Source organism: Perognathus longimembris, chromosome 28, assembly GCF_023159225.1.
Source record: "Perognathus longimembris pacificus isolate PPM17 chromosome 28, ASM2315922v1, whole genome shotgun sequence".
Taxonomy (NCBI): Eukaryota; Metazoa; Chordata; class Mammalia; order Rodentia; family Heteromyidae; genus Perognathus; species Perognathus longimembris.
In genome coordinates, this window is record NC_063188.1 from 6,521,379 (window position 1) to 6,593,467 (window position 72,089).

The following is a 72,089-nucleotide window of genomic DNA, read 5'->3' on the forward strand; positions in this document are numbered from 1 at the left end:
TTAATATATCAGGAGAAATACTGTCTAAGTCCTTTGAGACTGTTCTAAACAAATGATCATACACCACATTTGGAATGCTGTCTATGAAGTTCTAGAAGGCAGAATATACTTGTAATTGGCTTAACTGTGTTTAAAGAGATTTGAGTTCAGCTGTGTTGCCTTGTCCCTTATTAGACTGATTTTACACAGAAAAAAGGAAATATATGTGAAGGAAGTAACTGAAATATTTGCTGAATTAATTTATAAAGTGGAACAATTTTTCTCTATCTTCTAAGAAACTAATGAGAGAATGTGTAAGAAGTGCCTACCATGTTTAAACCTACATGCTTGCGCCTACTATGTAAAACCACATAGAAGACACTCTTATAAATGTTCCTTTTCTTTCCATTCATTGAGAAACTCAAGTTGTCAGGGAAACACTTATTACAAAAGTACAGAATCACAGTTGGAGGGACATCTTATAGGGAATGACAGTCTGTTCCTTTTATTTGTATTCTTTCTTAACTAAGTATGAAAATCACAAGACAAAAAAGACAGAAGTCTCCAATTTAGAAAGCTTAAGGGTATATAAAAGGAATTGTGATAGGGATAGATAAAAGATGAAAGCTGAAGAGTTAAATATGCAGCAGGTAGGAAAAAGAACTGAACATCTTCTAATTTACAGCAGTAACAACTTATTGCCCATTAGAATTTAAGTTAAAACTGTAATAAATTGCAAAGAGAATTCCCAGTCTAGAGTTTGACAGAAGATACAGTGAAATACCATGTAAATGGTCACCTTTACACCTAACTTCACTTGATCGAGAAACTTTCTCGACTTTACAGAACTCAGTAACATTTTTTCTGTGAAAATAAACATATAGTGGCAGATCAAATACAAGTTCATGGGCTTTATGAGGATCTTGTTCATGTTGCTAAGCTCAGAGAATCACTATTTAACATACTTGGCTATACTGTTTTATGTCCAGACTTGTCACATAACCATGTTAAACTCTAATTTTATTTAATGTTATGTAGATTATCAACAGATCACATAGCTCCCCAAAGAAGATAACATAGAATACACACACACACACACACACACTCACACACACACACACACACACACACACACACACACACACACACACTCCGTGTGGAGCTTTAACTCAGAGCCTGGGTGCTGGAACTGAGCTCTTTTGTATAAGGCTAGTGCTCTACCACTTTGAGCCCCTGAACCACTTCTGGTTTTCTGGTGATTCATTGGAGATAAGAGTCTCATGGACTTTCCTGCTAAGGCTGGCTTTGAATGGTAGAGCCTCAGATCTCAGTCTCATGAGTAGCTAGGATTACATGTGTAAGCCATCAGGTGCTCAGCTAAGAGAACAAACTTTTTTTTTTGGTAGATCGGCACTTTCAAAGAAGTTTCTAGGCAAAATTATTTGTTGCAGGTATAGATATGTGTATTCAAAGGGAATTTCTATACTTAACATGTTTTGGGTTCTTAGGCAATCACAATAGCCCAATCGTTAAGTGCCATACGTAATGAAGTGTATCAAAATAAACTCAAAGAATTGGAAACCAGAGGGTTTATTATGTCTTGTATGCAGTCATTTCTATTTTTCCTTTCTGTTTTAGTTTTCTGTACCCTTTGTCTTGTGTATATGAGTATCTGATCCCTGGAAGGGAAAGACAATCACAGAAATAGCAGGACAAAAGATGAACTAATACAATAATGATACTCACTAGACACTATGTAGCAAATGAACTCTATAACTTGGTGGGGAGAGGATTGGGGAGTGGCAAGCCAGAGAAAATGAGGGTAACTGTTTAAAAAGAAATGTGGAGCATGAACTGACATACACTTTTCTCTACAGGCAAAATTTCATCTGTGTAGAATATAATGCCAAATTATTAGTTCCAGAACTTTCTAATGTTCTAACACTTTTTAAATTATCACCATATAACAAATATTCCCTGTTAATTTTGGGGGGTTGCACTTTTCAAATTCGAGTATGAATACACAGCCGTTACAAGTAATGTTTCTGAATGAAAGGCAATATTGATTTGACTAACTTGATTCCATTCACGTATTAAAAACATAAAATTTGCTTTGCTTGTTTGAAGTCTTTACTGTGACATGATATTAGGTATCACTTAAGTCCATATACTTACTTTAAAGATGGGTAGACTCAGACCCACTTTCTTTTTGTGCTATGCCTTAGACATCTGTAAACGATACATATTGGGCTGCATTGAGATGAGACAAACAGCTGGCGTTGCTTTTGCAGTTATTATATTGTGGGGAAACACATGTACTAGGAATCTGCAAATGTCCCTGTGCCAGGCAGGGCACAGAGCTTACTATTCATCAACTGAACTCTGTGCATTTGGAAAGGGAGGGTCCCTGGGGTTGAAAAGAATTCTTCCAATGAAGTACTATTCCTGTACCAGCCCTCTCAGTATTGTCTTTAACTGTAGCCTGTCTAGTCTGTGTCACATTTAGAACTCAATTTTCACTCATTCTGAGTGTAGAAGGTTGACTTGCTTCTGCATTGCAATGACATTGTATGTTATGATATCTTAGGTGACATGTCCACATAAATACATTAAGACAGAAACAGCAAAGGTTATAACTTTTTTTTATTACTGAAGACATATTTAATGAGCTAGATCACAGGCTGTTTTAAGAATGGCCATGCCAGGTTAATGGGGCTGTGCTACTGAAGCCAATTATGTTTGGTACAATTACATCCTATTCTAATAACTGTAAGTCGGGGCTCCACAAAGATTCTGTCTCTGGGTAATTACTAACTAGAAAGCAGGTGATGGGGAGCTAAGCAAATTATCATGGATTGTAGAAGAGACACAGAGCTTGTAGCTATTCTGGGTGCGTGTGTAATCTGTTGCTAAGAAGGAGCTGGCTCATAGCAAAAACTACTCTTCCAGCACTGACCAAAAATATATGTGATTTCAAAGATTCTTTCAGAAATACAGTTGAAAAGTGAATGGAAGGAGTGGAAAGGATAATGTTGAAAGCCCTTTTCTATTGAGACTCTATCCCAGATGATTTTATAAGATTTTGCAGGCTGACATTATTGATTCTTTTCACCCCTAATTGCAGGGGAGTGTTAACAAAACCCAAACTCATATGGTAAAATCTTAACAAACAAACCTCAAAGACAGAATTAATAAAAAGACCTCCTTAAATTCTGTTATCCTCAATCTCCTGGCTATTTACAGGTCCTTTACTACACATGGCTAAAAGTGGGCCATTGAAGTCCCTTCTGATAATTGAACAGTCTTCAGAAATATAGTTGAAAACAGTTTGAAATTTCAAAGTAACAGAATTTGCCTATGATCTCATGAATCAATCTTCACACTATTGATTTTTGAAAAGCCTTTGAGGAACCAACACATATTTCTCCAAGTAGAGCATATGGTCCACATTATCAGCTAATTAGAATTTGAAAGTCCAGTGTATGTGTATGGAAGGGATTATGGTTTTATAATGAAACATTAGTGACATTTATTAAAACTGTAAGAAAGTAACTAAAAATAAAGGAGGCTACATTCTTGAGTGATGGTTTTTAGCAATGTAATGTTTATAAGAAAATGAGCATTAAATAAATAAGAGAAATAATGCCAATTTATTGGTAGTTCCTCTGTTTCCAAGAGATTAAAGATTAAGACAGTAATTCCTAATATTGGTTATTCAGACCATAATTAGGCTTTTAGAATGATTTAAGACATTTAAAAGATATTTTCAAAGTAATAAATTAATGTGTTATACATTAGAAACACCAAGAGAGACTAGCTGGTATAGCATGAAGATAGATCATGCATTATTGCTACTTCTTGTCCTCAAATTAAATTTTTGTGATATTGTTCTTTATATAATTAAAAGAATGGAGGAAAATGCTCTAAAGTAATGTGGTCATTCTGTTTCTTTTTCTTTCATTAAGCAAAACTCATTTCTCAAAATGTTTCAGTTCTTTTTCATAGCACTCCAAAATGTCATTTTTTTTTACTTTTAATTATTTTGAATGAACTCCTAGAAAGATAACCCTCCACAATTGAAGCTTATTCTTAATTAAATTGTCTCACTTTGTTTAGTAATTTAAGAGAGATTTCAGTTTTCTTGAATGCTCCTTGTGGAATTTACCCTGTGAAAAGCAGAACCCACAGAGCTCTAAGTAAGGCAAAGTACAGAATACTCTCCAGTTTATTCCTCCAATTCATTCTCTATTCAGTTACATTATCATTGTATAAATAAGGGAGATTCTCCACTGAAATTGTTATAGTTGAGAGCTATCAATAAATGATACAGCTACCTTTTCTGTTGAATAGATACAATGCCACTTTACCTCACATAACTGCAGTGTTCCAAATGTGTAGATTTTCTTCAAAGTCAAACAAATTCTTCCAAATTAATCTTGACTGAGAATATTCAGAGAACATAGTGGTCAACCCTGTTACTTATGTTAAGTGTAGATACTAGATAGTATAAGAGAGAACATAAGAGAACTAAACTTTTCGTGTAATAACTAGTAGAAAAAGATGAAAAAGTTGTATCTGTTTGCAATATATCCAAGAGGATAGGTTGCTACCTCCACATAGAACAAATACAACAGAAAATGAGAAATGGTCAAGTTTCATACAGATTTGTTTTAAAAAGTCAGGAATGGAGGTTTGGTCTAATTTCAAGATGTACACATTAGAAACAATTATCAGAAACATGATTTTCTGTCATTGAATTCTAAAACTTTCTTGTAATGGAGCTCAAAAGTTGCATGGGGGGCTGGGGATATAGCCTAGTGGCAAGAGTGCCTGCCTCGGATACACGAGGCCCTAGGTTCGATTCCCCAGCACCACATATACAGAAAACGGCCAGAAGCGGCGCTGTGGCTCAAGTGGCAGAGTGCTAGCCTTGAGCGGGAAGAAGCCAGGGACAGTGCTCAGGCCCTGAGTCCAAGGCCCAGGACTGACCAAAAAAAAAAAAAAAAGTTGCATGGGTAAATTCATAATGTTCAACTTTGTTATTCAAAGAAAAGTCTTAGAATCACCTGGAAATTTATTACAAATTCAGAATTTAAAGCCCCAGCCAGACTTAATAAATCACAATCTCCATTTGATCAAGATCTTTGAGTGCTTTCTAAGCATATTAATCTAAGAAGCACTGCCTAAAACACAATAGGTCATGAGGCTCCAACAACTATTTCTACTATGTGTCTTTGTGGGAGGACATTGAAAAAATGTAGGTCTGCCTACAGATCTGGCTTTGTAAATCTCACCTACAGAGATTTGTCTCTATAAGGAATGAAAAAAATAGGTAAATAATTATGCTGAGGTCAACATGGGGCAAATTGAACATGAAGCTTGGAGTTAAATCAAATTGCACTTTATTCCTGAATTGCCAGTAGTTCTATGAACATCAACAAGACTCTGTATCTTGATTAATCATTTATTTCACTTTGCAAATTGGGTTGATATTTGGTACGTCATCGAGTTGTTAAGATGTCTGAGATGATATAAACAGAATATTTAAATCTAAGTTTAATCTCAATTGGAAATAACTCTTGCTTAAGGAACATACTCTAATTGGTGCAATGTTATTTTATTCCCCAATATTAATTCCTCTGGTTAACTCTAGTTTATTTTCTCAAAGGTGTTAGGCAAGTTCATATCAACTATGTTGTCATTTTTGAGACATTTGCTCAAAGGAATAGCGCTCAGATCTCCTTATAAACTCACCATTACTCAGATCAGATTTAGCACCCTCCCACCCAAGCTCATGACAATAAACAGAAGATGAAAGAAATCTGACAAACCAGTTGTATTACAGCCTAATATTGTAGATAAAGCAATTTTGCTTAGTGTTCATTGCGATTAGAATATTACTGATTACTTTAGAGATGTTTTCCAACCATGTGCTTCTGCATAGCTTTCAGAATGCTGACTTTCATACAGCCCAAAGTGTATACTATACAAAATGTTCTTTTCATTTGGATTGCTTGACTATTGATCCTCTTTTGTTCAGAGCAATCCTGATTTATTATTGTTTATCCAGGTGTGATTATTACTGCCCTTATAAGACTTTAAACAAAATATACCATCCTGTGTGATTAAAACATGGTGTCATCTGTAATCAGGTGACTTTAGCAATTCAAAGCTAGATAGGAAGTGCAAAAAATGCTTAACCCATTTCCTCATTTTGCCTAACGAGCTGATTTTTTATGTTTTCTCTAATAGAACTCCATAAATTTCTTCATCTTTCCAATCTTATGCAAAGCCTTATATTCCCATTTGGTATTTTTTTTACAGAAATGATGCAATCTGGGGCTGGGGATATGGCCTAGTGGCAAGAGAGCTTGCCTCGTATACATGAGGCCCTGGGTTTGATTCCCCAGCACCACATATACAGAAAACGGCCAGAAGCGGCGCTGTGGCTCAAGTGGCAGAGTGCTAGCCTTGAGCAAAAGGAAGCCAGGGACAGTGCTCAGGCCCTGAGTCCAAGGCCCAGGACTGGCCAAAAAAAAAAAAAAGATGCATTCTTCCTCTCTACTGAAGGACATGAAATTTTGGGCCTGCTTAAACCACAGAAATCTGGCTCCTTGAGCTAAATTGTAATTTACAAATAATGAGATTAGGGTTTAAGCAAGAGAAAAAGACTTATTAATTTTGCCAGACAAAATGACTGAGGTACTTTCTCAGAAAGTAGCAAGATCCTAGTGGATGTGAGAATAGTTCTTTTGGTTGTTGTTGTTAAATAAATAGAAAAACTGAGGAACATGGGCTTATAGATACATGTACTGAGACAAGACATCTGATTAGACAGTTGCATTCAGCACACTTACTTAGTTCCACGTGCTGGCATTAGTTTCCAGAGTTGTATTCTATGCTGTCCCAAATGTTCTTTTATTCCCGTGGTCACTATGATGACCTTGCCCAGAGGTCAAATGACATGAATTCGCTCACATGGGGAATTAGTGGACAATATAGGAAAGGGAGAAAGGATAGAAAAAATAGTTTTAAAAACTTGTGTAACTCAGGCAGGGAATGTGGCTTGGTGGTAGACTCTGTGCATAGCACACATAAAGCTGTGGGTTCAATTCCTTAGTACCACATAAACAGAAAATGCCAGAAGCCTTCAGCCCAGAGAGGCTTAGGGACAGAGCCCAGGCCCTGCCTGAGTTCAAAACCCAGAATGGTGAAACAAAACAAAATGAAACAATAACAACAACAACAAACTTATGTAACTAGAAGTGGAGCTGTGGCTCAAAGTGGTAGAGTACTAGCCTTGGGCACAAAGAGGGTCAGGGACAGGGCCTAGGCCTCGAGTTCAAGTTCCACGACCAAAAAAACAAAACAAAACAAAATAAAACAAAACGGGTGTAACTGAAAGCATTTTGGTTAGTTACAGTGTAAAACTACAGTATGAGCATATTTAGGAGTTTGGTTTTATTGCAAGACTTGGAGACTCAGGTCTTTAGAAAATTTGTATTCCATTGCCACATGAATTAGTGTGAAGTTTGGAAGGAAGAAAGAAATGTCCACTCTATTCTTCTGTAATTTACAAGCAACCTAATAATTTCCAAGTCAGTAGTTTTGCTCCAGTTTATGACTTCTGACCCAAATGTTTCACCAACTTTATGGTGGAGTGTTGGGGATTCGGTTTTGTCCTTGAAGGGGGAAGGGCGACGAAAGCTCCCGAGATGCTGCCCTTCCCCCAGCCCTGGGGCTGTGTGGAAGGTGGTCCCTCCCACCTTCCGGCCTCAACCTGAAGAGAAGCAAAGCAGCCCCCGCCTCTCGGCTCGTCCACGTGGGTAATGGCAGAGACCCGGTCCTTGGGGGGCTGTGGTCCCCGCCCATAGAGGAAGTTCTGTGACATCACCTGATGGACGTCCCATTAGCCAATCGTTAATATTCAGTTAGTCCTTCCTCTTCCTGCCCGCCATTACTGTTACATAAACCCCTCCCTGATTAAAGTCCTTTGAGACTGGTGGAACACCCAAACTGGCTCTCCTTAATCTCTGTCCTGCGTCTGTTCCTGATACGTGAGGGGTTTGGGGGGAGGTCTCGGCATCCTTCCTCAGCTCAGCTTAATCCGATAAAGACACGCTCTGCCCCTCCTGCAGGCGGGAGAAGCAGAGCCCAGTGTCTTTCATAATTTGGGATTTGGCATCCCCCCAGGAAGAGAGTGGGGATGGGGAATTTGAGCCCCACAGTGGAGGAAGACTAGATAATTGGAAGTGATTCCATACAGGTCTCTGACCAGAGGCAACAGGATCTCTGTAAACCTCTGTACATGTAGAGATGAAAACTAGTGACAACCAGCTGGACTTTTAACCTTTTATCCCTTCCAAGGATTTTCTGCTGTTTCTTTGATAGTTGTTTCTATCTTAATACAACCATTAAGCTATATTAGTAAGGGAAGGTGTGTCTTGGGAAGGGTGCGTGAGAATGCTGAAAGCGGCGACCTTGGTCTAGGTTCACTATATTCATGAAATGGTAACTCCTTTGTTCAACTACTCAAAGGTAATAAAAATACTCAAAAACACATTCTTAAATCAATTTTGTGCCTAATAGTATTTGTTTAAGTGAATGTGTGTCTTTATCTAAAAGGATATATATAGTCATACTTTTTAAAATAAAATTGTGTTGACATTATATTTAGTGTGCTTTCACATGTCAGACAGTTTTATCCTAAAGTTTTAGATTTCTTATACTATCTAGAAAAATGTTTTAAAGAATATATAATCTGATTAATTACATCCTTGTTTAGAGTTATATAGAGAAATCTTATTACTGTTTCATAGCATTATCATTTGGTCTATCCAAAGATGATAACCCTGAATTTGTTCTTACTAAAAATCTTATTTCTTTTTTAATTGTGGGTGGCATCTTTAAAGACTTCTGTATAAAAGCTAATTATAATTATGGCTTCATATTTCAGTATGCAGTAATGTCACATTTGTTGCTTAAATTTATCACAGGAATATTTATAGCACAGTAATAAGAAACCAGTAAAAATTAAGGTTTTCGGTTTCTTGAGAACTGGTTTTTAGATGTTTACTACCTGACCTCCAATTATAGTTATATTATTGAATACTTGACAAAGATATGAGTAAAGTTAAATCATATTAATGCATATTATATTCCTATTTCTATTAATAGATAGGCTTCCTATTTTTGTATGTAAAGGAAACGTTTTAAAAACCAGTGTAGTGTTACTTCTAAGAAACATGACTGTGGAAGAGATGTTACTTTTTAAAACTTAAGCAACTACACATCTACATTTTTTGAACCTTGAAATGCATGTGCTTCATTTTGTATTTGGACATTAAATGAGTTAATAAATTTTAAAGTAAATGATTTTTACAGATTCTTTACTGAAGGAATTAAGATATAACAATAATGAAAGTCATTTGTTTACCTTTTACAAAATAAAAACAATATGCGGGCTGGGGATATGGCCTAGAGGCAAGAGTGCTTGCCTCGTATACATGAGGCTCTGGGTTCAATTCCCCAGCACGACATATACAGAAAATGGCCAGAAGTGGTGCTGTGGCTCAAGTGGCAGAGTGCTAGCCTTGAGCAAAAAGAAGCCAGGGACAGTGCTCAGGCCCTGAGTCCAAGCCCCAGTTCTAGCCCAAACAACAACAACAACAACAACAACAACAACAACAACAAAACAATATGCATTGTGTATTTGGCTTTGAAATGTTTGATTTCCATCACTGATCTGTGATTTGTATTTCATTGACCTGATAGTGCAGAAGGATGAGTTGAGGTTGACAGAAATTACACCTTACTTATTACAAGACAGGTAATATGTACATTTATATTTAGTTATAAAGCTATGTTGTTATTGTGTTACTGAGTGGAGTATGCCTCTTGTGGTTTTCAAACTGCCAAGTTGCCATGTCCATACCAGAATAAATGATAAGGTAACAAAACACTAGGAGAATGGTAATTGTTGGTGGATGCTGGATGGCAGAGTTGATGAATGGTAGCTTTTGGTGTGGTGTTACCATTAAGCAATACCAAGTATAAGAGCTATTTGAAAGGTAAAAAAAAGAGTTGAGATAAAGGAGTCTAGTCACAAATAGGTATTTCATTTGTAATTCCTCACCAGAAAAAATAGAATTACAAATTGCACTGTATGCAAAATCACATGAGAAAAATACAAACAGCTTAGAAGGTGGGTAAAATGAGAATAATAGATATTTCCTTGGGTGATAATCAAGACTATCCTGATAAAAATCTGTTGGTAATGAAATGTACATGTTCATAACTGAAGTGTATTTCTCATGTTTATATACTATTAAGAGTGAGGAAAAAGGAAAAAAATATTGTTCTTATATACTTATACCCAGTTGGATTATATTCATTAGCCAAAATTTAAGAATAAAGTTCTAACTGTACTTTGAGCCAGCTCTTTTCAGAAAAGAATCAACATCCTGAACAGCAATTTATGGAGTACAATTCTCCCCAAAAGGAAACGGCTTGAACAGGTTGCCATGTCTCTAAGTGAAGTGAGCCAGACCCAAAGAAACATAGACTCTATGGTTTCCCTCAAAGGGAATAATTAGTACATGTGTAGGATAATCCTAGCAGAAGATCACAATAGCTCAGTAGCTATGTACATATGATCACAAAAGATGATGTTAATTGAAATGAACTCCAAGTTATGGAAACAAGTGGTTTATCATTGTTGTTATTTTCAACATACCATGTGAAATCATGCCATTTTTCTTTTGCCCTTCTTTCCCATGGTTTTACCTCTGATATCACTGCAATTGATTTTAGTACCCTGGATATTGTATATATGTGTATTGGAACTAGGGAAGGGAAAGGGAATACCAAAATCAAGAGTAAAAGGATAAAAAGACAAACCAATGCTACAGTAATACTTACAAAACCATACACTGTAAACAAACTGCACAACTCATAGGGGGAGGGAAATGGAGCGAGGGGAGGCCAGGGAAAAATGAGGAAAGAGGTAACAAGTTGGATAAGAAATGTATGGGCTGGGGATATGACCTAGTGGCAAGAGAGCTTGCCTCGTATACATGAGTCCCTGGGTTCAATTCCCCAGCACCACATATACAGAAAATGGCCAGAAGTGGCGCTGTGGCTCAAGTGGCAGAGTGCTAGCCTTGAGCAAAAAGAAGCCAGGGACAGTGCTCAGGCCCTGAGTCCAAGGCCCAGGACTGGCAAAAAAAAAAAAAAGAAATGTACTCACTGCTTTATATATGAAACTGTAATCCCTTTGTACATCACAGTTACAATAAACACGTGAAAAATAAAATACATAAGCCTTAGCAAATTAAAAAAAAAGAATTCAGTGACGAAAAGAATCTCATTTCCTCATGGCGCACAGCTATTTAACTGTGGGACTTCCATGGTTTCTTCTTGCTCATGTGCAAGCCAGTGCATCTAAGTTACTCCCTTAACTTAATATGTAGTGCCAAGTGTAAGCTGAGATATTGGGGCATTTTACTGTCCATAGAGATGTAGATTGATAGAGTAATTCTGGAGAGTAATTTGACAGTAGTTAGTCAATTAAGTATATTTATATCCTAAAACCCATTTTCTCTTACATGGATTTGTCCCAGAGAAATTTTCCCAAAGATGCATAAATCTTTATATAATGTACTCATTATACATAAAAAATATAATAGTGTGGAAAGAATAAAAAAAACTGCTGAGGTCTGTATCTGAAATCATTTCTAGGTGACACTGGAAACCTCTTTCTAGTTTCACATTTTAACTGTTTAACATAAGATACTTTCTGCTCTTGTTAAGCCTTAAAGATGAAATGTTTGTATGTTTTTGGAGCTAGACTTTGGGAAATCATTTTAGATGGTAGAATATTCAATTTAGTGTTGACTTTCATTTTGAAATGCATTTAAAAAGTCAGTAGACTGTTCAGTCATATAACTGAAAAGTTTTCCAGGTTAATTGTTCAGGTTAGGCTACTATTATGTAGGTGAACAAGGCAGAGTCCCTGCTCTTACAAACTTTTCATAGCCAGCCTCAGAAAATATTTTAGAAACAGTTAAAATGCAACTATTTCCCCCTCACATCAGCATCAAAATAGAAGTTTAGTTCAGATTTAAGGTCAATGATATGCTATCTTTTTATCTAGACCATGGCTTACTAATTAAATCTTTCTGGCACTTTAACTCCAAGGAAACCCACTTGATGATTCAAAGTCAGTCACTGAATGTGATTTAAAATCAATAAGAGTGAAAGACGCTCTGGGTGTGCTGTCCTTTCAAAGGAAATGGAAGCACTTTCATGCCTTGTTTGCAGAAAATCGATTATCTAAAGCAGTTACCAGGATGATGTGGACAGAAAGAGTTATGTCCATGTATAGCCTAATGCTGTTTTTTCCTGCTCTGCATGCATTATAACCCTGACAACCACTGCATCTTTGTACTTCGTTGCAGGATCAACTGAAATGTTTACTGTTTTAAGGGAAGACAATTGATTTCTATGCCTGGAGAGATAAGATTGTTATCTTAAAGAGCCCTGGAATATATGTAAAAATGCAAAGATATAGTGCATCACAAGGATACTTTGTTAAAAATCCAAGTATACCTTAGGTTGTAAAAGAAAAAAAAACCACAAATGACAAAAAAAGTCATGAACTGAAAAACTATATGGCTAAATCAAAGAACATGTGTGTGTTGGTACACATGGCAAATGATGTAACTGCTTTGGAAAACATTATGAAGGTTCATGAAAAGTATTTAAACCGAAGTTTGTATATAATCAGTAATCTAACTTCTGGTTTTATTCAAAGAGCTGAAATGAGAACATAGAAAACATATTTTTTCCTTTATTGTCAAAGTAAAGTACAGATTGGTTACAGTTTAATATGTAAAGCAGTGAGTACATTTCTTGTTCAACTTGTTACCTCCTCCCTCATTTCCCCTGCCTTCCCCCTCCCCCTCCCCTCCCCCCATGAGTTGTACAGTTGGTTTACACCAAATGGTTTGTAAGTATTGCTTTTGGAATGGTTTGTCTTTTTATCCTTTGCCTCTTGATTTTGGTATTCCCTTTCCCTTCCCTAGTTCTAATACACATATATTCAGTATTCAGGGAAATAAGATTAGATACAGTGATAGTAGGGGTAAAACCACAGGAAGGGAATATGAGAGAAAAAAAAGAAAAAAGAGGTATTGTTTCACATGGCATGTTGAAAATAATTACCTACCATTGCAATTGCATTGCAAATGGTACCTACCCCTCTCTTATTCTTCCAAAGACAGATAAATGCATAAAGAAGACAAAAGGAAATAAAAATATAAACAGCAACAACGAAAAAACAACTTGTTTCCAGTTCCTGGAGTTCATTTCAAGAAATATTATTTAATGTGGTCAGATGCACATAGTTATTGAGTCTATGGAATCCTATCCTAAGAACATCCTCCACTGATTTCACTTCGTGTGAGTACTTAGAGACCTATATAATTTATCATGTCCTACTGTTAATTTTTTCTTTTATAATCCAGTGTATTTATTTGTAGATTTATAGGCACATTCAGGTTATCACAAATGAGGGAACTCATGCAACCTGTTTTTTTTATTTTAGGTCTGGCTTAGTTCAATTAATATAATTTTTTTCCACATCTTTATATTTCCTTATGAATGGTACCATACTATTCTTTCTGATGGATGAGTAAAATTTTATTGTGTATATACATTTTCTTGATCCATTCCTCCACTGAGGGGCATCTGGTTGATTCCTTACCTTGGCTATGGTAAATAATGCTGCAATGAACATGTTGTGCTGGTAGCTTTAGTGTAGCCTTGTTGGCGGTCTGTTGGATAAATGCCTAGTAATGAAATTGATGGCTCATAGGGATCCTCTATACTTAGTCTTGAGGAATCTCCACATTGCTTTCCAGAGTGGTTGAACAAGCTTAGATTCCCACCAACAGTATAGTCATGTTCCCTTTTGGTCACATCCTAGGAAGCATTTTATATCGCTAGCTTTCATGATAATGACTATTCTAGCTGGTGTGAGGTAGAATCAAAATATTGTTTTGATTTGAATTTCTTTTATGGCCAGAGGTACTGAACATGTTTTTCATGTGCCTATTAGCCATTCTTACTTCTGAGCACTTACTTCATTAATTGGTTTGATTAGAACAACAATGGGGGTTTAATTTTTTGAACTCTGACTATATTTCAGCTATAAGGCCCTTGTCTGATGCATAGCTGGTAAAAATTTTCATCCATTCTGTGGGGTTTCTATTTTTCTTTTTAGCTATGTCGTTTGCCATCTAGGAACTCTTCCATTTGCTGCCGTCCCATTTATCCAGTCTTGCTTTGTTTTGTTGTGATTCTCAATCTTAGGAAGTTGCAACCTATGCCTAGGCGTCCTAGTTTTTCCCTTATTCCTTCTTGTAATATTTTCATGGTATCTCATCATAAATTGAGGTCTTTGATCCATTTAGAATTTTTTCGGGTGCAGGGTGATATAGAAGGATCCAGCCTCTGTTTTCTGCAATTTAACCAATTCTGCCAGCACCATTTTTGGGAGGTTGTCTTCCATCCTGTGTTTTTGGCTCCTTTATTATTCTGTGGGTTCATGTCTGGGTTTTCTATTCCCAGTCTACCAATTTTTTTAAAGATAAAATGCCGGAGTCTTCCTTGATTCTTGCCTTTGCCTTACATACCATATTTAATACAAGGGTAGATATAACTTTGTTGAGTTTTCAAATATGTTCTACAATATTTTATTGCCTTTACTGCTTCCTGTCAAGTTGATCCCATTATTGCCTATTGCTTTTTTTGTTTTCTTAAGGTCAATTGTCAGAATAGCAAGGTGTGATCACTGTAAAAGATTAGTCAAATCATGTGCCTTAATGGTCAGATTTATCTAACCTAGAGTAAACATAAAAGTGTTTACAATTATATTAATAGTTTTAGCATAAATAGGAACTAGATGTAAAAAATATTGTTCCAAAATAGAAGAATTGTGACTACTGTTAGAAACTCTGGACCCATAAATATAGGAAATGCATGAGAAAGTTTGCCTCCAATCCTTTCTACACACTATAACTGCATCCAATATCAGCTATGTCAGTCCTTCAGCTTAAATTACATCATAAACACACATGATTTAGTATAAAATCAAAACTGTTAGTCTACCAGAAGTAATTAGCTTTAAATACAATGACAGCTCCTGAATGCTATGCTAAAATGGATGAATATTAAGGTGATGTTAAAAAACTGGAATGCACTTACCAAGGAGAGATATTATCAGATTTGTTTTTTTAGAAAGTTAACACTCATAATTTGCATAGAAGACAAGAACATTAACAGTTAAATATTTCAAAATTTTGGTTGAAAGTCCAATAAAAACCTAAAACTATGGTTTAATGGACAAGTGGCGTTTCAGTTATGGAAATACAATTAAATACTATTTTGACAAAGGGTTGTTAAAAAGGAAAGAGAACCAGGGTGCTCTCTCTCTCTCTCTCTCTCTCTCTCTCGCTCTGTGTGTGTGTGTGTGTGTGTGTCTTTTTCCTAGTTCTCTTCTTTCTTCTGTTTTCTATCTTCTGTCTCCTCTTCTTTTTTCTATCTTCTCTCCTCATCTTTTATCTCTCTCATACAGAAAAATACACACATTTGGAAAGTAGACTAAACGGACTACTATAGGTTGATACAAAAGAGGCATACATATGGAGAAAATAATTAAATTTCATTTGTTTATTGTTTTAGTTTTCTCCTTGTTCCTCTAGTGGAGATGTCCAGCCATCAACTAAAGCAGATTGATATATCCAAAGTGTCAGAAGAAATCTCTAAGAGTTACTAAAGTATAGTAAGAAGCTAAATCCATATGATACAACATACGCTTTTAATGTAGGAGCTTAGATGCAGGGAAATATTTTTCATGAATGAGTATCACAATTGTTATTTGATTGTAAACAATATCATTTCATAAAACTTATATTTTTAAATGAATTAGTTTATTTTGGTCTTGCTTTCACTTAAATCTTAAGTGAGAACACAAATAAAACAAAACAAAGAAGACTGAATTAAGAACAAAATAAACCTTGTTAATGTTTATTTTTATTTCACTATTTATTGTTGTTCATTGTTTGTTGTCAGCATGCTATTATCTAACTCCCCCAAAGGAAGAATTTATAGAAAAGTAGAAATATCTGCTTACATAACAACAAGTTGTATAATTACTGAAGATGCTCACTTTTTTTTGTAGAATTCCGAATGGTCGGATTATTAGAAACATTGTTTTCTGATTGGAATATTCATTCTATGGCAATAAAATTTATTGCTCTATATCATTTTCATGAAAAAGCACATATATTTATGTTAAGATTTGTTTTATATAAAGCCCCTCTTACATATTGTGACTAAGCTGCTGAACTATTTTGATTCCCATACAAACTTCAACATCTGTCTTAAATTGGTATGTCTGCCCTAAGTAATGAAAGAAAGGGAGATACAGAAATCAATGACTGTCCATTAAATCTTCAATGATTAAACAGGCAATATGAGGCACAGAATCTGTGCTTGGTCATTTTCCAATTTGCTTTCAGAAACATTCCTCATTCAAATATATCATCATAATTCCTGTAACAATAACAATGCCATTTCCTGAAGTTATTCTGAAAGTCAAAGGCAAAATTGGGTTATAAAGTTGGCTCAACATTTTATCAGGCATGTGAGGTTCACCAGTCACTTCACTTCTCTAAGAGTTCCTGTATATGTATTAAAATGGTGAATATACTTATCTGGAGGCTTAAATAAAAACTAGTATATAACATTTACTATATTAAATGTCTACAGTGTAGTTCTATAGAATATTTTTTCTGTCTATTGTGCTTATTGTTCCCGAATGCCCAATAGAATACTTGATACAAAGTACAAATTCAATAGTTAGTTAATTCGTATTTTATCTATCTTTAAAATCATGGACTGTTCCTGATAAATAAAATTTCCAAAGAAGGTTTTTGGAAATATATATATATATATATATATATATATATATATATATATATATATATATATATATGTATGTATGTATCTGAAGGCTTTATTGAGGCCATAGTATTATTACACAGCTAGTTGTTTTAAACATGAACAATTAAATAAGGAATGAGAGGAAGTCTCAGAGTCATACATTTGATTCATTTTGATTTTAAATTGTGATTAAGACACTCAAAAATCCAATAAAATTTTATCATGAAGATGAAAAATTAATTTTAATATATTCATAGCTGTAGCCACAAACATTCTCCTTAAAGTATCACTTACTGTCCTGAGCTAACATAGTAGTTTTTCCAATATTTCAACTATGGTATCTTTGACAACTGCACAGCAAGTGTTTTTACTATAGTAGCTAAGACAATGAGGAATTTAGGGGGAATGAATGTCATAAATCCTATCAGACTGGGAATAAATAATACCATTTTATAAAATTTATTTGACATAAATTGACATGTAAAATGACTTAGATTAAGCAAATTTTCTTTAAAAAGTTTTGTGTTATAGTGATTTGAGTATTTTCCCTGCAGTTATTTTATTTTACCCTTGTTTATTTCAGTGTAATATAATTACTAGATACCATTTTTGTAGACCTGCAATTAGTTATTTTGTTTATTGAGAAAATTGGTAAAGATGTTATAGGTAAAATTGAGTTAATGTCCACTATATCTGCAACTATTTTTAGTGATTATATTTGTCATTTGTTTCTCTTTTTACTTCCATTCTTGATTTTAGTTATTACTTAGAACTAGTGTCTAGTGGATCAATTAAGAATAACAAAGCCAAACATTTAATTTTGCCTTAAATTATTGTTCTCTGGTGCTCTTAATTCTTTTTGTGGATCTGAAGTTCTGTCCTATATCATTTTTTTCTGTCTTGAAGAATTTTAAGTATTTCTTGCAAGGAAGGTCTGATAGTGGTGAGTTCCTTTAATTTCCCCAACCCCCCGAGGTTGTCTACATTTCTCCTTTTGTTCTGAAGACTAATTTTGCTTTATATAAAAAGCATAGAATACTCACTTCACTTTGACTTGATATTGCATATTTCACTCCATAATGTTCTTGCTTTTATTATTTTAAAAATGAGAAGTCTACTGCGATACTTACTCTTTCTTTATTGTCAAAGTGAAGTGCAGAGGGGTTACATTTTCATATGTAAGGCAGTGTGTACATTTCTTACCCAACTTGTTACCTCCCCCATCATTTTTCTCCTGCCTCCCCTCCCCCCCCAATAAGTTGTGCAGTTGGTTTAAACCAAATGGTTTTGCAATTATTGCTTTTGGAATGGTTTGTCTTCCCTTGCCTCTCAATTTTGGTGTTCCCTTTCCCTTCCCTAGTTATAATACACATATATACAGTATCCAGGGTACTAATATCAGATACAATGATAGTAGGGTTAAACCATGGGAAGGGAATACAAGAGAAAAAAAAAAGAAAAGAAGGGGGTATTGTTTCACATGGCATGTTGAAAATAATTACAACAATGAATATCCCTTGTTTCACAATGTGGAGTTCATTTCACATTTCACTTAGCATCATCTTATGTGTTCATAGGGGCATAACTATTGGGCTATTGTGATCTTCCGCTATGACTAACATAATCAGTACCAATTATTCCCTATAAAGGAAACCATACCTTCCATGTTTCTTTGGTTCTGGCTCACTTCACTTAGTATGATTTTTTTTCCAAGTCCTTCCATTTCCTTACGAATGGGGCAGTGTCATTCTTTCTGATAGAGGCATAGAATTCCATTGCGTATATATACCACATTTTCCTGATCCACTAATCTACTGAGGGGCATCTGGGTTGGTTACATACTTTAGCAATGACAAATTGTGCTGCAATGAACATAGTTGTGCTGGTGGTTTTAGTGTGGTCTTTATACCCCTACAGAGAAAAGGGTATTTTCCACTTTGCTGTTTTTAAAAGTTGATATATCTTTTGTTTTCTACAATTTGGACAAAGATATGTATCACTTTGCTATTGTTCATAATTACTGTTCTCTGAGCTTCTGTAGTTTGGTATCTGCCATTAATCTGTAAGTATTATCTCAGGTATTTTCTATGATTCATTCTGTCTTTGTTCCCTCTGTGATATGGCATATATTTTGATATATGTATTTACTACATACAACTTTTGAAACTGTTACACAGTTTTTGGGTGCTTATATACTATCCTTTTCATTTTTGCTTAGTTTGTATTTACAAATCTTTTGTTGACATCTTCCAGCTCACTGAAATTTTCCCATCTACTTATGGGCCCTAAAAGAGCGTTCTTCATTTCTATCATTTGTTTTTGCCAGTCCTGGGCCTTGGACTCAGGGCCAGAGCACTGTCCCTGGCTTCTTTTTGCTAAAGGCTAGCACTCTGCCCCTTGAGCCACAGGGCCACTTCTGGCCATTTTCTGTATATGTGGTGCTGGGGAATTGAACACAAGGCTTCATGTATTTGAGGCAAGCACTCTTGCCACTAGGCTATATCCCCAGCCCTCTATCAGTGTTTTTTTAATTTCTATCATTTCCCACTTGTTTTGTACATTTGTCTAACTTTTCCAATAGTCAATGTAAATTAACTTCCCTATGTGAGAATTCCACAATTAATTTTATAATTGAGTATGATTATGATTTTTGCTTTGTCTTTCAACTTAATCTTAGCCAAAAGACCAAAGCAATTAATATCTGATTTTTTTCCTGCAAAATAGTAATTTTTTGTTGAAATCCAGATGTGATGTTTCAGAGACTGAGGTAATTAGGCTTTCCGTAAGAAGTCTGTCAAATAATAGTAGATCCAGACTTAAATAGGAACTTTATTTGAGCAGATTAATGCAACTTGAGGAATGCAAGAAATTTGTTGTCTCAAAAGTCAGCCACAATGAAAATTTTTCATTTATTTTAAGAAGTGTACAGTGAACTTCTCTGAAGAAATCACTATCATCTATTTTTTTTTCTTCTTTACTGTCAAAGTGAAGTACAGAGGGGATACAGTTTCATATGTAAGGCAAGTAGATCTTATCCAAATTGTACCTCTTTCCTCATTCCTCCCTTCTCTCCACCGTCTCCTCTTTCCACTCTTCCCTCCCCTCCCCATGAGTTGCACAGTTGGTTTACACCAATTAGTTTTGTAGGCATTGCTATTGCAATGGTTTGTCTTTTTATCCTTTGTCTCTCAGTTTTGGTATTTCCTTTCCCTTTCCTTGTTCCAATACACGTATATACAGTATCCATGGTACTACGATCAGTTACCGTAATAGCAGGAGTAAAACCACAGAAGGGGAACACGAGAGGAAAAATGGTCACAGTTTCACATGGCATGTTGAAGATAACTACAACAATGATATACCACTTGTTTCCATAACTTGGAATTCATTTCACTTAGCATTATATGTGTTCATACCGGCATAGCTATTGGGCTATTGTGATCTTCTGTTATGACTAAAGAAGTACTAAATATGAGGGAAACCATTGTGTCTATGTTTCTTTGGGTGTGGCTCATTTCACTTAGTATGATTTTTTCCAAGTCCTTCCATTTCCTTATGAATGGGGCAGTGTCATTCTTTTTGATAGAGGCATAGAATTCCATTTGAAGATTAAAGTTGGCTTGGTGGCACATACCTCTAGTGCAGTCTTTTGGGAAGCTGATTGTTGTGAGTAAACTATGTCAGAAACATATGTTTGTTGAATAACAACAAATTTAGAATCTACTATTGCAGTCACTTGTGGTTCTTTTAATTCAATATTCTTATCATTTGCTTTACCCTTATATTGCCTCTTCATTTTCATAAGATGCTACTGATGGCTAATTTTCCCTCTCTGGGATGATATTTAACTGAATCATAGGGTATCAAGACATCGGTCAATATTACTCTTACTATTTCTGTCAAGGTGTTCCTGCAGAAGATAATTAGAAGATTCTGGAGAAAATTCAATATGCAATAGGTACATTTAATAAAGCAAATTTCCACACCTAATTTAAGACACTGAAGATCTCACTATAACAAAATGTCTACGTAAGCGGGATATAATGGAAATGTAATGAGCACTTGTATGTCACAGAATTTTTGACAAATCACTTTCCTATTCTTGCAATCTATAGAGAACTGATTTTTGAACATACTAAGATTGAAAGCACATCATTGGCATTTCTTGGTCTTCATTTCAGTAACTATAGATATGGGGACTTCTTGGCCTCTATGGTCATGTGTATGGAGGGGGAAGAGATGAGAGATCTTTAATAAAAATATTGTATCTGGCAACTAACTGAAGCTATGTTTCTTTTGTTTCTTCTAAGGAAATAAAATGCTCTATTTTAAAATAATAATGAAACATCTTAAGTTTCTTTTTAGTTTGCACATTGTTTTACTTATTTTGCTTTTATATTATTTTTAGTTGTACAAAAGAATTTCCATTTAACAAAGCAAATTATAAACACAAGGGGTGACAATGATATAGGTTTTTTTATGACAAGATTCTAGTTTGGAATTCCTGGGTGGGAGTGCTACTTGTATATACCTTGCTCCATTTCTACCATTCTTCTTGCTTGTTTAGAAAGGCTCAGATATGGTATCAACTTTGCTTTGGTAGTTTATTCCACCTAAGTTTTGACCAGGATTCATGTAAGGATTCCTGAATTCATGAACAGATGAAAAGTTCACAGTATTTGCAAAGTGCCATTAATTATCTGAGAAAGAATGATATGGATTTCTAAGCTTAATCAACCTAGTGGGAGACATGGCAGTATAATACTGTCAAATAAAACACATTTAGACTTATGTAAGAAGAGCCTTTATTAGAAAAGTCTATGGCAATAGGATGATTGCTCTGGCCACAAAATCTGCAAGTGTTTCAAAAGCAAATATAAAAGATCCTTTTAATTTTAATAGAATGGTAAGATGAGTGTGAAGGTGGGATGAGCAGTTATGACTGGGGCAGTTAAACATCAAATGTTTCTGTCTGTAAACAGCCAAGAATGAGGTATATTTTAATGTCTACTTAAACTTGGAGGTGAGCTATCATTAAATGAATAGTGGAACGAGAAACGTTTCACCAAAGTTCAGTTAAATCAATGAGTATCTCCTGACTGAATAACTCTACCTTTTTACAGTTTTCTGAATTATCAATTTACCATCTTGATTGGTGGTGATCAATATTTTTGAGAATGATGAATAATGTGAGACTTTTGATATTCAGAGCCTCAAGATACTCTCAGTGTTCTGTCAGCCCATAAGTCTTCAGTGTCCCCTGCTCTAACTTGAATAAGATATTGAATTTTATTCTATGGCAGAGATGTTTTGCTATAGATACTTTTGCCACTATTTTAGAACAACTTTATCAATATTATCAATAGTTTTAATTAATTATACTGTGCAGGCATTTTTCTGAGATAATATCAACTTCTTATATAAACTGTTACATAATTGTAAGTGAAATTATAATCATTTCCCAAGAATGAGATGGCATCATGAAGTTCCAGGCTTTTATTGCAGGGCTTAGATGGCTCCTTCTCACATGTGTTGTATGTGACGACTGTAGTCATTATCACCAAAGAATATGGTCTTAGACCATAGGTCTTATCCTTCCGAGAAGAATTGAATAGTCTTGTGGAGAATATGGATAAATCAGTGCTGTTCACTGGTATGGAACATGGCCAATGACTATACATTCAAGCCCCCCCACCAAGTGGAAATAAATGGGAAATGTCTAACTGCTCAGAGCCAGTTGGCATGTCCTTCCACTTTTTTGCCACCATGGCCCTATCTGAAGCCTTTGCTCTCTTACCTCTGGATGAAAATATTCAAGTACATAAAACCAACTCTATACCATGAAGGAACCTGCACTGAATGAAATGATGCTTACTGACACACTAAATATTCCATCTTTTCCCTAGTATAGTCAGAACTACACTATTTAGATTGCCTATCCTGACTGTTGAAATCCTGACGACAAAGGAAAGAAGTGTTTCCATGAATGACTACTTTGGCATTATTCTCCTGGAGGTTATCTTGTCTGGTTTTCAATGAGTTCCCTGAAAGGCAACTGTACACTATTGTCATTCATGATATGATGGTAAGGTGTATATTAGTCTTCTAGCATTGAGTTTGTGCCATCACCTGATGCAAAGTGAATATAACATTGGAGCTAATTGTGGGAGCACAGAAGCCAAGGATCCTGTTCGTAACTAACAACTTTAGACATGGCAGAGATGTATGAGGCTATTGACATCAGTGACTCCATCTTACTTTATTCTTCTCCACTTTCTCATTCCCAATATATGGTCTTAACTCTGTATTTCTGTGATGGTTCATATTTTGCTGAGCTAGTTCCAGAAATTATGATGATTTGGTATCAAAGAATTTCGTAATGTGATAGATTCAAAACTAGAATGCCTTACCCTCTAGATAAAACAGTGTCGTGAAAAGGACTTTGTCATCTCCTATCTGTGCCAAAATACCAGAATACCAGAATATCTGCTCTAAGATCCTGGGTAACACTAATTTCTGCACATATTGTCTAAAACCTAAAACTTCCTGGATGCTCAAATATGGCCAAATATAGGGGGTGAAGGCACATGTCAACTTCATTCTTTCATTTCTTACTTTTTTTTCCCATGTTTGGAAGAAAGAGACAGGAGACAAGAGGGTTGGAGTTTGGACCTGTTCATTTTGAGATGTCATATGTGTGTGTATGTGTGTGTGTGTGTGTGTGTGTGTGTGTGTGTGTGTGTGTGTGTGTGTGTTAGACAGATGGATAAGCAGACCCACAGTATCAGGAAGAAATTGGCCTATGTCCAAGACAGCTTGAAACCTACCTGGACCAGGGAATGTCTCATGGATTTGCCATAAGAGATGCAATGCTAAAGTTGTTATTTCTGATAGGTATGATGTGAGTTGGATTTGCCATAAGAGATGCAATGCTAAAGTTGTTATTTCTGATAGGTATGATGTGAGTTAGGGAAGGTCTGGGGAGCATCAATTTTGTGATTAACTCCAGAGTTGCCCTCTGGTAGTTTGTCCCTATGGGTTGTGACCATTGGTGGTTATAGATCACAAGCAAGTACAGGAATGGAGACTGAGATGATGCTGTAGATACACTAGCCTGTGGACTCAGCAGGACCTAGTATCCACTTCACGTGACCAAAGTAAAAATCACCTCTGTTAATGGAACAGCTCAGGTATCGACCCAAAGAGTGTGGGTGGGCTCCTTGAGCCTAAGGCAAGAGGAACCATTCAATACTCCACTGCTTCATTTCTGAACAAGCTCATATCCACTGGCTTGTACAAATAACTCCCAGATTGAACATTTATGAGATAATTTTGCTTCTTTAAACACTTGTCTAAAGCAAAATAGAAATTTGAAACTTGAGACAAATTTGCATTATTCAAAACTCACTATATTTCTAAGTATTTGGTTACAATAAAAACCCTTTTTTCTCTATATTTTGTCAGTGCCGGGAATTGAGATAATGTCCTTCACTGTTATGTCCTCAAATATTTTCACTTTATTAGTTCTCTATTCCCCTCAGGTAGGGTCTCACAATTATGCCTCTGCAGACCTTGGACTGCCATTCTTCTATAATCTCCTGAGTAGTTTGGGTTATATGCATGTAGCACCATATGAGGTTCGAATGCAAAATATTTGAATTTCTCTCTCTTTTTGAACTCAGGGGCACATGCTTGCATGGCTTGCTAGTTCAAGACTAGCACTCTCTCATTTAAGCTATGCTTCCTTCCTGGCTTTTAGCCATTTATTTTGCAAATAGAGCCTCAAAGACCTTCCTTCCCAAACCAGTTTTGTGCTTTCAATCCTCTAGAGTAGCTATACTCACAGGCATGAGAGACTAGTTCCAAACTTATTAGCATTATTATTAACACCAGGACAGCCTTGGACTCAAAACCTTTCTACTTGAGCTTCTCTTGATCTGGGGTTACAAATTTCTGCCACAATACTGGCTTATCTGAATTATGTACATATTTAGAAAGCAAGGGGCCCACCCATATTAATGAAAACTCTTCATGTGATTTGAACCAAAAATATAGATTTAATTTTGTGGACAGTAAATGTGCTAAAGCATTTGAAAAGTAAAGACAGTGCTATTAGGAGGATTCCATTACTGCAACAATTTCACAGATAAGAACATCAAGATATAGAAACTGACTTCTTGTGTAAATTGCATTAGCAATTATGATTTAACACTCTTAACTGTGTCTGTAATGTTCATGTTAAACATGCCCCTGAAGTGGATTGGAAACCATCTTTATTGTGTTTTCTTATATGAGTGCTTGGGGTCACTTCCTTAGACCTCAGTAGTTGTAGTTCTCCCATTTCCACAAAATTTAGTGTGCTTTGAAAGTTTTGGGTACAGATATTAGGTTGCTTTTATTTTCCTGAAGTCAGGATCTAGTGACCCTGAGGCAGTGAATATGGTGTTTGTCTAGCTGATGGTTACACATTTACACCTGGTTCTGACAAACATGAATGCCAGAAAGGAATCAAAAGGGAGATATGCTGCAGCTTCCTTAGACTTTGAGATGAATAGTGCTATATCATCTTATATCACTACGAACTTGAAATAATGCCAACTCTGCCCTCCTTCAAGACCTGAGAGAAATTAGTTCTGATGTCCCCAGCTGCTGAATCATAAAGTCATTAAGAATATTTCAACAAGCGTTACCCATATTTTATGAATGCCATTCCTTTACTTTTTTTTTAGTCAATAAATGTCAAATGGTAGAAATGTGTACTTGATTGTAAAGTTTTGATCATTATCTATGAGGCTTCTTGCTGAGTCAGGCAGTGAAAACATTTATGTTTTGACAAACACTGTCATTGTCCCTGTGAGGAGACATCACTAAATTATCCTTTCAGCCTTGTTTGGGGGTTAGAAAACGGTTACCAGTGCTTTAACATACCAAGAAACCTTAGAGGCTACCTCAGATTCAAGGTCCCTCTGCCCTTGTCTTGTATCCCCTTCTTCTCATCCTTCCTAGAATTGCAGCGAAGGAAGCTATCTCCAGAATTCCTTTTATCTGCATTAAGAACCAGACCGGCAAAAGGGAAAACAATCGCCTTCCATTTTTATCCTGGACTCTTGAAAAGAAACAAGAATGTAACCACACTGCAAAAGAGTTTAAGAGAATAGCCGTTTCTCAGCTTTATTCAAATTCTACACATAGTCATTTTATAAGCTGATTTCTGACTAAAATTACAATTATTTAAGTAATAATACCTTACAACCTCTCAAAATGGTCACATTCTCCATCTTTCTCTCATCTACGAAGAAGGGTGTATAAATGAAACTTAATGGGTTCCTGGAAGCTCACACTTGTTAGGGTTTCCTATGGACATTGAAAAACTTGTGCATCTAGTAGCACTTATATATGTCGAGCTTTTCTACAACACCTTTCCTAAGGCAGAGATATTTTTCAACTTTTAATCAGTAGACATTGCAGTAGAGCCTGAGTTCTCATGCTTTGAATTAGTATCTAAGTCTTGTGGAGCAGCTTATTAAGGCAGACACCTCTGGGCCTCATCACCAGAGATTTTTACTTAAGTACATATGAACTAGACCTAATAACTTTGCAATTCCAATAAATTCCCATGTCAAACTAGAACTTATGTTGCTTGCTTAGGGACCATAATTTGGAAACCACTGTATTAGAGATGCATAATATTATTTCATAAATCCCTTGCAAAAGAAATATATCATCTTTTTTTTTTCTTCTTCACAAATGTAACATTCAGGTTCTTCAGTCAAGAAGCCACTCCTGCATCTTGGAAGGAATGAAGCTTAGTTTAGAGAATCAAATATCAGAACTCGTATGCTTGAGGACACTTACTACCTTGTACACATCTCTCAGTGTGGATAACGACGCGGGGGAAAGGCAGAAATTGGAGTATGTCACCTTTTGAGAAGAAGAGAAGCCTGATCTCCAGACACCACTAGTGACTACTAGCGCACTACTTTCTAGGACACTTTTAGGTTCTAGTTACTGCCAAATATAAATGAAGGATAAATGCAGGATTCAGGCAGAAATACCCCAGACCTGGGTCTAACCCATGGGTTCATGTTGGAAAAAAATGAGCCCTTATGTTTTCCTTGCCTCACCTATACAGAGTTGTGGGCTGGGGGAGGGGGTTGCTCTGGTGAGCAATTTCTAGATAAGAGGAATGCTTGTGGAACTGCTGATCTATTAGAGCAAATAGGGTCTCACTGTAGTCTGAAAAATCTGTAATGGTGGTGAAATTATCTTATAGTTGCCATCTTTTTGCAAGTGGACCTGGCTTACCATTACATGGTCACGAATAGATTTTTTAATGGATGAATTTTACTTAGATTTGATGTGTGCATCTATTACAGTTTTCAGTCATGACAATGTACAGAAGCTTGGTATACTTTTTCCATGTAAGCAACAGGCCAGAACATCTCCCTACCAAGCATTCTGTATACTTTCATCACCATTAGGATAAGCTTTTATTTTCCCTTTTGTGATCCACTGGGCTGAATCCTTTCTTCAGGCCTGTCCAGTGTCCACTCCAGTAGTCTTTACTTGTTTGCCTCATGGAAAGCCATCCCAACTCTCTTCTCTACTCTCTCTACTCTCCTTCACTCTTACTTTTGCTGAGAAATAATAGGACCATCTGACTATTTTTACTCATTTATTTAGTTTCTCATGGATGATAACTCTCCAGTCCAAGTGAGCTCTTATTTATAGTGTCTCCACAGGCTTAGAAAAATGCTGGTTCTCCTATCTGCTCAGTAGATGGATGATGAGGGGATGGTTGTCCCTTCACACTTATACTAAAGCCAGCACCATGGGCCAACCTGGGGGAACAATCTCTGACCTTGTCTCCTTCCATTTTCCCCTTGTGTAGTGCCTCCAGTCATATTGATCCGAACATGCCAAGCTCTTCCCAGATTTGCCAGTGGAGTTTCTTCTGACTGGCATACTATTCCCAGATCTCTCCTTGGCTGCCCTTTCCAGTTTCCTCCCAGGCTCTGTTCTAATATCATATCTTTGGAGAAATCTTTCCTGGCAGTTCTAGCTAAAATATCCCCTGTCCATGTCTGTCCTTGTTGGGTATTATTTTTGCAGAGAATTTGGCACAATTATAAGAGCAGAGATGTGGGCTAAGGTTCGCCTTTTGGCTGCTGGGAAAGCACATAGGAAAAATACTAGCTAATAAAAACAACAACCCTAATATCTTGTGCTCACTTACCCCTTAATATGAACTATGTTGCACCCCATTTAGCTTTCACTTCTTTATAAAGGGATTGTACTAGTATTCCTGTTTTACAGGAGAGGAATTTGAAATTTAAAGAGATTAAGATATCAGCTCAAGGTCATGTAGTTTTTATGCAACAGATCCAGCACTTATCCACCCGTACTTAACTGTCCTAAGCACATTATACACAGTGTGTGTGGTGAAGCCTAGATGGTAACACCAAAACTTAATTGATCTGGGAGAGTAGATTCTTGTCTGGTAGGTAGTCTTAGGTATGGCGAAAACATAAAAGGAAACACGTGGGTATAGGCAGAGATATGTGTTGTTTAAGGAGGGAACAGAGGGTCTGTGTGGTTGCTGAAGACCTTCTGTCTGCTAGAAATTCCTCAAAAGGCACGACAGTACAACTTTTTCAAGATTTCGATTCCATCTTTATTATGGTGATGGAGAAGAATGGATTTTATATACATATATTGAAGAAACAGAAGGACCTGGTCTCTGTCCATTATACTTCTGAATCCCGTTAATAGGTTAGAGCTCCCTGAGCTTGAGGTCACTCAGAATGACCTAGAGTTAGTGATAGTGTTTAATTCACAGGCAATGGGGAAATTAATAAAAGTAGCAGAAATCTATCAAGCGTGTACACATGCTAGTCCTTTTTAGTGTTTGACTTATAGATATTTTCTTTTATTCTAACAAATCTTGGTAATATAGCAACTTAATTGTCACTGGTACAGAAATTGAAGCTTAGTAATAATGCTCAGATTAGACAGTGGACAACTTTCATACTCAAGGGCTGGGTACAAAGCTGGGATTCTGGATAACCAGGGAAGTTGAATCACCTTAATATGGCATATGAAATGCTTTGGTACATGAGAAGGCACACTGTGAGGACCTGTAAGGTTTGATATTATGTTTGCTGTTACCATTATTTTATCTTTCTGATACCATACAGTGTTCACTATTTTCTCCTCATACTGTGTGCTTATTATTATCTTATGTCACTCTCCAAAGAAGAGATTTCCCATATAGAAGACTGTTCAGTCTATTACAATGACATTCTGTCCAAAGGCAGCATCCATCTTCATCCCTCGGTAGGTACACAATGAATCAGACTTTGTGTCACTCGGTTTTTTTTTTTTTTTGGCATGAATGATTGATTTTAATTCCATTCTATAGCCATGACGGCAACATCCCTGCTCTAGTTTGACTTTCCAGAAGACAGTGATATTTGAGGATGTGGTCATGACTTTTTCTGAGAGGACCTAGAGGGCTTGGATTTTTTAGGTGGTTCCACACCTGTTCTTACTCAGGAAACCTGCACCCCTTCTATTCATTTTCCACTGGGTAGTCCCGAAGGCATATGTGGTCAGGCTTTACCTCCTTCATGTAACTTCTGACTTGTTTACATTTCTTATTCTGTTTTGTCTCTGTGAATCTCTACTAGGGACTGGAGAAGATAGAATCTGAGTCATCTTTAAAACAGTTTAGAACTAGGAAAGAATTTATTGGAACGCAATGGGAATGTATTGCAAAAGTGAAGAGCTGAATGTCCAGCTGGGCCTCATGGGAGATGAAAATGAAGAATTGAAAGTGTAATGTGCTGTAGCCTCAGGGTCTCTTATCAGTGCTTATCTTCATTTCTGCTCATGGTATTCTGAGACAGTGTTTCTTACTGCAGCCCACTCTGAGACAAATATTGGTTGCCTCAGTTCTTACTTTCTGAAGACTTCACTGGACCTTTTCCTGTGATTTTCTCAACAAGTTTCACATTTTCTACGTTAATTATTCCCTGTAATTAGACTTCCTTGCACAAGCATTGTTGTAGCAGGAAATAGCCACATAAGCCCATCTTTCTTATCTCTCACTCTAGTCCCCATTGCAGGCTGGCCTTACTATAAGTTTCTTAGCTTAGATTTCCCTAAAAGAAGCTGACTTAGCCCAGCTTGCTTGTGCAAGATGGTTCCCCACAGTCCGGTTAACAAGGGCCATTGGTGATGAGCTGTTATCCAGGAAGGAGACTGAATCAGGAAGGAACCCTAGAAAAAATACAGTTAAAGATTAGGTTGTATTATCCACAGGTACATACAGGATTGTTCTTTGTTTCCTAAAGGTGAACCCTTCCTCTTCTAGTATGTGACATGACTGTTGAAAGCAGGTCAGTACACCAGATAGCATTGATGCGCCATCTGAGAAAGTGATTCCTTTCCCCTTCTATTTTGGGTGAATATGAAGAGAATCAACTACCTATGGTAGCCCTGGGCAAGTTTCAAGCCTTCTATACATGCTATTTATGCTTCACTTATGTAATTTCCACATTTTCTCAGTCCTTGAAAGTAAGGTAAAATTTGGCCAATAGTCAGTCAATTTAGAACATGTCCCTTAATTTTGAGAACTTTTTCTACATTCTTTAAAGTTCTTTGTTTTGTGAAGTACTGGTGAGAGAAAATGCTTCATGTCTAAGTAAAAGAGCATTAGTTGACTATCTCTGTGGGTGTCCCAGGCTTTTAGTTTATTAGTGATCCATGAAATGCCATAGTCTAGGAATATCCAAGTCACCTGCTTCCCTGGCACCTGTTGTCTGCTCATAAATCCTCGAACTCCCTTGTTTTCATGGCGACTGGTTCCATGTTTAGCTCACAGCCATTTTCTCCTTAGTGTCATCATCAGGAACCTGGTTTCTGTTGTTTGGTGTTAAAGGTCAGATACTTATGGACTCTGTGGTCCTGGACAAGTTATTTAGTGTCTCCTTTCCAGGGAAAAGTCTGTCCAGAGATTCCAGGACCCTGCAGTTTTCTCAGTTTATTTGTAGCTGTGGAAGAAAAGTCTCCTTGCTTAGGAGGCATCTGCTCAATTTTGCTTTCTTTATTGTAGATAAAAAGTATCTTATGGGACTCTGGGGTATGCATTTAATGGAAATGATCACAGAGAAAATGTACACAGTGAGGAGTTAGATCTCATATGCACTGGAGACCTGGGTTATATGCTTATGGCAGGAAATATATCCTTACAGAGCATTCTACATAGTGAAACACAGAGATGCTTCCTCTAGATGAATAGTCATAGCCTGGAGCATTTATGCAGCAAATATTCTACGAAGCTACTCTGTTTTGAATTGTATGAGTGCAAACAAAGTGCATCTATGTGTTTATAAACAAGAATCTGGACTGGATTCAGGGAATACAGGGGTGCTGATATAAGAACAGGCTCAAACTTGTTTTTATTTCATAAAGTATTACCACTGGCAATTTAATTTTCCCTCACATGCTTCATGAGCCCAGTATCAGACCCCCCAATTTGCTCAGGTATAATGGCACGGCTTCCTAGCCTAGCTTTTATCCAAAATGCCATTCTGTTCTAACTCATCTCAAGAGAGGACTAGAGCCTGGACTCTGCCCTGTCATTTTATATTTATGCAGGGACATATCCTGATTCTGCTACCTTATCTGTTTGTTAGGTCCTAATTTTGATAAAAATCTAACACGACTGCTTGTACTTTGTATTTGTGCATGTATCATATGTTTATATCCCCAGGTAGAGTCACTTTTTGTGCTGGAAGGTATTCCTATATGAGGGTTAGAGATAATCATATGTCCTGGTCACAGATTGACCCCATCCACTGCTTACTTAACACCATATCTGATATTCAACAGAAAAACTGGATTGTTAGTTAATTTTTTTAAAAAAATAAAATGGAATAGGGTTTTCCCCCCTACATCACCACCAGCATTTGTTATTGTGCAAATTCAAAATGTTGGCCAATTTAACTGGGGTGAGATGGTATCTCAGGGTTGTTTTGATTTGTATTTCCTTTATAGCCAGGGGTGATGAGCATTTCCTCATGTGTTTCTTTGCCATTTTTATCTCTTCTTCTGAGAAGTCTCTCCTTAGTTCCCTTGCCCAATTAGTAATTGGTGTATTAAGTTTGGAGGGGATTAGTTTCTTGTGCTCCTTGTATATATTGGATATTAGGGCTTTGTCTGATTTGTTGTTACTAAAGAACTCTACTTCACTGCTGGTGGAAATATGAACCAGTACAACTACTCTGGAAAGCAGTCTGGAATTTCCTCAAAAAACCAAACGTAAGCCTTCCCTATGACCCAGCGATACCACTCTTAGCTATCTATCCTGATCATCATGAACCAGGATATGATAAGGATTCCTGCACATCTATGTTCATTGTTGCACTATTCACAATAGCCAAGATTTGAAAACAATCCAGATGTCCCACAATAATTATGTGGATCAAAAAAAAACAAAACCAAAAACAAACAACCGTAGTACCTATATTCAATGGAATTTTATACAGCCATGAAAAAGAATAAAATAATGTTTTTTTTTTTTTTGGCAGGGAAATGCATGGAACCAGAACAAATCATGTTAAGTGAGGTAAGCCAAGATCAAAGAGACAAATGCCACATGTTCTCTCTGATATGTGGAAGTTAGATCTAAACTGCACTGGGATATGACAAATTATACAGGATTCTAGGTACATATACTTAGACCAAAAGAGGGTAACCTTAGGAGGGAATAAAAAAAGGTTCAATACCCAAGTGCCTCTTCAAATGTATACACATACTGAAATGAACACCAGCGATATGGAAACAAAGGACAATTCTTACTTTGGTTTTACTTTTGCTTATCATTCTGTATTCTTCACCTTATATACAGCATATTTACTAGCATATCTGTAGGAAAGTGGAGGGGGGCTTAGAATCTGAGGAAAAGGGGTGGAAACTGTAGCAGTGGAGTGCAATGGACACTGATGAAAGTGAACTATACAACTCGTGGGTGGAGATGGGAGGGAGGGAGTGGGAAAGAATGGGGGAACAGATGACACTGTATGAAATGAAATATACTTATTACTTGATGCATGTGAATGTAATCCCTCTATGTATCACATCTGTAATAACAATAAAGTAAATGAATACAATTAAAGAAATAAAATATCTTAACTGAAGCCACTTTAAAATCCTTTATGCCTTCTATTTCCAGTTTTCCCGAGAACACATGAGATGTATTTCATTGAATCATTTGTCTCTTTCCTTGCCATGTGTTTTTTCAGTGCTCTAGGGGATATTGGTCAAGGTCATATTGGCTTGTCACTCTGCACTCAATTGTGACAAAAGCCTTAGCTTGGCACTTGTCTATCTAGTGTCATCCTAAATTTTATGCCTCCTTTTCCTTTTTGCTCTCCAGTAGACAGAGGGAACACTGTATCTTCTAACACTGTCAGACTCCATTTTATCCATTTCTCAGAAAAGGAAATTCAAGATCCTTTCTTTAGCACTCATTACCAGCATCCTGTTCAAAGTCTTCCTTTATTTAGGACTCGACTCATATCCTCCCTCTGTATTTCTCCTTATTCCTGTTACCAACTTCCTTGTTTGCCATTTTTAATTCCAATGAACTTTTCCTCCATTGCACCACAGTAAAGACTCCTGTGTTTACCTCTAGACATTGAAATAACAGGAGATATATCCACCTCTAAAACATGTCTGTGTCACATTACCAGGTCCTACCAATCCATACCATCATCCAAGTTGCCCACATTGTCAGTCATTTTAGCGTATAGATTTTCAATCTAAGGATGTCCTTTTATTCTCATTCTCAGTATCCATTTTTTCTGCTATATTACTCTCATTTATATGCAAATAATTGAAAACTGTGTTGCCAAAATTAATAGAAGTGTACCTGATGAACCATAATGGTGGTTACCAGATATGAGGGGAGAGTAATATTTTTAAGTTATAGATGAATGCTAATTTGTAAAAAGGATATGTTTAATTCATGCATTTGAAAATATTTAAATGTTTGGAATAAATTGAGAAAGTACTTTTAATTTCTGAATAATAAATGTATATAATAAAATACAGGTCAAATATTTATGATGGAAATTCATCACTAATGAATTAAGTTGCTCTATTACTGTAAAATGTATATTGAATTTTAAAACTTTGGTTTTGTTTATATATTGCAATTGTACATACTTAGATGTTTTGGTACACATGCGTTTCCTGATATGTTTGGGTTAATGTCTTCAGCATTTATACATGTACAGACTTACCCCAGAATAAGATTATAAGATAATTATACCAATAATATATATATATATTATTATACCAATAATTATTATATTGGCTTATATGTTAAAAACAGTACTTTGGATATATGATATGAAACATATTATTAACAGTAATTTCACCTCTCCATTTCTACTATTTAAAACGTAGCTACTAAAATTTCAAATTAGATATGAGGCTCACATTGCATGTGTTCAACCATATTGTCTTATGACTTAGTTCCTTAATTCTCTGGAAATTTTCACATGAAATATAAATTCTATTGAGTATAAATTTGTCTCTCCTCTCTATTGTAAAAATCTATATAAGGCTGGAAACAAGTATGCATACAATGTTACTTATTTTACTTTGATTTATAGTCACAATCAGAGGTACTCATAACCATTTCAAAATAGATAAGATTACCCTAATATGTTTTTTTGTCCAGATTTCTGTAACTCATCTTCCCTATTCATTTCATTACTTATTTACTTATATACCTCGATTACACTGCTTTTCTTTGTTTTTTTCCTTTGTCTTCTTCATATTTTATTACCACTTCTGCTTAAGGAATCACTCAAGCCTTAATTAATATGAAAGTAGATAGAAAATTTCCACTTCCTCATCACAAATTTGAAGCTTAGGTCAAACTTAATCCATAGTTATCCTTCTCTTAAGTGGAGCAGTGGTCCTTTTCCTAGCAAGTCTATTTCCCACTTGCGTTTTAGATTCTGTTCTAATTGTCATTTTTAAAGAATATGTGCCTGTGTTTAATAATCTTCTGCCTTCTGTGTCAACTTTTTTCATTTTTTCTCCATACTTTTCTAAAGCATTTAGTGTATTTAATGATAATTTCCATCAAAATATAAAACAAAAACAAATGAATAAAAAGCTCCATTAGTGCACACCCTTTACTTCTGCTACTAAGATGCTTCCATATTCCTTTACAGCAACATTGTTCATAAGGCATAGTCTTAGAAATTGCCCTTCCTTTATTACTTTCTCTAAGTATACTTCCATATTGTAATGAGAGTTTGCTTGTGAGGGCCATCACTGCCTTTATATTAATAAATATGACGATTATTTATTTTCATTCTAAATGCTTCAAATTCAGCCATTGGTGAGAATTGTGCTGAAGATTTTACCTTTTCTATCTAAAATTCAGGCAATTTTATGTCTTAATATGAAAATTAAACCATATTAGCTTTTTGTTAGACTGATTTTTAATTCAGTAACACCAAAGGGATTATTCTTAGTTTTCAACAAAGCATCAGGTGGACTTTTCCTTTATTACTTTGTTGGTCATGAACAATTTCACTTCTCTCCCTAAAGAATGGTGTAGTTTATTTTATCTAAGCTAATCAGTTACCACAACTGAATTTTCTGTAGATATTCATCACCTTACAATGACTTTATATTTCCTAAGAGTATTTTAGGGGGCACAATTTTATGTATATCTTCATGTTTTTCCATTGACAATGTTTAAAACCCACGAAATATTTTTCATTTTAGGAAGTATAGTTACATAAAAACCAAATCAATTTACAAAAACATAGCCAATCTATTATCTATCTCTTTATCTCTCTGTCATCTATCTATCATTTATCTATAGTTGGCAAAGTAAACATTTTAAATGTAAGCTTTGTAGTAATTCATGCAATGGCATAAAAGCCCTAAAGGATATATGTGAAGATAGATGAAAACACAGTGAAGAAATATGGGGGAAAAAACAGAAGGTAGAAACAACCTGAGAGAATTTGTGGAGTAATATATGGTGCATTTTTATAGTTCAAAGTTAATTCATGTAGGATTGAGGTCTTTTCAATGTATATCCACAAGTCATCCATTCAAAATGTTCCCTTAACTAGCTCACTTTGGAGTTTACCAATCTCTCCATAGGGCAAGACAACATAAGTGAAAATCAGCAGAGATGGAAAGAAATACATTTAGCTTATAAAATGACTGCAAAACTGAGCCTTATTGGTAGAGAATAGATGATTTATCTTTGGGGACATTTTATAGATGACATCTGCATTTAAATATTGGAAAATGCATAGGGCAGCAGTTCATGGCTAAATGAAGAAGGAAGGGGTCACAGATGAGCCTGTGGATACAGAAAAACAAGGATGGAGTTGACAAATTGAAATTCTTCAAAGTACCTTCCTATGACAGTGGAAGACATCCAGATGAGGTAATATCAAAACTCAATGATCTGGAACAGAAAATGTAGCTGTGATGCCTAAGCATAGATGAAGTTAGTCTCATGCTTTTCTCCTGATATGTATTACTACAATTGTACAGCGAGATATTTCAGACTCTCTAAAACACAATGTGCTTACATCACTGTCCTCTCAACTTGTAAACAGCCCAATTACTATTCTTTCTAATCTAAATCATGTGTCCACTTACAGAGAAAGGAGCAGAAACAAAAGATAGTAGTAAATGGTCTTTGGTCATTTTCGTTTTGGTAATTTATTTTTGGTTGAATTTTTTCTCTTACTTTCTCTGTTATCTAATTCGTTAGCACACTGCTGCTCATCATATTGTCATATTTTTCACATTCCTGTGAAGTTGGGAAAGAGAAAAAACTCTCTAGTCTTTCCCATACAAACTTACCTTTATAACATGGTGGCTAAATCACAATGATGGTACTTCGTATGCTTGCTATAAACATAGCAACAACATATGTGCATATATGCACACATAAACACATATTTAATGAGGCTCTCTTTCCCCTCTTGCAATATTTGTAAAAGGAAAAATCTTGCCTTTGTGCTGTTTTTAACCACTGTTTTGCCAGGCATAGTTCTTTTACTCACTGAAGTTCCTAATGCCACAATTTGCACGTGTCTCATGTGCATGGTAAATTATTAGGTGACAAACGTTTTGTTTGTATTTGTATGATATTTAGACTGTACTCCATAATAAATTTCATATTTTGGCATTGACTTCATACTCTAAACAACTGGTAAATTTCTGCTTGAAAAATATCCGACTGAATTTAAGAGGGTGATCACAAAGTTGGTTGAAGAGGTACACTGCTAATAATTTTTTTCTTTTTCCTTTAAACATATTACTACAAGGCATATGTTTTCCATTATTCTTGCTCTTCCTAGTGACTTGCTCCGGTTTGGAGTTACTAATTGTTCTAATGTCCTAGATCTCTGTGTGCTTCATTTTTGCTCACATAAGTCAGCCTTGTGTGACACTGTGCATCATCTTCTATTTAAACTACATTTGACTCTGTTCATTGAAGATTTAATATGATACTATTTCCTGTTAGTAGTTTCCTCTTAGTAGTTTACTAGTTCCTGTTAGTAGTATTTGAATGTTATCTTTTCTTTTTGTGCATTATTAGTAAAGCTGCATGAGTTTTAATGTTTTTTTCCTATTGTTTTCCTCACATAACAATTATCCCACATGTTAGGTTACAACCTGTGGTTTTTCCATGAACACACATATTCCACTGTATTCATTTTCTGTTGCGACATAACAAGTTAACAATAACTTCATGAGTCAATGCATACACACTTCCTCTCTTGCAATATCTGTGTTTCAGGAGTTCAGGAATCTTCTGTTCCAATTTATCACAAAGAATCAATCCAAATGTTGAATAAAATGGTCCTTAGAAGTGGATTGTGAGGACTCATGCTTTATTATTATCTATCAGCTAGAGGCTTCTCCCAGATCATGGATCCTCTCTATTGTTAATTTCCACAAGGCTTGTTCCATATGCTCAATTAGTTTACCAAGCCTACAAAGTGAGCCTACTGGCTTAGTCTGCTAAGTTTTAGATAAATGGAGTTTTAGATAATGTAACATAGTCACAACTCTGAAATTACTTAATTGTTGCTATATAATGTAATCTAATCATGAGAATGACATTTCATGGACTGTGCCAAAAAGTATTTGATTTGTGTAATCAAGTAATAAATTCTACCACCCCTCAACTGGAGGGGAATATGGAAATCATGAATAGCAAGAGGTGGAAATCAAGACTACTCTAAGGTCTTTCAGCCACATATCTATTGGTAACATTATCTTTAAGACTAAGTTGTAGCATGTCATTTGAAGCTCGGGAACGAGTCCCTGTAGGCAGATGGCCAAATCATAATATATAAGTGTCTTGGGAAATGCTAAGTCTATTCTTTGATAGGCTTAAAGATAATGTCTCAATATTTATGCATGAATTTAATATACAAAAGTTAACAGCCAATATCTTACAGAAAAGATCATTCTCTGAATTTTGTAAGGTATCTTCTTTCCATTTTCCTGGGTGTGTTTTCTCATCCTTCATCATGGGGAAGGTTAGATGTTCTAGTTTGATAAAGGGATGAAAAAATACTTTTCAAAAGAGGACTGCCAAGTGTTTCTCCCTTCCTTCTGTATTTTCTTTTAACCTCTCCTCTGCTGATTTTTTCAGGTCTTAATAGTTTGGCACTCTACAAAAGGTTTGTGCATCTGATCATATAAAATAATATTTATTGAAACTCCAGGAAATGGAAACGAGGTTTTTTTCTCTATTACTGTTTTTGTTTTCTTTTTCATTTGTCTTATTTTTTTCATTTATCTCTATTTGGGAGGGTAATGGGGGCACAGAAAGCAAGATAAAAAGGGTGAACAAATGAAGGACTGATACTAGACATTGTTGAAAATGAACAAAACAATTTTTCGGTAGAAACAGGAGGCAAAAACTGGGAAAAAGTGAGGGAAGGTGTGATATTGTTATTTATGGAACTTGTAACCACTCTCTACCTCACATTTGCAATAAAAAATAATAAATTAATTTTAAAAAAGCACTTTGACATTCCAAGTATGGATTTGGCAGTTTGTTCATCTTCTTAAACTGTGTCCTAAGGTATTGAAAATCAAGGGTGCCCACTTCATACTAGCAAGAATATCATCTTAAAAAGAGTAGCTAAGAATATAGAAATGAATTTATTTATAACATTTAAAACAATATGTTCAATTTTAAGTATCCATTTTTAGGATAATGTTGATGTTCTTTACAAATGGACTGAGTTTTTCCAGATAAAATGTGCGGCTTCTCATTTAGACTTTCTTTATAATCATCTAATCTCAAATAGCTTTCCCATATGTCAAATTATTTTTAATGTTCAATGTATTAGTAAAAAGGCTTAGTCCTAGCCATTTGAGTATTTTCAAATTGCAGAAGTGTGGCTGAATCTTCCAAATTACATTTACAATGAAAGATGCTGCATGCTAGTGACTAAGATCTTGACAAACGAGGCAAGACGTTCATTAGTTTAATGTTTCTCTCCCTTTTGTGATCGAAATGCATAATGGCAGCGCCTAAGTAATGTGAAATTATTCAGTAATGTAAGAGGAAATTCAATAAGCACTACCTACCATTTACAATTATTAAGCTCAACTTCAGTTGAAAATTACTTGGGAAATAGTGAAAAACTTGCTACTTTTCCATTATCATCCCTTATGTTAGTCTCAGTTTTTATCAAGAATAAAAAAAAACAGCCAAATTAATACACTGAATTCCTAGCCTGCATGTGTCTTTAGGATAGCTGATGTGAGTTATGGAGAAACTGAAAAAATACCTATTAGGCATCACTGTTTGTAGTATTGTAGCAGGGATTGCAGAATCAGAGAGTATACTTTAAAACAATGAAATGAAGGCAGTGTCAGAAGGCCGTATGTCTAGTCTTAGCATTAGGCTGGAATATACCTAAACCATCCAAAATTGCACAGTGTGTTGACAGCTCAGATATCAAGGATGCTTCTGTTCTAATTTAGGCATTTCTTATACTTCCTAGACTTCAGTTCTTTTGCAAAGAAAATTAAGTGGTTCCATTTATCAAGTCAGCAGATGATAAATGAATTTTTTGAATAAATTTATCTCACTTGGGTAGCTTCATTGGGCAACTCATCGCATATCATTCAAATATTTTAAAAGTGAAGTATCACTTGTATCTTTTTGGTGAAGTCAAATAGTTCACTATTATTTTGTCCCTTCTGTTTCCAGCTAAAATTTTTCTGTGCTAATTTTTTAAGTTGTATATTTTCTCCCTAAGCATATCCGATCAAATTGTGTTTTTCTTCTCTGATATAAAGCAATAACTCATTATACTACAATATAACAAAGCTATAATTTGTCACCGTGTTTACCTGGAGCAAATTCTAGCTCCACATATTTCTAGGTTTATGATATTGAGTGAATCCTTGACCTTCTACATACCTGTTTAGATCTCTGTAAAATGGTTAATAATTACAATTACTTCCTTGCATACACTCATAATTCCCTTAATGTTCTCTCACTTCACTGTACTATTTTATCAAAGTCATCTCTGAGTGAATATATCTACCAGGTTATTCCATGTATATATTTTAGAGCTGAGTATACTTAGGAATTAGAAAAATTACATTGACAAGTTTCACTTGAAATAACTACATCATGAATGTCAAAGAAACCTTCATTGGAATTTGCAATTGTGCTGTTGTTCTTTAGTTCACTTTCACACTCTCAGATAACTGTATTTTAACTCTGTCTTTAAATCTCTTATATATCCACATCTTAACTCTTAGACTATGAAGTTCAGACAGGAATGGCCGTGCTATTAATTTTGAAAATTTTGGACTGGAAGTAGAAATCATGCTTGATTTCTAAGTCATATAAAACGAAACATGGTGAACTTCCCTAGGTCTGTAAGACTTGAATGTGAATATATGGTCATAGAAACAATCACAGTTTTGACATACAATTTAGAACACCCTTAGGAACTAGTATAAAAGAATTTGCCAACTATGATTTCCACTTTTTATAATCTACTAAATGTTGGTGACAATTACATAGCATTGTGGCATTAATTCTAAACTAAATATTTTAAAATTAAGACATAAATCATATGTAATGTACAAATTATATTCTAATTTATTGCCTTATAATTTTATAATTTATTATCCTACAGAACAGGCCTCAAAATAAGAGTGATATTTGGAATTTCCCATGTTTTTTTCTTCTCAGTAATTATCATTGGCAACCATTATCTGATTTCTATCAGTGGAAATTAGATTAGCCTTCTTATGGATTTTTATAATAATGGGATAATATGCTATGTACAAGTTTGTATCTGGCCTCATTCAACATAATGGTTTTGAGACTCACTCCACATGTATCAACAGTTCATTATCATGTTTTTAAAAATTGCAAATTTTAATATACATATAACACACTTGATGGGCAGTCAGTTTATTATCCAGGGTTGGCTAGTATGAAAAATGATGATACAATCATTATTATGGAAGTACTTTCCATTATTTTTAAAATAAATACCCAGATGGGATCATATTTGCATGTTCAATTTTTATAATGATCTCTTAAATGACTTCATTTTTTTTTTGTAGTACTGGGGTTCCAACCTAGAGCCTAGTACATAATAACTAAGTACTTCTTCACAGAGCTATACACATAGCATCACTAAAAAATCTTTGAACTATTTTTCCTATCAGTGGTGTTAATTTCTGTTGTTTTTATACTGAATAATTATAGCAGAACCTGATAGTCTATAAAAATGTAGTCTAAAAAGCAAACCTATAATCCAAGCCCAGGAAATAGTTCCCCATGCATTTCTAGCCTGCTCACTAATACCATGGAAAAGTACTATTTTAAGAGTCTTCCTTACAAATCCTATGGTTGGAAAAAGTTAGAGTTCTCTTGAAAATGCTCATGTTCCAATGGCCTCTCCACCTTATTAGCTAAGTGAGAAACCAACTAAGATAAACTTAGAACAGCAGACTCTTAGTAGAAAACAAAAACCCAAGAAAAGCATAGAATAACACATTTCAAGTCCTGATAAGAATTCACTACCAATACTTTTAGTTTATTGAGAAAAAAATACCATTTAAAATCAATAAATTAAAGATTTTCCAAGACACAGACTAGTGTAAATCATCATGACTAAGCATCAGTACTATCATTGAAAAAGATACTTAAAAGAATCCTGCACACAGAAGTGAAAGATTTTTATGATCACAAGAGCTGTTAAAACTCTAAATATGACTCAAATAATGAGAGGTGGGAGAAAATTAGAGAGGAGGTAACAAGTATAACAAGAAATGCACTCACAACATTACGTATGTAACTGTAACCCCTCTGTACATCACCTTGACAATAATATTAAATTAAAAAATAAACAATTGAGAACTGAGAAACAATCAAACATTACAAAGTCATTAAATCAGTAAATGTCAAAGATAAACATGGAAAAGTATAAAGAATACTCCAATCAACCAAGGAGAAATCTGAACAAAAATCTCAGAGATCAGCACGCAGTAACTCCCAGTAGATAAGTAATATTGAGCATAAACAGAAATATACTATCTGACTTCAAGGAATCCTACAGAACTATGGTATTAAATATGCAGATAAATTGAATAGGAAAAAAACCACAGAACTGTGCTTACATAGCTATAGCTATTAGATATGTAATAAGGCACCAATACCACAATTCCAGGCTAACTTGAGTGAAGAAAATTTTTAAGGGTATATCTCAACAGAACAGGCTGGGCATGGTGGTACATGCCTGTTATTCCAGCTATTCCAGTACTGCACCTTGCAGATCCATGGGGGAAATCACTCCGCTTTATAGCTTGTCTTTCAGAATTATCTTTATGCTTCAAGCTTTTTTCAGATTGTTATTGTTTGTGAGATTTCTTTTTCCTCTATGTTGGTTTCCACCAAATAATTGGGTAAGGAGTTCTTCAATCATGTGATGAATGATTGGTCCTTTCATATATTCAGGCTTTGGACATTGTGTGTTTCCTGTTGAATGGTTGTTATAACATTTCCGTGCTATGCTTACTGAAGGTCTATGTCTAGGAATACTAGATAAAGGCAGACTTGTTCTAAAGAAGAGGTTGTTCAGAATTTTGTTTTAGAATTTGGGTTGCCAGAAGTCTTATTTTCTCTCCTTATTCCCAAGCAGTGGATATCTCTCTTCTTGTTAACACTCTTCCAAGGAGACAAATGAGAATTATTACCTAAAAGGAGCTAAAAACTTAGTAATCTAGTATTTTAAGAATATATCAGCTATTTTTTAATAATCTAAGGCACATTTAGATATTCTTAAGGCATGTAATGTGTTTATTTTTTAAATAAAATTTAGGTCTCGAAGTTGTATGTCTTTTTAATTTTTTCATTGTTAAGAAGATCAATATTTTGTACTGTCTTTCTGAATATCATAAAATTTATAAAACTAAGAAATGAGTGATAAAAATTAGTTATAATTACTTTGGGATATATTCTCATCTAATATAAAGCCAACAAAAAACAAATAAATGATTATAACTGAAAGAAAAGCTAAATAAAATACTAATTCCAATCTGTGAGTTAGAATGGGCTATTAAATTAATTCTTTTAGGACAATTACTTATCCCCGTGACATTATTAAATCCATACAGAATGGCACAAAAATAAATAAATAAATTGAATCAAAGATTGATTTCAAATAAAGACAAAAATACACATGAGTGTAAAAGTGGGAAAATATTTTAGGATCTTGCACAAAAATACTTCATGGAAAATGCTATTAGATTTACATATTTGATATATTACAATTCTGAGATTCTATATAAAAAGAAACATAAACTCAGATAAGACAGAAAATGTTAACAATCTTTGTATTAAAGGATTAGTATCTAAAATATATGCAAATATTTCCTAAAAATTTAGTGAAGACAAATAGTATAACATATAAAAGGCAAAAAGTTGATACAAAATTAACCAGTATAAAAGGATATCAATCTTATACTGTACAAAAATATACTCTTCCTCAAAAGTAAGCAAATATAACCACTGTTCTCTACATTCACACAAGATATGAGATAAAAATTATCTATAAACCGTGAATATATGTGTGTACTTGTAATATATATGTATGTATACACTTATCATATATAATATACAAATATATATATATAATGTACATATACATACATGTACACACATATATGCATATATACCAAACAATGCTTTCTTGCTTTAACTAAAGATCCAACACTTATTGTTCTAGAATTATTGGCTAAAAATAGGAATCAAAGTTTGATAAGATGAAAGGATATGTCAATGATCTTCTGAGAAATGGGTATCTTCTTACCTATCCTGCTAATAGTGGAACACAGTATTGAGCCATTTTGGAGGGTGCTTTCACAAGATGAGTTATAACTTAAAACTCACATACTGTTTAAATTGTTTAGTATACATTTAGGATAGTTTTCATGCATGCAGACAAATTGGCATGTATGAAAATTTTTATTTTTCCATTATTTCTAAAACCAGAAAAAACCCGCAAATTTCATTTAAGGATTAAATGAACAAATAATATAATTTAATTATATCTATTTGTGTTAGAATATTATGCCTTAGTTAGAAATTTCTTATATATAGTGACCTTGAAATATTTCAAAGCTGAAACATTAAGAACATCATTCCAGAACAATATATGTTGGCTTTATTTTGAAAGCAAGAAAGTGATGTTGTATATATTCTACAAGGCCAAACATATATTCATATTTTATGGAAAATTAATATTTATCTTGTGTTCTGGTATGAATATAGAGAACCATGATTATGTCTGAGTTTGTCACTGGACAGAGAAATCATAAATGAGGACAATTTATGAGCTTATAATTCATATTTGAATAGATGACATTTTGATAAACATAGTACTTCTATTTTAACATTACTTTAAAAGGGCATTCATATTATTGTCCAGGAGTCTCTTCTGTGCCTTCTAGTTGGGTTTCAATGAAATTTCATATCATTTTGTAGTGAAATTTTCAGAGCAATTTCTTCTAATGAAGTTTCTTTTTTTCTGTAATACACTTTCATTAGACTTTTGTCAATCCTCTTCACTAATGCAGCTCTTGTCACAATTACCAGTCATGTCAATGTTCCAATAGTGCTTTATATAATGCTCATCTTAATAAACCTCTACTGTAGCTTTCTGAAAAGGAAACTACTATTTTTTTGAACCCCACCTCTTTCCAATAATGAATGTTAACTTTGCCCATCTAAGTATTTTCCATGGATTTATAGATATACACATATAACTATACTGCTATATATGTGTGTATGTATACATATAAGTGATTTGTATTAAGATATTTATAAAAGTATTGTGTATACACATGTATATAGAGCAAATAAAACATATTCTTTCTCAGTTGCTTTTAAAGATATCACATTTTATTTGCTTTTCTTTTCTTTTTTTTTTTGTCAGTTGTGAGGCTTGAACTCAGGGCTGTGGCACTGTCTAAGCTTTTATGCTCAAGGATAGCATGATACCCCTTTGAGTCACACCTCCAGTTCCAGTTTTCTAATAGTTAACTGGAGATAAGTGTCTCATGGACTATCTTGCCCAGGTTGGGTTTGAACAATGATCCTTAGATCTCAGGCTCTTGAGTAGCTAGTATTGCAGGTACGGGCCACTGGTGCCTGGTATTTTCATTCTATTTTATAGGCTATAACTTGTCAATCTCTGATAGTTTTTCATCCCCAATTTTTTTCCTTTCTTTTGTTTTTTTTTATGTCCTTTTTTATTCTTCCTGTCACCCTCTTGCTTCTTCTCTTTCTCTTCTCTCCCCTCCTCTCTTTTCTTTCCTTCTCTTTTCCAGTGATGAGGATTAGAACCTAGGCCCTGCAGTATTATAGGTATTTGTTCTATCACTGAAATACACCCATAATGCTCTTCAACTGGACTTAATTATAACAATTTTTTAAAAGGTCTGCTAAGTTTTTTAAAAAATATATCTAAAACCCAACAATAAATATCTGTGCTACTTGTATCCTGGATTGAGTCACTGTGATTCCTTATCTGGGTTATACTGTAGCTTCCTATATAACCTCTTAACTTCTTTAAAATTTAAGTTTGTTGTAAATGTGACATACAGAGGGGTTACAGTTACATAAGTAGGGTAATGAGTACATTTCTCATCAAACGTTGCTACCCGGTCTGTCTTTCTCCCACTACCCTACTCCCTTTACTTTTTCTTTTGTACTTTCACAGCCCATTCTTTGTTCAGTGGTTGGAACAAATTTCATAGTAGTGAGCTATTTTTCAGCCCAGACCCCCTCCATATCTTCCCAACCCACATAGAATAAGGGTAAAAATCTGATCACAATTCACAAGTCATTATATTAACTAGATTCTGGAAACACCTAGAATCTGTATGCAATTACTCCTTCACTTGTTCAACAGCACATCAAGTCCTTTGGTCTCACTGCTCTTCCTAACCATCTCAAGAATCTTTCCACTGTGATGTTTGCTCTCCTGCACTAGGCCATCACTTGAGTTTGTGTTATTTGTCATTTACTAAATCTTAGAGAAAAGCCAGTGGCTTCCTTAAAGTTTATTCTATATTCTGTTTTAAAGTGTCATTTCTAAAATACAGATTTGATCATGATATTCTCTTATTTATACTTTGAAGAACTGTAATGATTTTTGGATCAATTCTAAATGCACTGGCAATGGACTCAAAGTCTCAATGATAAAATAATTTTGCCTACTTCTTTAGTCTTATCTAGTCACATACATCAGGCTTATCTGAGATTTGGTACTTATATATGTGGTACTTAGACATGTTCCTGAAAATCTTCCTCATTATATTGTTTTCTCCTATTCCTACTCTATGTAAACATTTGCATTTCTCATAACTTAAATATTACCTCCCCCATGAAAATCATAAGAAATCACTCTACCACGTTACATGGTCACAAAAGGTCTTATAAATTTTAATAGCAAGCTAACATATGTTATTATGATACACACATATATGATATCTATCTATTGATCTATCTATCTACCTATCTATCTTTCTATTTTCTTAAAGGCAAGCATATTCCTATTGATATCTGTAAAACAAGCATTTAGCATGACTCTATCAAAATCAAGGAGTTTGTTAAGTTTTATATGAGTGAAAGTAATTAAACTAAAGGCTGTGAAAAGGTTCTTCCAAGTATGGGGATAATTTTATATACCATTTTCAGATATTTAAAAGAACTTATGAAATATTTACCACAGAGAAAATACTGAAGATAATTAAACCTTTTAGCATATTGTGGGATTTTGCAATTATAGTAAAATTAATAGATGGTAAATCATTTGGTTGAGTCAATGTCTCAGAGGAAGATGGAACAAATGAGTAATATGATCAAGCTTTGTACATGAAGTGACCCTAAGAACTGACAGTTCATTTAGTTGTTTGCTATTTCCTTAATGAACCAGAGCAGTTTTTTTAATTAGCAAGGGCCCATCTGTTTCGAGAACAAATGGCATTTAGTATAACAAGGGCTGAAACAGTAAGACAGCTTAATTTTGTAGTGCAAGTGGCAAAACCAAGTGACATAATTACTATTTTGTATTTTCCAGATGTGATTTAGTAGATTTTTTAGAATAGAGGTCAACCTGGTCATTGTAGTAATTTATAAAGCACTGATGGTTATGGTTCTGTTAAACATGAAGAAGAAATATTCTCTATTACAAGACATAATTAAACAGTTCTGAAAAACAATTGTTCTTTGTGTTTATAATTTAACAGATACAACATGACCATTTATTTGAAGCAAGTATATTCCTTCTAAACATAGTGTTCAATATTAGTTTTCATAGGTGAAGGAGCTAGTTTTCATGCCTAGAATATTTTCATTACACTATTCAATATATGTATTTACTTCTTTATCTCTCATTCTCTCGTCAACAATCAGCAATCAAAATATGTTCTCCAATACTACAATGTTACCCTACATTGAAAGCAGGTTTCTGGAGTTAAGAATCTCATGGACTTTTCTGTCCAAGCTGGCTTGGAACCATGATCCTCGAATCTCAGCCTCTTTTTTTGCCAGGCCTGGGGCTTGGACTCGGCCTGAGCACTGTCCCTGGCTTCTTTTTACTCAAGGCTAGCACTCTGCCACTTGAGCCACAGTGCCACTTCTGGCTTTTTCTATTTATGTGGTGTTGGGGGGAATCGAACCCAGGGCTTCATGTATACGAGGCAAGTTCTCTACCACTAGGCCATATCCCCAGCCACCTCTCAGCCTTTTGAGTAGCTAGGATTACAGGTGTGAGCCACCAGCAATATATTATTCAATATATATATATATATATATACATATATATATTTTAAAGTCCGTGTTTATAGCACTTTTAGACCCTATCACACTTAGAGATGACTCCTTCCTTAAGTTAGATATAAATCTTGTTGATTCAAAATAGTCAAAGAGATAGAAATACAAAGGAACCAAAGAACAGTAATCAGTTAATTTTTTCCTACTTCTTTATTTTCTAACTTAAAAGATACTAAGTATCACTCAGATATGTCCATAAATTTCATCCTGATTCTTATAAGCTTTCAAAATTTTCTTACTGTCTGTACAATTCTTTGCTTCCTACATAGAATAGAAAGGCACATTAGATAACCTGGTTGTGATTAGAAAGGAGTGTAATCCAGGACAGGACATTTTCTTGGGCAGAAATGATTGAGTATGGTAATAATACACAATTATAATTTTATTGTCTTCTCTGATTCTTTCTTATTGACACTATTAAAATAGTAAAGAATGAACAAAATAATTCTTACAGAAACTGCAAGAGCATGTGGCATGGTTCACTCATTGATTTCATAAAGTTTATATAAGATCTATGATGGTACAGCATCCAAATTCATATGTTGAAGTTTGGTCTCCTATGTGGTGGAATTGGTGGAATTGTAAAATATATTCTTTTAAGCTGGGCATTGGTGGCTCATGCCTATAATCCTATCTACTCCAGAGGGTGAGATCTGAAGACCGCGGTTGAAAGCCAGCCTGGGCAGGAAAGTCTGTGAGACTATTATCTCCTATTAACAACCATAAAACCTGGGACAGCACCCAGGCCCAGAGTTCAAGTACCATGACTGACAAAAGCAAATGTATCCATCTATCTATCTATCTATCTATCTATCTATCTATCTATCTATCTATCTATCTATCTATCTATCTATCTATTTATCTATCTGTCTGTCTGTCTATCTACCTATCTATCTACATCTATCTATCTATCTATCTATCTATCTATCTATCTATCTATCTATCTATCTATCTATCTATATGTTCTTTCAGTGGTAATTAGACAATGCTGATGTATCTCAAAATTAGTGCCCTTACAAAATGATGCAAGGGAGTTGCCACACCCCATCTGCAATTTGAGAACACAGAAAGATGACTTTCTGTAAACAAGGCAACAGGTCCTCACTGCATATCGTGTTTTAGTTTGTTTCTCTTTATAGTCTCCACAATTGTAAGGATTACAAGTCTTTTGGGATTTTTTTTTGTGCCAGATCTGGGGCTTGAACTCTGGCCTCAGCTCCTGGCATGAACTTCTTTTTCTCAAGGCAAGTGCTCTACCACTTGAACCACAACACCACTTCTGGCTTTTATTGAGTAGATCATTGGAGATAAGAGTGTCATGGACTTTTGGACTTTTGTGCCTGGCTGCCTTTGAATTGTGATCCTCAGATCTCAGCCTCTTGAGTAGCTAGGATTACAGGAGTGAGTTACCAGCAGCTGGCTATATCTCTTGTTTATAAACTACTCAACGGATATTTTGTTATATCAGCTCTAAGACAGGGTATATTTCCAAATGTTTAATGTTCAACCTGTAATGATTCCAAATTTCTGGTGGCTTTAATATCTACCAGATTCATTAGTACATTTCTAATTGCCCAGATGCATGTTGACTGAAAGGCTCAAAAATTGGCAAGCCAATAATCCATATCTCAGTAGGAGTCCAAAGAAGTATATTAGTTTTAGACATTTATCTCAGATTGGAAACTATTAGATGTAAATTGCTGAAACAAAGGTATCTGGGTACAATTGATTCAATGTTGAGTTATTCTTACTCTTCAGGATGAAAAGTCCAAAGTAGCTAGGAGAAAAAAAAATGACATAAGGTACATTACAACAGTTAGATTATGATGAAAGGAGGAGACATTGGATCATACTAGTACCATGTAATGCAATTACAGGAAGCTTAAAGCAGAAGCTGGTGAAAAATAGCAGATGGGATGTAGCACACTTTTATCTCAAAAGCCAGAAAACTGTTGATTTTTTAAAAGAATTACAAGATTAAAATGGGGTGGGTAAGAAAGAAATCTATTTCAATAAATCAGTTTTCCTCAGATCATATCATTTGTTAGGCATTTCTTTGATATTTTAAATTATGTATTGTTTTAGTTTTTCTAAACAAGGGCTAGAATGAATTCGTTTTGTAGCCTCAGATGGCATCAAATGCACAAACCTCCTATCTCAGCCTCCCTAAAGCTAAGATTATAAGCATGTACCACTGCACTTGGCTATGCTAGTCATTTGCATTATAGTCAGCTAACTTCAGCTCTACAGTTTCTCTTTGAATATAAATTACCTTAAATCAGATCTCCTTCATCATTTATCTATATACAACTGGCTTGTTGACTGGAAATGCTTAGTTTTATTGTCAGTTTCTGTTTTATGTCTGTTTGTATGTGCTTTATATAATCCTGTAGCTTTGCTTAGATTTACTTCTGTGAAAGTCTGATATTTCAAATTGTAAAATACCTGATTATAATATATTTGACAGACATACCACATAGACATGTGCTCATCTCAGTATAATCTGTATGATCTGACTCTTCTATATATCCTTTCAGTATCACTGTTAACTTATGGCTCCAATCTCTATTTTACTAAGGGTTTGACAAGATTCCTGAATGATCTTATCAATAACCATATCTGGTGCTATCTGGAATGTTTCACAAATTGAAAAGTTGACTCACATAATCTGAAGGGTAGGGGTAAAAATATGGAAAACACTTCTGTGGTGTTCCAGCACAGGATATAGCATCTGTGGTAAGGAAATGAAAACAGGCACATTTGCATGATCCTAAGTGATGATTACATAGAGATCATGACAAGAACACAATTATCAGCAATACAGTCTGAAATAAAATGAAATTAACAAAGGATATAAGCTTCTATTTCAGAGAAAGGGTATTAAACTCCTAATGATAGAGGAAGTGCTCCAACTCCTCTGATTTCAAGACAAACATAAACAAAAAGGATGTGAAAACTAAACTGAAAATGAAAAAAAAAGCTGTGATTCTGGGCTCCAGTGACTCACATATATAATCTTAGCTACTCAGCTTGAGATCTGGAGGATCATGATTTGAAGCGATCCCTGATAGAAATGATTGATATAAGACATTCTAGTTCCAACTAATCAATGAAATGCTGGGAAAGAGGCATGATTCCAGTGGTAAAATGCTAACTTTAGGCAAGAAGATCAAGTTAGAGTGTGAGTCCCTGAGTTCAAGTTCTGGTATTTGAAAAAAAAAGAAAAAATGTGTTTTTATAACCTGAGCATGAATTGCTTTGAGTCAGCTTGAATAGTTTTACAAATGTTGAGTGCCTACAGTCTTTTTTTATTTGAAAGAATATGTATGCGTATATATGTATATATATATACTAAGAATAATAAATAGTAACCATCTAATTTAGCATATCCTTACTATATTCCTGATTATTGCAAGCACTTTCTTTTAAAAAACTATTTATTGTTAGTATATAGGTGATGTACAGAGGGGTTACAGTTACATAATTCAGTAATCGGTACTTTTCCTTTTGAACAGTGTCACCCCTTCCCTCAATCTCTTCCAGGTTTTTCCTATCACCCCCAACCACAAGTGTATATTTCATTTTCCACATAGTGTCTAGTGAGTATTACTGCTACATTTGTTCATCCAATGTACCTCCATTTCTGTGCCACTGCATTGCCCTGGCAAAGACAGATAAACAAACATAAAAAGAAAACAAAAACAGCAATAAAGAAAAAAAACTCTTGTTTCCATTTCCTAGATTTAATTTTGATAAATATTATTTTATATGATCAAATAGACAAAAATTACACTCATGTGATCCTCTTATAAGAATATCTTCCTTTGGTCTCATCTACAGAGTCTTTAGTTATGAAAAATATAATCTTACATATGAAGACATTTCTGTGAAGTTCAAATATATTGACTGAAATAATTCTGTAAACAAAATATGATTCAACAATGTGAATCTTTTGCAATCACAATCTTAAAGTTTTACTTAATAAGCATGTAAAGACTATGCAACTAGAAAAACAAAATAAGGACATTTGAGCATTTGCTTTGTAACCAGGTGTATTCATGCTTTCCTGTATAGCCTTTGCTTTCTGATGGGCAAACTAACTTCTTTAAGCCTCAGTTTCTTTATGTACAAATGAAAATAATTACCTCACTGACCTAATACTGGTAGTAAGATATTCATGGTAAAGGATTTATCTTAAAAACCAACATAGTTAGATACTGAAAATTTGAACTCTTCATTTCTGTTCCTTAGTGTTCACTGTCTTAGATAAGCATATGGCACAGTGGACCAACCAGAAATTTGGCTGTAATAATAATTCTGCACACTTATTTTTTGAAAGAATTCTGTACACTTATAATCCAATATATCCTTCATCTCAAGCCACAGCCATGACATTTGTACGTTCTGCCCTAAATCTGTCCCCTTTCCCTGATCCATACAGTCATTACTTATTTCATGGTCTTGCTACTGCTGTCTTAAATTACTGTAAGAGCCATTTCACTGGTGCGTAAATGTGTTTATGATTCCAGATTCCCATTTGGAGGATCTGTGAGCACATATTTTTTCTATCAATGTTTAAATATCTTTCCTAAAAATAAATCTTCATATGTCCCCCTTACACATGTTGGCATAATTTCAGTCAATGAAAACTTTATCAATGAATAGGGTTTTACAAGAGATTAAAAAAATTACTCGTGGATATTTTCAGTAAAATTAACATTATGACACTGTAGAACAAAGAAAATTAAAGGACTAAAGAGGAATTATTTAGAACAAATTTGGGTTTGAAATTAAATTCCTAGAGTTTTCAAATGACAACGTTCATTTGTTTGAAAGTTATGGGGCTCCCATATGAAAACATCAGTAATATTTCAATAATTTTATTTTTATATTATACGTACAATCTATGACAGAGGTGCCACAAAACAAATGTTACAACTGTAATAGAAGTTACAACTGATGTGCTTCACACAGAGACACAGTTGCATTTTCCTCATTGGAAATGTAGCTCCTCTGGCTCCCGGTTGTCAATGATAGTGCATGATCAAGATTAGGATTCCATTAAGTCTTTTGGAAAGATAAACCTGACTAACCTTCACTTTGTTTTCATATGACAGAAAGGTCTCTTTTTTCTGTGGCAACCTCTGACCATTCTGAGAGGCATAAAAGAACTCTAACTCTCTAGAGCCAGTCTACTGGCTTAATGCAGTCATGTACAAATCAATTGCATTAGTGTAATGATTTATTGTGCTCTTGAACATTCATATCCATTCATTCACTATACAACTTAGGGGCCTAGTACAAGATATTGTTGCCTACATTAAATCAGAAGCCAGTTCCAGACATCAACTCAATGAAGCATGGGCTTCCCATGATTCTGAAGTTTCAGCCAAATAAGGAAATGGTAAAAGTGAATAAAAGGGAGATAGGAAAACAGAATGGAAAATGACTTGAAGTTCCATAGAATACATATAGAGTAAATTTATTCCTTGTGGAATAAAAGAAAACGATGTCTGCAAAAGAACATTAAGTATGTTTACTTCAATTCAACATTGAGTGAAAACCACAATTTTAAAGAAAGGCTATATATGATGAAAGATTAAGCTAAGAACTGAAAGATATTATATTAATGTAGGAAGTAGGAATGGGGTTAGTTATTTGGTTACTGACAAAAGACACTCATATACCAGTTTGGCTAGATTATAAGCAATGAACTAGTAGAAAATGCAACTAGGGAGTTTTTTTTTAATTAAACTTTTTTCTTTATTGTCAAACTGTGGTGCAGAGGGGTTACAGATTCATATGTAAGACAGTGAGTACATTTCTTGTTCAACTTGTTACCTCCTCCCTCATTTTTCCTACTCTCCCCCCTCCCTTTTTCCCTCTCCCCCCAAGAGTTGTACAATTGGTTTACACCAAATGGTTTTGTAAGTATTGCTTTTGGAATGGTTTTTCTTATTGTCCTTTGTCTCTCAATTTTGATATTCCCTTACACTTCCCCAGTTCTAGTACCCATATAAACAGTATCCAGGGTATGCCGATGAGATATAGTGGTAGTGGGAGTACAACCACAGGAAGGGAATACAAGAGAAACAAAATTAAACAAAACAATCAAACAAGCAAGAAAAAAGAAAAAAAGGTACGGTTACACATGACATTTTGAAAATAATTACAACAGTGGTATAATTCTTGTTTCTGTAATGTAGAGTTCATTTCACTTGGCTTCATCTTATGTGATCATATGGGTGTAGCTATTGGGGTATTTTGATCTTCTGCCATGACTAGCCTAATGATGTACTAGTTATTCCCTATGAGGGACACCATAGGGCTTATGTTTCTTTGGGTCTGGGTCACTTCACTTAATATGACTTTTTCCAAGTCCTTCCATTTCCTTATGAATAGGGCAGTGTCATTCCTTCTGGTGGAGGCATAGAATTCCATTGTGTATATGTACCACATTTTCCTGATCCACTCATCTACTGAGGGGAATCTAGGTTGGTTCCATGTTTTAGCAATGAAAAGTTATGCTGCAGTGAACATAGTTGTGGTGGTGGCTGTAGTGTGGTCTTGCTTGTAGTCTTTTGGGTAGATGCCCAAAAGTGGGGCTGCTGGGTCATAGGGGAACTCTATGTTTAGCCTTTTTATTTATTTATTTTGCCAGTCCTGGGTCTTGGACTCAGGGCCTGAGCACTGTCCCTGGCTTCTTTTTGCTCAAGGCTAGCACTCTGCCACTTGAGCCACAACGCCACTTCTGGACATTTTTTTCTGTATATGTGGTGCTGGGGAATTGAACCCAGGGCCTCATGTATACGAGGCAAGCACTCTTGCCTCTAGGCTATATCCCCAGCCCCTCAATTTCATTGCTGGATATGGGTCTGTTCAGTAGATTTAAATCTTCTTGGTTGAGTTTAGGCATATCAACTTTTGTTAGTGAATTTGTCCATTTCTTCCAGGTTCTCAAATTTGTTGGCATATAGGTTTGCAAAATAGTCTCTTATTATATTCTGGTCCTTTATTGTTTCTATGGTGATGTTACCTGTTTTGTCTCTGATCTTGTTTATTTGGGTGTGCTGTCTTCGTTTTTTTGGTCAGGTTTGCTAGGGATTTGCCTAACTTGTTAATTTTTTCAAAGAACCACCTCTTCATTTTGTTGATTCTTTCTGTAGTTTTTTTGGATTCTCAGTGATTTAATTCTCATTTGATTTTAATTATTTGCTTCTGCCTATTGGCTTGGGGTTTGGTTTGTTGCTCTTTTTCAAGGAGCTTAAGGTGCTTTGTTAAGTTGTTGAATTGAGATTTCTCCAGTTTGTTGATGTAGGCACTCAGGGCTATACATTTTCCTCTGAGAACTGCCTTTGCTGTGTCCAAGAGGAACTGGTAATTTGTGTGTTTATCTTGGTTTAATTCCATAAACATTTGAAATTCTGTTCTGATTTCCTCAACGATACATTGCTGGTTCAGCAAGCTGGTTCACCAAGAACTGTGGGGTTTTCTTTGGTGGCCTTTGGCATTGTGCTCTAGTTTTATCCCGTTGTGGTCTGAGAGAATGCAAGGAATGATTTCAGTATTTCTAAATTTGTGCAGGTTTGCTTTGTGCCCCAACATGTGATCAATTTTGGAGAATGCTCCATGTGCTGCTGAGAAGAATGTATATTCTGGTGTTGCTGGATGAAATAGTCTGTAGATGTTGGATAAGACTAGATGGTCTACGCAGTTGTTTAGTTCTGAGTTTTCTTTTGTCAGTTGTTGTTGTCAGTTGGTGTGTTGATCTGTCCAGAGGTGATAGTGGTGTGTTAATGTCTCTGACAATCAATGTGTTTGGGTCTTTGGGAGTTTTTAGAGTCAGTAGTGTTTGTTTGATGAAATTGGGAGCTCCTGTATTTGGTGTGTAGATGTTGAGGATGGTTATGTCCTCCTGTAGGAGAGATACCTTTATTAGTATGTAGTAACCTTCTTTGTCTCTTTTTACTGTTTTTAATTTGAAGTAAATTTTATCTGATACTAAGATTGCTACGGCGGCCTGCTTGCAGGGGACATTTGCTTGATATATTTTATTACAGCCTTTCACTTTTAGAATATGTTTGCTTTTGCTGGCAAGGTGCATCTCTTGGAGGCAACAAAAAGATAATTGGCATCTGGGGTCAATGTGAGTGAGTCAAAGGAGTTCCTAGAGCAATTTTATCAACCCCAAAATAAATAAGAACAAAATTGTAACAGTACAAAATCTAGCTACTGAATACAGGGCACAAGGTTGGTTTTTACTTCCAAAGTGTAATTTGTGGGGACACTAAATCTGCTGCTATATGCCAAATAAAGAGAGGGAACTTACCTGTCTAGGATTGTGTGCCTATAAGAATAGCACAACAAGACTTGGTAGGGTTTGGTTCTGGTCCTGAACAGTGCCAAAGGGGGCTAGAAGACTAGTATTCTAAATCTAAATGGGCAGAAGAAACACAAAAAATATGGCAAGACACAGAATCTCATCACCCACTCAAAACAAACAGGAAACACAGCATTCAATTGAAATCCTAGAGGAGAACCCTCAATATTCTCTATCTACTATGCTGATAAAAATGATAAATGAAAAGTTTGAGTCTCTCCAGACAAGTATTCTACAGCATGAGGAGGCGAACCATAGAATAATTTATGAACGTGATGAATCAATCATAAGTTAATAGAGGACTTAATGGCCTCCACAAAAGGAATGATGAGTGGAATCCAACAGAAAGAAAAAGAGTCCTATGAAAAGAAAGCTGATCACTTCAAGAGCTTCAAAATACAATCAGGAAGCCCAATATAAGGCTAATAGGTAATGAAGAAAACCTAGTGAAAGAAGTTAGTGGAATAGGCAACTTATTTAACAGAATATTAGCTGAGAACTTCCCAAACATCCAGAAGGGTAGGCAAATCCAGATATAAGAAGCATTTAGGACCCCAAACAGACCAGACCAGAACAGGACTTCCCATCTACACATTGTAATCAAAACAGGGCCAATAGAGGCCAAAGAAAGAGTCTTTAAAGCCACTAGGGAAACGAGAACAATCACATATAAAGGAAAACCAATCAGAATTACCCCAGATTTCTCAGCGGAGACCATGAAAGCAAGGAGAGCCTGGAATGACATTTTCTATATCCTAAAGAAAAATAACTATCAACCAAGAATTCTGTATCCAGCTAAACTCACATTCATAGCCGAAGGTCAAATAAAAGTCTTCCATAGCAAGGAAAAATTGAAACAATATATCTCCACCAAACCAGCATTACAGATTATCATCAAAGATGTCCTCCACATTGAAAACCACCAAGAGCACGATCTAGACAGGGAAAGCATCCCTAAATAAAACTCAAGATTAGTAAAGCAAAAAGGGAAGACACAACCCCTACAAAGATAGATATAATGAAAGGAAGAAGCAATCACCTCTCAATCCTAACTCTCAATATTAATGGATTTAACTCTCCAATTAAATGACATAGACTGACAAGGTGGATCAAAAAACAAGATCCAGCTTTCAGCTAGGGAGTTTTATGTTAGAAAACTTTTAGTAAAATTAAGTAGCATAATACACTGAAAGTACTTGGTAATTATCTGATGACTTATTGGTAGTTAGCTTTACAAAGAGCACATTACATAAGGAAAGACTGAAAGACTTAGATAAGGTCTCTAAATCACATATTGCATTGCATTTCCACAGGTAATAGCTACAGATTTGTAGTATTTTGTTGTAATTTAAAAATCAGTGTTAGTTTCTTTAACATCACTCTATACAAGATTCTGTCAAGTCAGGGAGGAAAGGCAATTTCCTGTTTGAGACTCATACACTACAGCTCGGCTAGCTGTCATTCTATCGACATGGTGATGTGAAAAGAAACATTGGAAAGACAGCAGCAAACATGCAGACCAAAACAAGTCACTACAGACTACCAGAATGAGACAGGAAAATATGGGGGGGGAAAAAAAACCACGGAATTATATTGACTTCAGGGATGATTCATCCAGATTGTCAACTTATATTCAAATAATGAAAAAAATTAAAAAATAGTAAAACATCATTAGCTTCAGGTGACTTGGAGCTTATATTAGTACAGGTAAGTTATCTTTGTTTCAGAAATTGTGAGGGGGTGTTCCCTCAAGTATGAAGATACCACATAAAAATATCAGAAATCTGTCCTTAGCAAAAATTCTATGATCATATTCAAGGTCAAGCATATGTTTACCTTTCACATCCTGAACAATAAGTTGTGACATTTAAGACCTCTGGCATGGACTTCTGCAATCATCTTGTACTGAGAGAAATGGCAGGTTGTTCCTATCTGTCAAGTCTTTGGTTTTCTTAACTGTCACTGAGTTTATTGTTCACTTTCTGGTCCAGATGACAGAGTAATTTGATTCACAGCCATAGCATTGAAAATCCCAACTGTCTTTTGTTTCTCTCCATGCCAGAGGCAGAAATTGCACATAATATATGACAAAATCTGGGAGTAATCAAAAAGGCCAAGAATAGATCAAACATAAATTACCAAACTTTACATATCTGCAGATAAAAATGCTGGTTCTTTCCACGGGTTTTAACATCTATTTTTAAATTTCATGTGTGGAATATTTTTATAATACATATTTCAGAATTAGATTATTTCTATAATTAGATTATATCTGTTAGCTAATATTTAGTGGAAGCATCATACCTTCTAATTTATGCTTGAAAATAAGGTAGATATATTTATATTAATGTATAAAATGAATACAGACTAGATATCCTGAAAATATTTCAAATATGCAAGAAACTCAAAACTAATCTTACCAAAATTTGTAGAAATAAGCAAAACATCATTATAAATAAATACTTGAAGTTAGGTGAAAAAAAACTATAGAAAGAATGGAAATCCACAGTAATTCCTTTTTTTTGTGGTAAGAATTTGCCTGTTTTAATAAAGGGAATATATTTGGCAGGTTACAATTATAAAATACATAGAGCTTATAAATAGTAAGGATTTAAAAAGAAATCTTTTGCATAAATCTAAAATTTTATAAGTTAAACCTTTAGTTAAATAGGAGAAAATATCTGTTCTTCACCAGAGTAAAGAGCAAAGGAAACTTACCTAAGTTAAACTTGTGAAAAGTGAATAATTATTAAAAATGGGCCAGATCTTTTGTAGGTTTGATGTTAAAATGTACACTGCTAGCATGTTTCAGGAATCTTTAAGCTGAGTATTTAACAAAATACATTTTGTTAGCTCCCAACATTTCTGAGAAACTGGAAGAAAAGAAAAACTAAACTTGTCAGAGTTATGGACAGACCCTTAAACGATTCCATATATGATGCCCAAGAAAAACTCTGGTCAAAATAATCCTATTAAAAGAGGAGAGAATAAATAACTTTACTTTACACATAAAGTAACAATGGAAAGAGAATTTTTATGAAGACGGAAGATGGAAAGAAAATTCATTGGAAAAATGATAGCCTCCAGAAAACAGTTTCCAGAAAACTGACATACAAAGATTAAAATGAGATTCCTATCTTTCACCAGTTACTAGAATTACCTCAAAATAGAATAAAACATTAAATGTAATACTGGAAGCTGCTGTAAGAAAAATATGGGAAATGATTCCAAATATTGGAATGTGCAAAAATATCTTGGTCAAGATCATAGAAGCACAGGAACCAAAGCAAAATTAGCTTAATTATATGGTGGGAATACATGAAACCAAGAAGCATGTATACAAAAAAAAAGGAAACAACCAATAAAGAGAAGAGACAACAAATGGAATGGAAGAAAATATTTGAAAAACATACATCTGACAAAGAGTTGACAATTAGAAGACACTAGTAATTTTAAAATTCATTAGTAATCCCCTCAAACAAAAGAAAAGCAAAATGCAATTAAATTGGACAGTCAAAATGAACATTTACTTTAAAAAGAGTCAAATTTTGAATACATTTATGAAGTAACACTAAACTTGATTAGGAAACCAAATAAAAACCTTAATGAGAAAATCACCTCATCTCAGTAAAAATAGCTATTATCACAAGATGAACTATAACCAATGCTGGTTAGGAGGTGGAGAAAACACTTGGCATATATCTGTGCGCAAGTGAATTTTTACAGCAATTGTTTAAAACTATCTTATGATCCAGAAATCCCACAGCTTGTTATATGTCCAAAAGAAATGAAGTGAGTTTTAATTGTTTTGTTTTTGTTGCCAGTCCTGGGGTGTGGACTCAGGACCTGAGCACTGTCCCTGGCTTCTTTGTGCTCTAGGCTAGTACTCTACCTCTTGAGCCACAGCTCCACTTCTGGCTTTTTTCTATATATGTGGTGCTGAGGAATTAAACCCAGGGCTTCATGTATAGGAGGCGAGCACTTTACCACTAGGCCATATTCCCAGCCCCAAGAAATGAAGTGAATATGTCAAAGAAATCTGTTCCCTGTGGCCATTGCATCAGCGTTTTCTCAAACGTTGGTCATTATTACAAAAATAGTTCCTTTGTCAATTAATTCCTAACTAGTTTGAATATGCCATCAATTTCTTATCAGTACCCTGAGAGACAGTGTTAAATATTAACCTCTACAATCTGTAGTTATTTGTCTGAAAACAAAATGATCTATAGGCAAGAATCTATTAAAGAAGGATGATTTGACTGTAATGAATGTGTATGAGATCGCCAAACTTTCCATAATCATGAATTTCATGGTGATTTTACTTTTTGTTATTTTTTATTTTAAAATTATTTTAAATAGTTATACAAAGAAGTTGCGATTTAACAAGGCACTTTACGAATACAATACATCTTGATCAGTGCTAGCCCTTTCAACATTTTTACCTGTGCTTTCCCTAGGAACAGATTCCTCTCCCCCCTGCTCTTCTCCTCTTTGTCTACTCCTTTCCCTTTGATCCCCTTCTATCCCTTTTGAGTACTTCGAATCACAGCAGTCAAATTCTAAAAGTAAAACAGATGGGTTGATTAGGTAACTATATAATCTGGAAATTTTATGTGTGGTGATCTCAAAAGAGTTAGAGAAATGAAAGACAAGAGGATCTCTGGGTCTTTTCTGTGTACTTGCTCTACTAATCTACTAAGTAAAATGAAGTGATAATGCATATGACATGATGCAAGTTTTTGTTGCTATTATTTTTATGTAGTTGAAACATTTCCCCTAACTTTCTAATGTTGAAATTAAATCACCACTATGAGCTGCTACGAAGGTAAGATATTGATTCTGACTCATGTTTAGAGTTGACTCTGTTAGGAGGTGAGTAGAATTGGATCAGTTCATAAAGGTGCAGGCCACATTTTTGACAGCTTTAGAGAGATCAGAGGATAGAGACACAGAGAAGTGGTTTCAGTCTCTTGCCACATGAAGTTCTCTGTCACTTTAAGACTCTACCACCAAGAAAACCATCACCAGATGTGAAACTTGACTAGAAATGTGAAATGAAGAGCCAAAATTTCATCTGTTTTCTTTATAAAGTCATTCTACATCAAGTATTCTGTTATGGTAATGAAAATTATACCAATACCCATGGCAACATTACATTTGAAGAAAGATAAATTCATAATCTTATGCATTCATGGCCCCTAAGATATTTTTCAGCCTGTATAATCGAATGTTAAATTCAAGGAATGGGGAGACAAAAAGGCATTGCCTCCAAAAGACCACAAAAGCCTAGCCTGTGTTTGAATTTTACTTGTTTACACAGACATTCAAAGCACAAGAACTGAAGTGCTTTTGCCAGTGGATAGTATAGTTACAGATTTTTCCCTCAAAGTTAATCCTCCTCCTCCTCCTCTTCCTCCTCCTCCTCCTGCTACTCCTCCTCCTCCTGCTCCTCCTCTTCCTCCTCCTCCTCCTCCTCCTCTTCTTCTCCTTCTTCTCCTTCTCCTCTTCTTCTCTCTCTTTTCCCCCGCCCCCCCCTCCTCTTCCTCCTTCTTCTTTATTGTCAAAGTGAAGTACAGAGCAGTTTCAATTTCATATGTAAGGCAAGTACATTTCTTATCCAACTTGTTACCTCCTCCCTCATTTCCCCCCCATCTCTCCCCTCCCCACACCCCACCCATGAGTTGTACAATTGGTTTACATCAATTGGTTTTGTAAATATCACTATTGTTTTTCTTTTTTATCCTTTCTTTGTCTTTTTATCCTCTGTCTCTTGATTTTGGTATTCCCTGTCCCTTCCCTAGTTCCAATATAGATATATACAGTATTTGGGGTAATAAAATCAGTTATAGTAATAGCAGGGGTAAAACCACCGGAATGGAATAGGAGAGGAAAAAAGTGTGGTTTCACATGGCATGTTGAAAATAACTACAACAATGATATACTACTTATTTCTACAACATGGAGTTCATTTTGCTGAGCATCATATTATGTGTTCATATGGACATAGCTATTGAACTATTGTCATCTTCTGCTATGACTATCCTAGAGATGTACTGATTATTCCCTATGAGGCAAACCAAAGAGTCCATGTTGCTTTTGGTCTGGCTCACTTCACTTAGTATGATTTTCTCCAAGTCTTTCCATTTCCTTATGAATGGGGCAATGTCATTCTTTCTGATAGGGGCATAAAATTCCATTGTGTATATGTACCACATTTTCTTGATCCACTCATCTACTGAGGGACATCTGGGTTGGTTCCATATTTTAGCAATGACAAATTATGCTGTGATGAACATAGTTGTGCTGGTGGCTTTTGTGTGGTCTCGAGAAATCAACTAATGTCTTATTTAATCTATAATTCTGAAAAAAAGAACAATATACCAAAGTTACATTTTGGACAAAATTTCATTATTTATCATTTATGGAAAAAATCCTGTTATTTTGCCTGTGGAATTGAGGTGTACATAAATAGGGGAATCACCTGAATAAACAAGACTAGGGATGGCAAGACTGGCTATGTAAGGAACTCATTTTGTAGATGGAATATTCTTGTAAGACTCACTCACAACCATTGACCTTTCTGTTCCTGTCTACCATAATGCAACCAAAACTTTGGAACAACGAATAATGCATATCTTTTACCTTTTCTAAACTCTTTAAAAGCTTTTCATATATATTTATTGATTATAATGATAAAAGCACTCCTACATTAATTTATTACTGGACACATGCATAGAGTTATGGTTGTTTTGAAATATATAGAATTTTCATTATTAATATTATATGTGTATAACTTCAAAGTATAATGAATACCTGTGTTTTTAAGCTCTAGGTAAAAACTAAAGCATTACAAATTCAATTACAGATACCAGAACTTCTTTTAAATGGATACTCTTCCTTTTTAGCCAGTATCCATTATCCACTACCCATATATATCTTATTACACTATTTTCCAACATTATGTGTGTGTGTGTGTGTGTGTGTGTGTGTGTGTGTGTGTGTCTACTTGAATGTCATGGAAAAGATAATGTAGTACAACTTGCTTTTCATTAAGTCATGTGAATTTTTGAGGACAGGAGCAGTTGCTTACACCTAATCCCAGCTACTTTGCAGGTAGAGATATAGAGGATGGGGTCTAATTTCATCCAAGGAACAAGTTAATAAAACATTCCAACAAACAAGCCAAGTATGATGGTTCATGTGGGATTCAATGGAGAATTCACAGTCCAAGACTGGACCTGAACAATAAGAAGGCACTCTGTTTTAAAAAAATAACTAAAGCCAAAAGGAGTTGGGGCATAGCTCACATGGTGGAACATCTGTTTAGAACACCCAAAACCTCAGTTTCAAATGATAGTATTGTCAAAAAGGAACAAATATCTGTGCATATAAATACTGTTAAAATTCCTTTAGTTTTAGTAATAACATGTTATATGAAAATGCCAAAGTTAATATATTACTAGAATTAATTTCTCATTCGATTCTAACATTCATGATAGTATGGTATATTTAATTTGTCATAATATCTATAGCCCAAGTTCCTAAGCAGTTGGAACATATAAATTTGTTTTTTGTGAACTTTTTGTTTGCCTTTCATATATTCAGTCAGAATGTCTAACATCTATCCATTAGTTTTACTTTATGTTAAATCATTCAAACCATTGCGGCAGTAGTATGCTCCAAAACAGGTTACAATAGCTCCCATTCGCGGTTCTGTTCTGCAATATCACAGACCACTCTTACATAAAATACAGGAGCATTCTTCTTCATCCTCTTGAGCTTGGGCAAGCTCTGTGACAGTTTTGCCTAATAAAATATGGCAGAAATGGCATTCTGCCAACACCAGACTTAGTGCTTAATGGGCATGACAGCTTGGAAATCAGATGCCAGTAAGAAGTGACACCACTCTGAGAGTGACTTGCTGTGAAGAATCACTAAACCATGTGGAAACTTTGACAGCTTTCCACTTCAGCAGCTAGCTACCCAAGCCCATGAACCAGACATGTGAATGAAGAAGCCTTCATTTGACTCCATCAAGGCATCATAGACAACCTAGTGACAACCAACCAATCATGTTTGTTCAACACTAGGAACTATGATAAAGAACAAGGACTTCTTTTTACATCTTTAAATAATCGTGTTGTTCTTATGCTACACTAGACACAAGCCTCTTTGGTTACACTTTAAATGAAATTTTAAGGGCAAGCTAAGTACGACATATATGATGATCTCTTTCTCCTTATTGTAATTTTTATTATAGGTGATATTCCATGAAGATAGGATGAAAACAACATCATCCAACCTTTGATTTAAATGAGTATCCTAACAATGTTACACATATACTAAGACAGTTTGAAATGATATAGCACATAGTAGGGAGGAGAAAGGAGATTAGTCTGAAGTGTTCCTCATGTTCAAGGGGTAAAGCCAGGGCTTATGTGATCTGAACTTCCTACGTAAGACAGGTCTAGAGACAAAGGGAACATGTTTTCTCTCATATGTAGATAGTAGATTCCAAATAGAAACTCTCATGTAAAAACACACAGGTATATATTTATATATTTATGTTTGTATAATTTATTTTTATATTTAAATATATAATATATTTATATTTATAGAGTATAGACTATTTTATATATCAATATATATTTATATTATATAATATACTTATATTAAATATATATTTAAGTTGACTAAAGTATAGTGTATGCAGGAGAGAAAGTCTTTTTTGTAAACTCTGTTAACAATTAGCAGAATGATGTGTGAATGAAAAATTGAATAGGAGACAAATATGGCCAGGATCCTCACTATATCTATGATAAAGAAAATGGGAAACATGATACTGTCTGGGGGACGGGAACAGACAGGTTGGGGGAGAAAGATGGAAGGTGTGACTCTGACAAAGAATCGCTGCTGGACACTTGGATATACAAGTTACATTGTAGCCACCTTCTACAAACTTTTGAATTTCAGAAACAAAAAAAACTACATGTGTTGTAAAAGGGGCAACAAAGCTATTAGCAGTTAAATACATAAACACTGGCAACTTTTATTTTGTATAGTATTGCATTATAAGTTACAGTGACATTAGATTTGATTTGTTAATATCCTAGCCCATGATTCACAATTTGTCTTATTTGCTTCATTAGGAATTATCTTCCCTTATATAATTTAATATATTTCCCTCCAAATTAAACAGTCTGATTTTAACAGGATGTCCTGTGATTATTTTTGTTTGCTTTGTTTTAGGCTTCATTTAATTTTTAAAGAATTTTAAAGTTCTCTTTTCATCTTATATTTTAGGTTCAACTTTTATTCAGATAAAATTTATTTAGAATAAAACACATTAGCTATAGATAGATGAATTTTTGTTTGTTTTTTGTTGAGGTACTTTATTGATGCTATTTTAAATGGAATTGCCTTTTTTGTGTCAGTCCTGGGGCTTGAACTCAGGGACTGGGTGCTGTATGTAAACATTTTTTGTGAAGATGAAGTACAGATGATGTACAGAGTTACACACTTAAGGTAGTGAATACATGCACATTTCTTGTCATACTTGCTACCCCCTTCTTCATTTTTCTCCTGCCTTCCCTCTCCCCTAGATGGATGAATTTTGATAAAGGTATGTACTGTTCTAATCACATCCAAATTGAACATTTCTATTCATCATGTTCAATTTGAATTTCCTTATAGCAAACATCCTTTTTGTTTCCACATAGATTATTTTTAACTAGTTTCAAATATAATAAAAGGAATCATAGGATATATATGTACATATGTACACACACATATATATTATGTATATTCTATTTGTGGCTCTTACATGCAAGGTTATTTAAAGGAACATTTTAAAGAAATCATTTAAACATTAAAATTATGAGTTTTATCTAAGTTTGAGCTACTGTAACAACTTACTACAGATTGGGTGTCTGAATAGATTCATTTTTTTCTCGTCATTCTGGAGCACAGTCAAACATGGTGAACTTTGAATGATGAAGGTCTATTTTCCTACTGTGTTCTCACCTGGAGATGTGGTTAACATAGGGGGGACAGATTGAGAAAAGAGAAAAAGAACAGGTATTTTAAGGCCAATAATCTCATTCAAGAGGACCCCATTCATATGACCCAGTTATATCCAAAGGCTGTCTTCTATAAAATTACATTCATAGGCAGGATTTCCACATACCAACCATGATGAGAGGGGACGTATTAAGTTCAAACTATATTTGAATGAGAAAACCCATATTCCCTTTAATTAGAATATATCATTCAAGTTTTACTGCACTTGTTTTCTCATATATCCTGTGATCAATATAGTTTACATTCCAGTACATTTAGAAGTAAATCACATCTAATTATATACTATTTCCTAAATATCCCAACATATATATACACACACACATATATATATATATACACACATACATATATATGTGTATATATATAGCGCCAGTCCTGGGCCTTGGACTCAGGGCCTGAGCACTGTCCCTGGCTTCTTTTTTGCTCAAGGCTAGCACTCTGCCACTTAAGCCACAGAGCCACTTCTGGCCTTTTCTATATATGTGGTGCTGGGGAATCGAAACCAGGGCTTCCTGTATATGAGGCGAGCACTTTTACCACTAGGCCATATTCCCAGCCCCCCAACATAGTTGGAAATGTCTTATACACTTTTCCCTCCAGATAATGTTACATACATTTTTATAGACAAATCTTAGGGACACTGTGGTTTTAATTTTGACAAATGCATATGTCTGTACAGCCTGAAGCATCAATGTGTAGACTACTGAAGATGGACAGAGAACATTTAATCATTCTCTTTTCAGTGAATCCTCACCTTTTCTTCCTATAAGTCCATGGCTGATTTCATTTTCAACCAACTTAACGTTACTGTGCCTAATAGAATTTCATAGAAATGAAATCAGAGTATGCATTTTTCTGAAAATATATTTTTATCCAGAATAATAATTTTTGAGATTTATGTATATTGCACTGTTTCTTTTATTACGGTTCTGTATTCCATTGTGTGAATAATCCAACACTTATCTATTTGTTCTCCTTTTAATGAATATCATAGCTGTTTCCAGTTTGGAGGATTATTAACCTTGCAGGAACATTTATGTGTCAGTATTTCTGTGAAGTAGTTAGGGATTTTATGTCTGGAATATAGGATAGGTGTTTAGTTACTCCAAATCTGCTAGATCATTTTGCAAATTGAATTTATTGCTCCTCCCATTGTTTTTGACATTTTTGCCAGTATTTACTATTGTCAGTCTTTCAGGATTTTAGCAGTCTGACAGATGTGTGGAGTTATCACAGTGTGGCTCTACACTGTACTTCCCTAGAGGCTAATAAAGCTTAACATTTTTAAATTGTCCATTAATAAATCATGCTTGGTGATGTGTCTATTAAATATATGCTCCATTTCTTTGGATTTTCTTTTGACTTCTTTTACTGGGTAACTGCTTCTGTCAGATATGCTTTCATAAATATTTCCTCTAACTCTGATATTTGCTTATCCTTTTTCTCAGTACTGAGGTTTGAATTCAGGACTTTGTGCTTGTGAGGCAGGCACAAAATTACTGAAGCACAATTCCAGCCCTTTTATGCTGTAGTTATTGTTCTTGGAGGATCTCACATTTTTGTGTGTAGAGATGATTTGGGTCATATTCCTCCTACTTATACCTCCTGCATAGCTTATATAACAATTGCATGCCACTACTCCATCATTTATCTGGTAAGACAGCATCTTACCTAACATTTTTCACAGGCTATAATTTGCGTTAAGGCTTGAGCCATTGTACCCAGCTTTAGTTAATTATTTGCTAATTTGTTCTATATTTGTAAACTTTAATATCTTGGTTAAATATAATTTACCAGTATTCATGATTATTGCTTTCTAATCCAAGTTGTACAAAAATGCTTTTGTCCACAATAGACTTAGGATTCTACCTATCTTCGTTATTTATTGTATATACTGAGATGAGGAATGAAGTTCAGTTTCTTTTTCTTTTGAGTTGTCTAACTATTTTAACAAAGTTCATTGAAAATACTTAACCTATTTAGGCTCCTTTGTAGGCTCACTGTAGACTCATGTATTTGTTTGTACATGGGGAATTAATAAAATACCTGTTTTTACAAAAGTTGCAACAAAGAATATTGAATCACATGAAAAAATAATAGATTTTTATTTTTGAAATGTTTGTTAGGCAGAAATTTGTGGGATTGAGTGAATACACATGGGTACACAGTACATGTGATTCAAAAACTTACTACAGCAGTCCAAATAGCAAATGGTTAGAACCTAACACTAGTTTAAGATTTAGAAAGAAAAGGAGAGATTCACTAGACCAAGGAACTTCATGATAGAAACTGGGCTTACATAAGAAGTCAAGCATAACTTACTCTTATATTTTTTCCTAAATAGTTGTTCAACCCTATTAATAAGATTGCAAAATAATAGGAGTACAATTAGAAGGTATTTCATATTTGTTTTTGACTGCTGTAAGTGCACATTTATAATATATAGTTAACATATGTACCTAACACATTTCTAAGATGTTAATCTATTCACATTCATTTATTCCAGTGATACAGATTTGGAAAATATCTATCCATAAATTACTGTTACAACGCTGTGAGTATCTGGTATACCAAAGAGTGCACCTTATGACACTAGGAATCAAGTTATAGAATTATTTATGATACCAATATTTAACATGTGGAAATATCAAAATAAAATACTAAGATTAAACTATGATAAAAGTGAAAGGGAGGATCTTGGGAGTTGAGTCACTAATTGAGGAGAAAAGAAAACACAGGATTTAATGGAGTGCTAAATAATAAAAAAAAATCACATGAAAAATAATTTAGCCAGGAGCCTGAAGTTTAGACCTGTAATCCTAGGTACTCAGGAAGCAAGAAAAGACCAGCATAGGCCAGGAAGAAAAGTCTGTTAGACTATAATCTCACATCGCTCAGCCAAAAGCCAGAAATGGAATTGTGGCTCAAGGGGTAGAATACAAGTTTTCAGAGGAAAAAAAAAAACCCTAAGGGGAGAGTTTACTGGCCCTGAGTTAAAGTCCCAGTCTTGATATGAAAAATTCAAAAGAAAAAAAATCACACAAGGCTATTAATTCTGCAAAAGCTATTTCAGTGAATTTTGATAATATTTTGGCATTGAAAACTACTATATTCTATGAAATGTTTAGGATCAAATAAAGTTTGTATACACATATACATATATGCGTGCATATACACATGTATATGCATATATACATATATTTCAATAAAAATTTAATTATATTAATTATGAGTAATATCCAATAAAATGTGTTACACTCTTTATTGACAATTCTCTACAGTTGTTATTCTCAGAGTTCTTTTGTTCCTTTCTATCAGACTTTTGCATTTTCACCACAAGTGATGAAATAATCTGTTTCTAACTTCCATGTTAAGGAATGAGCCACCAAAGGCATTTGGTGCAACTTCACTTATTTGGTCAGATGAGTATCATAAGAATTGATGTGAATCTGCAATTTTAGGAAGACTATTTCCTTATTTATGTATGCTGTTCACAACATAATGGTGATAAGAATGACATACTTAGATGTCATCATATCCAAATCATAGGTATATATGAAACATAGTAAAATAACTTGAGATGATGAATTTTTAAGTGTTCTGTTACAATTTACTGTAGTAGATTTATGTAAATTGATTTTAGTCACAGCTATGTTTAGTAACTGCCTTGTAATATTTCTGAAAATGTAAGAGTTGGGTCTTACTGGTTACCCCCATCCAAACTACTGAATGGAAAATAAGAAATCTAGTAGTACATGGGAGTCTGATGTGTGCCATCTGCCACTAGGTCCAGCAAGTACAATTTTGACCAAGTTATTAATAATCTGACTCTTATTTCCTCATTTAATAATTAAGAATCCTGATATTCCAAACATTATTAGGATGAATTAGTCGTAAATATGAATCACACGTATTACATCCACAATATACAGAAATTGTTACTTCATTATTGTTATTTGAAGACCAGTTGGTAGGATGTTACTGGAATTTTTGTTGATGTTCAATTCTTTAACTTTCTCAGATGACACCTCATGATCTAGAAGAATACACATAATGTCATGTACACTTTTTTATATTTTTGTTTTTGTTTTACTCTTTAAAATTTATTTTTATTATCTTCAAATACTTGTGCAAAGTTACCATTTGACAAAGCAGTTTATGAACAGAATTCATTTGGATCAATGTTACTCCTCTGAACACTAACCCCATATATTTCAAACCCACCCCTTCCCTTACTCCGCTTAACTTTGTAGAATATACACTGAGTTAATGACTTCATTCATGCCATTTCTTTTTTCTTCCCTTTAAACTGAATTGCTTAACAAAATTTCTAACATTATAAAATGCCTTTTCAAAATCAACTGTAAATTCCCATGTTTCCTGACTAGTGAGGCATTTCCTTGTTTGAATTCCTAGCAGAATGCTAAGGGAATGTCTGGTGCGAGTTCAGGAAGATCCCATAAGTGCTATCTTATTAGGTCATGATGGATGTAGAATAATATACATACTGATGATTCATATAGGCCTGGAGCACAGAGAAAAGGAGGAAGTTCAACTACTCTAAATAAAAGCAAGTCTGTTCTCTAAAATAATTATCTGCTGCTTCTTAATTCTTTTCATTTTTTCCCCACAGATGCAATTTCCTTGACATCATTGAGAAGTAGTTATATATACGGAGTACTGACTGTCAGATGAATAGCCTTGAATACTGCTTTTGAGTTGTATAATTCATTTAGTCTATTTATAAGTTGTAGTTTACAAAGGAAAAAAAACCTACTTTCTGAAGTCATATTACTATTTATGTGTGTTTGTATGATATAATGCCTAATAGGTTAAGATTGATTTATTCCCCTTAGTATTGATTGTAGCAAAATACACCAAGATAGTATTTTAGATTACTTAATAAGGGGAAATAACCCAAGTTTATAATTTAATATAGCAGAGTAGGTATATTTTGCCCTTGAAGTTACCTTGGTTGAAATAACTTCATACAGAGAGAAAAATAATTAAAGTGCCAAATCTTTGGTGTATATCATTTCTATTTTCAACATACAGTTTAAACATGGTTAATAGAAATAATAAATGAACATAACATTATGTGTGAGAACATTTCATGTTATTCAAATCATTTTTAAACCTATGGAAAGAATCATGAGATTCTAAATGGAAGCATTCATTATAAAT